General features: G+C 43.0%; 2 protein-coding genes across 6 annotated transcripts in view; both read right to left on the reverse strand.

Annotated features, from left to right (window-relative positions):
- atg7 (ATG7 autophagy related 7 homolog (S. cerevisiae)) overlaps positions 1-409 on the reverse strand; it is a 202,028-nt gene extending 201,619 nt beyond the window's left edge. For all 3 annotated transcript variants that reach the window (XM_068051846.1, XM_068051847.1, XM_068051845.1), the window contains exons 1-2: positions 231-409; positions 46-100 (exon numbers count right to left, since the gene is read on the reverse strand). In XM_068051846.1, coding sequence (XP_067907947.1) covers positions 46-100; positions 231-384 — 209 coding nt within the window. In that variant the 5' untranslated portion in view covers positions 385-409. The remainder of the gene's footprint in view (positions 1-45; positions 101-230) is intronic.
- Positions 410-15,200: 14,791 nt separating this feature from the next.
- hrh1 (histamine receptor H1) lies at positions 15,201-55,470 on the reverse strand. 3 transcript variants are annotated; one of them, XM_068051851.1, is made up of 2 exons: positions 55,356-55,470; positions 15,201-17,504 (listed from the first exon to the last, which is right to left on the reverse strand). In XM_068051851.1, exon 2 carries the CDS (start codon positions 17,419-17,421, stop codon positions 15,730-15,732), a length of 1,692 nt encoding a protein of 563 aa, XP_067907952.1. In that variant the 5' UTR covers positions 17,422-17,504; positions 55,356-55,470; the 3' UTR covers positions 15,201-15,729. The 3 variants fall into 3 exon arrangements, with proteins under 3 accessions (XP_067907952.1, XP_067907951.1, XP_067907950.1); XM_068051850.1 differs by having other exon boundaries at positions 15,201-21,075; XM_068051849.1 differs by lacking the exon at positions 55,356-55,470 and adding an exon at positions 29,250-29,519 and having other exon boundaries at positions 15,201-21,075.
- Between the last annotated feature and the right edge of the window lie 16,619 nt (positions 55,471-72,089).

A 72,089-nucleotide genomic window follows, 5' to 3' on the forward strand; every position in this document is an offset into this window, starting at 1 on the left:
GCTGGCAAAATAATTTACTTTTGTCCCCACAGTACAATTACTCACACATCAAATGCACTGAACTCCAATGTTAGTCGAGTTGGCAGTCCAGCAGGATCACCTTTCGAATAAGAAAATACAGTTTATTTAATTTTATTTTGCCGCATGTTTTAAATTTTTTTTAGCATAATACATAACGGGGGGGGGGGACTTTGTAAATTAAACCCATGACCGTGACCCCATGATGGTACCGTTATAGTAATAGCCCCTGATGTTCCGGGGGCTCTCGTCCAGCCTGTAATCATTCAGCTTCCTCTGGGTGAGTTCATGCCAGAAACCTGCATCCAAAGCGCTGCTGAAGGGAGCAAACTGCAGCACCAGCCGCCCACTGCCAGCGAGCTCCATCCCGGCCACTTCCGCATTCACTCAGCGGCGGCGCACACAAAGCGTGTCACCTAGCGACAGCCTGGCGCTGCAACATGACATCACCGAGAAAGCTCCCCATTCTTTCAGCCAGGGAGAGAGCAGGTGAGGAGGAGGGGACTGAAGAAGGGGCACACTGTCAAAAAACCAACATTTATATAACATCCTCCCACAGCTCTGAGGATCTTTATAGGAAAGCAAAGCAAAAGAACTTTGCAACACTCAATAACTTTTGAGTACAGGTACTGTTGTTATGTAGCTGAAAACCAGCAAGATAAATGGGCAGTAACTCTGGTTTTCTGTGAAAGAGAAATGTTAGCTAACTCACTGCTTTTAAAATGTTCACATAGGCTCTTTAATGCAGAACCTTATTTCCTACGTTACACTTCAAGAAGTTCTTCATTGGCTGCTGTAAAGTGCTTTGGGACGTTCTGAGGTCGTGAAAGGTGCTATACAAATGCAAGTATTTTCTGACACCTTGTATTTATTTGGTATACCAACTTTATTGGAACCTATTCCAGAAGGTCTCTTACATGACCTCCAAACTCTTGCCCTCACATTCTGTCTTTACTTATAGATTCCAATAACTACCTCACAACAGATGTAAGACTAACTGATTTAAAATTTCCTGGTTTCTTTCTCACCTTTCTATAAATAATGGAGTTACATTTGCCATTTTCCTATAGGAAAATATATATGCATTAATTATTGGAATGTGTTTTTAAACTTTGTTGAAAACAAAGTAGAAAAAATTTTAACTGAGGAGACATTGTTAATCAGGACCTGACGAGGAGTGAGAGGTTATTGACTGGCATATGAGAGTCATTATATTGTGATACCACAACTGAAGTATGTGAGCACACAACTCTTAGGAATCATGTGCTTCTGTACTGTACTTTGATGCTGATCTACAATTTTTTGTATCAAAATGGTGTCTTGGAAATTACTTAAATTATATATTTCGTCATGCACAGAAGGAGCTGTGATGAAATATAAAATGATATGGAGGAATTATAAATTTAAAACTAAATCACGAGATTGGACATGTGAACCACAGTCAAAATGGAGTAGTGTCCATGTGACCCCTCCTATACTGGAAATCCACAGACACGTCTGCAAAGATGAAGCTTGTTAACTTCATCTGAAATAGCTCTGGGGAGAACCCCTTTGCAATTGAAAGGAGCTATTGCACATTAATGACTGATCGACATGAATGAACTAACAGAGGATGCTGGAGACAGTCTAACTGATAGCCAAACTAAGATGAATAAGGTGTGAAACAACAACATCACAACAGAATGATTCCCATTCAAACATCAAACGGTGGCCATGGTTATCATCCTGGCCCATTGTGTGGTCACAGCAAGGGAGAGGACCATGCATCTCCTAACAGAAGCTCCAATGTGATAGATTTTTATCTTTAAAAGGTAAATCTCTGGAGAGAGAGAGGGGGGGAGAGATCAAGCCAATATCACAGAAAGCCTGTGAGAAGGATCCGACAGGCAAGAGAAGAACCCTGCTGGCCAAGAACAGCCACCATGGCAGAGACATCACAAAGTGACTTTGAGACAAACTCATCTGTGAAGGTAACAAACTACACACCACCAGCTTTGGGCTTTATTACAACCACTAGAGCTATACAGTACCTCTGCAAGTAATCAGGCCTGCAACTTTTTTAAAGAGAACTTTCCTCCTGAGGAGGCTCAATAATCTTCTATAAATCACGAATGCTTACCTCACTTGGGATTTTAAACTGCCTCTTATCCTTTTCTCTCTATCTATCCTTTCTTGTGTGGGTGATTGGGTGTGTGAGTGAGGTTGCGATCATTTCTGGATTTGTTTAAAAATAGGTTTTCTCGCAGGTAGAAAAAAATGTCATTCGTCTGTTTATTTGACCATAAAGACATTCAAGGGCTAAAGCATTATTGGAGGTGTACAGTGGGAACCCCTTACCCCTTATCTGTAACAATTTTTTTAAACTGGACTGTTGCAGGAGTGCATATTTTGTGATGTCTTCCCATTAGTGATCAGCCATGCACAAAGCTATACTCACTTTGAGATAATATAAGCTGGAAACATCTGGGATTTCATTATTATTAATTATTTTAATATGATTGTTACATTTTTTTCATATCCTATTGGATTTTCTCAAACAAACTTTCCAATTGAGATATGCACATTTTGAAAGCCTAGAACACTTCTTTGGGCCTCCTTATCTCGAGAGACAATGGATACGCGCCTGGAGGTGGTCAGTGGTTTGTGAGGCAGCGCCTGGAGTGGCTATAAAGGCCAATTCTGGAGTAACAGGCTCTTCCACAGGTGCTGCAGAGAAATTTGTTTGTTGGGGCTGTTGCACAGTTGGCTCTCCCCTTGCGCCTCTGTCTTTTTTCCTGCCAACTACTAAGTCTCTTCGACTCGCCACAATTTAGCCCTGTCTTTATGGCTGCCCGCCAGCTCTGGCGAATGCTGGCAACTGACTCCCACGACTTGTGATCAATGTCACACGATTTCATGTCGCGTTTGCAGACGTCTTTATAACGGAGACATGGACGGCCGGTGGGTCTGATACCAGTGGCGAGCTCGCTGTACAATGTGTCTTTGGGGATCCTGCCATCTTCCATGCGGCTCACATGGCCAAGCCATCTCAAGCGCCGCTGACTCAGTAGGGTGTATAAGCTGGGGATGTTGGCCGCTTCAAGGACTTCTGTGTTGGAGATATAGTCCTGCCACCTGATGCCAAGTATTCTCCGAAGGCAGCGAAGATGGAATGAATTGAGACGTCGCTCTTGGCTGGCATACGTTGTCCAGGCCTCGCTGCCGTAGAGCAAGGTACTGAGGACACAGGCCTGATACACTCGGACTTTTGTGTTCCGTGTCAGTGCGCCATTTTCCCACACTCTCTTGGCCAGTCTGAACATAGCAGTGGAAGCCTTACCCATGCGCTTGTTGATTTCTGCATCTAGAGACAGGTTACTGGTGATAGTTGAGCCTAGGTAGGTGAACTCTTGAACCACTTCCAGAGCGTGGTCGCCAATATTGATGGATGGAGCATTTCTGACATCCTGCCCCATGATGTTCGTTTTCTTGAGGCTGATGGTTAGGCCAAATTCATTGCAGGCAGACGCAAACCTGTCGATGAGACTCTGCAGGCATTCTTCAGTGTGAGATGTTAAAGCAGCATCGTCAGCAAAGAGGAGTTCTCTGATGAGGACTTTCCGTACTTTGGACTTCGCTCTTAGACGGGCAAGGTTGAACAACCTGCCCCCTGATCTTGTGTGGAGGAAAATTCCTTCTTCAGAGGATTTGAACGCATGTGAAAGCAGCAGGGAGAAGAAAATCCCAAAAAGTGTGGGTGCGAGAACACAGCCCTGTTTCACACCACTCAGGATAGGAAAGGGCTCTGATGAGGAGCCACCATGTTGAATTGTGCCTTTCATATTGTCATGGAATGAGGTGATGATACTTAGTAGCTTTGGTGGACATCCGATCTTTTCTAGTAGTCTGAAGAGACCACGTCTGCTGACGAGGTCAAAGGCTTTGGTGAGATCAATGAAAGCAATGTAGAGGGGCATCTGCTGTTCACGGCATTTCTCCTGTATCTGACGAAGGGAGAACAGCATGTCAATAGTCGATCTCTCTGCACGAAAGCCACACTGTGCCTCAGGGTAGACGCGCTCGGCCAGCTTCTGGAGCCTGTTCAGAGCGACTCGAGCAAAGACTTTCCCCACTATGCTGAGCAGGGAGATTCCACGGTAGTTGTTGCAGTCACCGCGGTCACCTTTGTTTTTATAGAGGGTGATGATGTTGGCATCGCGCATGTCCTGGGGTACTGCTCCCTCGTCCCAGCACAGGCATAGCAGTTCATGTAGTGCTGAGAGTATAGCAGGCTTGGCACTCTTGATTATTTCAGGGGTAATGCTGTCCTTCCCAGGGGCTTTTCCGCTGGCTAGGGAATCAATGGCATCACTGAGTTCGATTTGGTTGGCTGTATGTCCAGCTCATCCATGACTGGTAGAGGCTGGGCTGCATTGAGGGCAGTCTCAGTGACAGCATTCTCCCTGGAGTACAGTTCTAGGTAGTGCTCAACCCAGCGGTCCATCTGTTTGCGTTGGTCAGTGATTATGTCCCCCGATTTAGATTTGAGGGGGGTGATCTTCTTGATGGTTGGCCCAAGAGCTCTCTTCATGCCATCATACATTCCTCTGATGTTTCCGGTGTCTGAGGCCAGCTGAATATGACTGCATAGGTGTTGCCAGTAGTCGTTTGCGCAACGCCTAGCTGTTCTTTGTGCAGTACTTCTGGCTGCTTTAAGTGCTGCGGATGTTAAATCGCTGGGGGCTTTCTTGTAGTTCAAAAGTGCAATGCGCTTAGCGGCTATGACAGGTTCCAGCTCTTCATTATGAGATTGAAACCAGTCTGCATTTCTCTTCGCACTTTTGCCGTAGGTGGTCAAAGCTGACTCATAGATGGCGTCTCTGATGTGGGCCCACTTGGTCTCAGCATCCCCTGTGGGAGTGTTTTGAAGGGCTGTTACAAGTGAATTTAGAAATTTTTGTAACAGCTGTGGGTGAGAAATTCTGCTCGTGTTGATGCGCGGGTGGCCCTTCTGCTTGGAATGATGCAACTTCTTTGGTCTGAGTCTAACCTTGCTGCACACCAGGGAGTGGTCGGTGTCGCAGTCCGCACTGTGGAAGCTGCGTGTGATTTGAACACTGTTTAAGGCGGCTCGCCTTGTGACAATGAGGTCTAGCTGGTGCCAACGACGTGATCTTGGGTGCCTCCATGAAACCTGGTGACAGGGTTTAGTGTGAAAGAACGAGTTGGTGATGCAGAGGTTATGATAGGTACACAACTCAAGCAGTCTCTGCCCGTTCTCATTCATCCTTCCAACGCCATAGCGCCCAAGGCAGGAGGGCCATGAGTCATGGTCGGCCCCAACCCTGGCATTAAAGTCCCCCAGCAGGAATAGGTGTTCGGTGTTGGGGATGCTGCTAATGTTATGGAGTTGTTCATAGAACTGGTCTTTAGCTTCAGGTGCGGAACAGAGTGTTGGAGCATAGATGCTGAGTAGGTGTACTGGACCAGAGGTGGTGAGCAGTCGGATGGACAGTATGCGTTCCGAGCCATTTGAGGGAGGCTCTATCATGCTGAGCAAGGAGTTTCTGATGGCGAAGCCCACTCCATGCTGTCTTGGTTCTTCAGGATCCCTGCCCTGCCAGAAGAAGGTGTAGTCTTGCTCTGCCAGAGAGCCACTCGCGGGGAGGCCCGCGACATTTTGAAAGCCTAGAACAAATCAACAAATATTGGGGAACATTTTCTTTGCTTGCAATGTGTCAATGCTTTTTAATCATTTCTTCTGTTCCTATTTATAGAAAATTGATAAATGTATTCAGATAAATATTTTGCATAATATTTGGCTTTTAAAATATGCAAGTAGTTTGATAATTTTTTTACCAACAATAACTTGCATTTATATTAACAGGAAAAGGTCACAAAGCAGAAAGACGAGCATTTATATAGTGCCTTTCGCAACTTCAGAATATCCCAAACCACTTTATAGCCAATGAAGTACTTTTAAAGTGTGGTCACTGGTAATATAGAAACCACAGCAGCCAATTTGCTTGCAGCAAGGTCCGACAAACAGCAATGTCATAATAACCAGACAATCTCTTTTAATGATGCTGGTTGACAGATAAATACTGGTCAGGGCAAGTGTTGATGAATAATTATTTATCAGGACACTCTAAGGCAGGTGAAGTGTTTCCGGCTTGATGTGGTTAGAAGCATTTCTGTTGAGCCAGATTCCATGTACCACCGTGGCCAGGAATTTATGAGTTCCACGGCGTTTCCGACGGTGGAACCAGAAGTTGGCGGAACTTCCGCTTCTGCCCTTTTTCCTCTTTCGCCTGCAATTTTACTTACAAATTAAAGGTGCGGCGACGGGCTAGGGAGACACATGATCATGCGGTGGGGATGACTTTCATTGGTGGATCTCGCCGTCACTCTGAAACACCGTGAACCATATGTCAATAAATCATTCTGTGTTGCAAGCCACAGGATCAGCAGCCTTTCGAAGCATATGCTGATTGTGGCCACAGAATAAGCTTACTATCATTTGTTCTTGGGTTTACCTTCATTTGCAGTTTGCACCCAATCACCACCACTCCCTCATAATTTTTATTTGCTTGTGATGGTTCCCTCTACCAGCCAGTACCCTGATGTTGCCTCTCAGGACCCCGATGATGATAGCACTCATCCCTCCCTTTAGGCCCCTCATGACCATCTGTTTACGGTCATGCACACATCAACTCACCAACCCCTGCAACCGGCCACAGCCAGCTTCAGCATCAATAACAACCACTACACAGCCTGAACCCTGCCCTCCTCACTTGTCTGCTCCTCCACCCATCCGAGACCCCACCCTGTCCTCACAGGCTACCCTCTCTGCTCCTCCATGCACCTGATCACCCCACCCTATGTCTTGCCCCAGTAACCTCCCCTACTCCTTCATGAAATCCCAGCACCTCCGCCCCCCCCCCCCCCCTCCCACCCATGCCTTCCCCGCCATCGCCTGAGAAGATTCACCCTTGTTGGTGCCGAGCCTGGAGCCAAACATCCATTCCAATGTTGGCCTTCCTCGTGCCGATGAGTTCAAGACTTGAAATCACTGACCTCAGACACAACTGCACAAAGCCGACTGGTGTACGCCACGTTTAGGTGAACATAAACCGGGTGGCACGGAAATACCATCGCTGCTAATTTAATCTGGCAGGTAGCACTTAATTTGAACTAAGTGTAGGGTAATGAGTATTCATGTTATGGAAATGCATGCATAGCTGCAATCCGCCACCGTGCGGGGGGAGCCCCAAACCACCACAAACAGGCTACTGACTTAATTGTGATACAAAAACCCGCTATCTGAAAATTTGTTCCAATCCTTCTCTTCTTGAAACCAATAATATTGTGGATGCTGAAAATCTGAAATAAAAACAGAAAATTCTGCAAATACTGAGCAGGTCAGGTAGCAGTTAGTAGACTGAGTTTTACTACAGGCTTTGGGACCCTGATGTCGGGACCAAATCGTGGTCCTGAGCTTTCACTTGCCAGCAGCAAGACTGGCTCGGTGATTTTATTTGAGGTGGCCTCCTAATTGGCCACCTCCGGGCCTGCCGTCCTATTAAAGAGAGCAGATGAGCTCCTGATGCTGCTGGCCCAATCAGAGAGCCATCAGCTCTGAATCCTCAGCAATGCAACAGGGGGAGGTGTGCGCTGCTGAGGCAAGTTGGGGATCGCAAGGGCACCTCAAAATGGAGACGTCCTCAGACACGCAAGTAGAAATAATAAATTCAGGATGGCCAAGGGCAAAGGCCCTGCCGATTGGAGGGGAATCCCGGCTGAAAGGATTGTTGGGGGGTGGGGGGGGATGTGGATGGTGAGTGAGTAAAGGACAAAGGGAAGGTCGAAAATAAGTTGCAAGGCAGGGAGTGATTAATGACACTCATATGTGCATATGGGTTGCCAGAACACTACAGTAGCAAATGTTTAGTGTGTTAATTGGGGTAAATTTATGTCTTCACCGTGTTGGCTGTATTCTGGCAATGAAAATTGAGCGGCCTCTATAATGGCCAGGTATTCCGATTCCATCATCAACCACATGGTGAAGATGAAAATATACCCCATCAGGTCCGGTGCCTGCTTGCTAGGCCATTTTGAGGGCATGCAAGAGTCAACCACATTGCTATGATTTATTGGACTCAATATTTGGTCGAACTCTCACGATGACTGATAAATTCCGATGCCACTATGAAGAAAAAGATTGACAATTCTGAAAAAAAATGAAAAGCAATCTTGCATTTATACAGCACTTTTCACAACCACCGGCCATCTCAAAGCACTTTACAGCCAATGAAGTACTTTTGAAGTTTAGTTACTGTTTTCATGTCGGAAACACAGCAGCCACTTTGCTCACAGCAGTCAGCAATGTGGCACAGACCAGATAATCTGTTTTTTTTTGTGATGACTGAGGGATAAATATTGGCCAGAACATCAGGGATAGCTCCCCTTATCTTCTTTTAAATTGTGTCATGGAGTCTTTTACATCCACCCAAGTAGGCAGATGCTGCCTCAGTTTAATATCGCATCTGAAAGACAGCATTTCCAACAGTGCAGAACTCCCTCAGCATAGATTTTGTGCTCAAGCCCCTACATGGGACTTGAAACAAGAACCTTGCGACTCAGAAAAAAGAGCACTACCAACTGAGCTATGGCTAACAAATCAACAGTACATTTAAGCATATTAGATGCTGCCTTATTGAATCCCTTGCAGTTCTTCATCTGAGCACTGAATTTGGTTGTAGTTTAGAAATTTTACACCAAGTTGCATGTTTTTTTCTCAAATGAATAATAGTCCACCAAGAAAAGTCTTGCATGATATGCTTTCCTTTGTTTATGGGTGGTCCAAGAAGATGATATTGTCCGTTGCAAACTGGATTTTGTTGCAAAATGAGAGGTACACTGCCTTTAGATAGTGTTTTAAAAAGGACATAAATCCAGTCAATCTTGTCATTGGATGCAGAGCTTGTGGGTCATATTTCTGGTATAAACTCCACTAAACAATGTGATGCTATCTGAAGTGTATCCTGTAGAATTTTACCAGCGCCTTGAGGCTTGCAGCCACTACTTTTTGTATGTTTTTGCATTTTACTTCTACCTTGCTTTTGCTTTGCTGTTGATTTTTTTTTAAAAAAACCTGTATTCAACCAGTAGTGAATTTTTAAAGGTTATTTTGTAGACATTGATTTAAAATTGAGTGTGATTGTACTCTGATTAAGTCAAGTAATTAATCACTTTGTAATCAATTACAATCAATAGTATGAACTTGTTTTTTCCCAAGAACTTTTCCCTTTTGTTTTCATGCTGGTCAGGCCAGGTCATGCACAGCTGTTGCTTTGTCTAAACATCTGTTTTTCTTTTCTTGAAAATAACTGTTCCTTTCTCATTGTTTAAACAGAAATCAGTTCTTACAGTATTCGATGACCCTTGAACCTCGAACCAGGACCACGGACAACCTTGCACATGGGGTGGTCCACTGTGGTGTGGTATCAGAAGATGGAGTTTAGTTGATGGATAGTATAACTTAATTGATGGCAGGTGAGGGACACCATCAAATGATGTGTAACCAGCCTGGCACCCCCATGCAAGGTTCTCTGGAGATCTGGTGATGTATGTACCAAGGGGGAATGGTACCATTTTAGAGCGCTGTCATGAACAGACTAATCTGGGGTTATAGCAGTGTGCTATAAGTTTTTTTTGGAAACTTGGTAGTCTTTTTCTATACTCTTTTTTTTTCCCTTCCTTTTAATAAAGTTATCTTTCCTTTTTATCATTCATAATTACTCAATAAAATTACTGTTTTAACACATTATTTGGTGTTGAGTCACTCATTCCTGTTATGTCTAGAGTACAGCTCTGAAACTAAGTGAGACTCCACAGGGGACTCTCATGCCCTACACCTGGCCAAACAGCTGCTTCCTATTTTAATTAGTTTGGTTGAAATATTAATATGCCTCAAAAAGACATGATAAAAGCATTCATTACATAACTTAAGTGACCCAAAATCATGTTGTAATTCCCAAATATGTATACACTGCCTCCCTGATAATAACATTAGAATACAGTGGTGGGGAATATTGTGGATTATTAACACTTTCTTTGTCCATAACATGCTTACAAGAATTGAATTTTCTTGCCATTCCAGTAGTGTTTAATTTTGGTTCTGTGAGTGTTTTAGTCATTAATTGGATATAATCAAGGAGATAATCTTTATTTAATAAATGACAGTTGCCAGCCGAGTGACACTCCTTTTTGTTTGTATTTGTCCTGTACGAGTCTGGCTGGAATCTTTAAACCACCGAGTTTAAAAAAAGCTGCCAAATTTTTTAAGGTTCTGCTGAAAGATAAATTGAATTAAGGTAAAAGAGAGAAATACATATCAAAGAAAAAATATTGCTGCTATCTTTGAGGCAGTGTGCTTTAATCCACTGTACTGTGGATTGGTAGGATACAGCTTTAGGCCCCATGTTTTTCCCATATAATGAATAGCATATCTTAACTGGTGAGATAATTCTATACAAAGAAGCAAATTAATTGGATGTGGAGTGCTCCTGTCACCCTCATGCGTCTCCCAGCAGATGGCTAAAGAGTGATACTTAACCAATTCCCCCATATTTCCCCTTTAATCCCCTGGTCCCTGCTGGGGTATAACTGCCATCAGGTGACCATTATTGTGTTGGCAGGCAATTTGATTATGGGGGCATTACAGCTGTGCATAACCCTTTCCTCTTGATAATTGCAGTATTTCTGTTACTATTCAGGTCTGTATGAATCAGTTAACCTTTTATCAGCAGGTCATCATAGTTGACTCCATATACTGGAAGAGAAAGAAATCAAACAAATTGCAAACTCAAGATTGACTGTCTGCTATCGCTGACCTGTAAGCACTTTTCAATGAGTACCCAACAGTACTTATTTGGAGGAAAAAACTGAAGTAACAAAAGCTTAAAGGGGAAAATCTGAGAGGGTAATTGTAGCTGAGCCCGCCTGGTGGGAAATTGATGGAGTCGGGTGGACCAGGGTGTAAAAGGGGTAGCTGATTTTGTCAGTTTCCCACCGGGCAGGTAAGGGTAAATTTGCCCCAAATATTGATGGTGCAAATTGTTCGTACATTTATGGGAAGAGGAAGTACGAGGCACACTCGCTTGGAAAATTAAAATTTACGTTAAAAGTTATACATTCTGGCAAATTTTAAGCATTTTTAAAATTCACAACTAATAGATGTTTGCTCTTAAAACTAGGACAAATAAAGTGGAATGTGGATTTTTAACAGAATTGCCAGGTTATCACTTCTTCAAAAGTTATATGAACAGTCATGCTCCTCCAACCAAACCCCGCACTACTTCACAGAAGCACTCAGTGCTCTACAGGCACAATTCACAGTGGCACTGTACCCCATCCAACTCTTCACCCTTTCACAGAGATAGATTCTCGCTCTCCAAACCTCCAGTTCATTTTGGCACTCTTCCTATCCATCCCTCGCTTCAACCTGGACACTTCTCTACTGCCAACACAATTCAAGCTGGCACTTCTTGTCTCCCCCTCCCTCTGTTCAAGCTGGCAATTTAGTTTCATCTGGCACTGTCATCACCTGCTCCCACCCCGACAATCCTCAATTAATGCTAGCATTCTCCATCCTACCCCAACCCAAAGTGCTGCCAGTTTCTGCCCTTCTTCATTGTTCTCTTTTTTCCTTTCTTTTTCATGTCCCCTTCGCCAACAGCATTTTGCCCCAAACTCCTCAGCTCTACATTCATGATGCATTCCCCTGTTTTGCCATCCATTTATCCATTCAATGACATCCATTTCCCTTTATTATTGCCATTTATTCTTTTTATATTCATATGTGGGATGTGGGCGTCACTGGCTAGGCCAGCATTTATTGCTGATCCCTAATTGCCCTTGATCTGAATAGCTTGCTCGGAGATTTCGGAGGGCACTTAAGAGTCAACCACATTGTGGTGGATTTAGAGTCACATGTAGACTAGATCAGGTAAGGACAGTAGATTTCCTTCCCTAAAGGACATTCGTAAACTAGATAGGTTTTTACAACAATCGACTATGGTTTCATGACCATCATTAGACTAGCTTTTAATTCCAGATTTATTAATTCAAATGGTACCTTCTGCCGTGGTGCGATTCAAACTCATGTACCCAGAGAAATACCCTGGGTCTCTGGGTTACTAGTCCAGTGACAATACCACCACGCCACCACCACCCCCGTTTATTTACGTCCATGTGCTCTTCATTGCCATCAATTGGGGAGTTGGTGGCATTGTGATAATGTTGCTGAACTAGTGATCCAGAGGCCTGGGCTAATGTCCCGGGGTATGGATTCAAATCCTATCATGGCAGCTGGTGAAATTTTAATTCAATTAATTAATAAAAATCTGGAATTGAAAGCTTTTCTCAGTAATGGTGCCGTGAAGCTATCATCAATTATTGTAAAAACCCGTCTAGTTCATTAATGTGCTTTAGTGAAGGAAATCTGCCGTCCATACCTGGTCTGGCTGACATGTGACTCCAGACCCACAGCAATATAGTTGACTCTTAACTGTCCTCTGAAATGACCAAACAAGCTACTCAGTTATCAAGGGTAATTAGGGATGGGCAACAATTGCTGGCCTTGCCAGTGACGCCCACATCCCATGAAAGAATTTTTAAAAAAAACTTTCCTCCTTCTATGCCATTCGTTGGTAACCCCTTACTCCATTATTTGCCCCTCCCCCACCCTTTGCCCTGTTGGAATCCAGCTGCTAAAGGACTCTTTTTCAACAACATGGAAGCAGATCCAGTTCACACTCATATTGGAACATACAAGATGACAGACATGGAAAGACCAACAAGCCTGTCTGAAATAATCATGATGCAACTAAGCATCATGACTGCCAGTGTACTGTTCCACTCATCATCATGGAAGGTGAAAAAAGAGGTTTTGAAAAAATCTAGGGGACAAAAAAAATCTCAAAAATTGCTCTTCAACCCCCGAAGGCAAAGGAGATTAGAGTGACCAATTAGATGAAGATATCCAACATCCCACCTATCTATTGTATGCAGTGATATTAGTCACGGCAAGGAACACATCCAGTCCCTTTTTGAACTGTGAATCCACACTTACCACACAAGCCCATAAGTTGTTCCAGGTGTTGACAGCCCTCCGTGCAAAAAAAACCTCCTGACACCTAACTTAGTCCTATGCTTGCATAGTTTAAAGGCATTGTTTCTCTGGGGGTTCCTCAGAAGTTACAGTGCAAATATGGGGAACCTCTGTGTAAACTCCAGGCAGTAAAGTTTAGAAAAGACCCAGAAATGTAAAATTAGGGCTTCAAAGAGATTTTTTTCAGAGGAAGAAAATATATTATTAATTCATTCTGTAACACAGTGAGTTCGGATTCTGAAATTATATTCATTGTAAATAGATTTCACTATATCTGTGTTCCATATAAAAACTTTAATTGTGCATCATTTAACAAATGTTTTAATGTTTATTTATCATATCTATACACTGAGGAGGCTCAATTATCTATACTCCTATTATCCACACCCACAATTATCTGCAAGGAATCAAGGACTTAATTTTGCATAAACCATTTTATATATAACTGTGTTTTAAATTGATTTTCACGGACTAAATTCTTGATCTAGTGGGATGTGTAGTTGTTATTTGGATATGCTGTGCCTGCTAGAATTTACTATTCATGCAGCTCAAATTTTTCATTGTGTCAGGAGATAAGCGGGGAACAATATTTTGGATCCAAAAAGATCATTAAGAGTCAGAGTTCCAAAATTAGTTTCAAGAGTATCTCACTTTTTAAATGGAAAAGTATGTTTCTTATCTGCATGGTGAGGGAGAAAATTGGTGGATGTAACTAGAGCCATCCAAAGCCAAAAGCTTACTGGGCTCAGAATAAATATTGGGTGGGGAGATGAGGGAGGGGGTCTTGGGGAAGGGGACTCTCAATTATCTGCAGGAAAAAATATATATTTGCAAAATGTATTAATTTTTTTGGAGTTGGATGAGGGTACAGAAAGCAAGATTTCCTTTATTTGCAGAAGATAAAGTTAGATGCAGAGAATATAGCAATAAACAATTACACTAGAAAGATTTGGATATTTTAGGAAACTGGGCTAGTGGATGGCACTGTGGTTCAATATAGAAAAATATAAGTAAGTTTGTGAGCAAGGAACCAGAATAAGGAGTATGTATTGAAAAGAACAGTTGCACAGTCTAATGATCAGAAGAAAGATTTGCAAGTTATTATGAACAATCAATGAAACCAGCACAGAAAACCCAATAAATGAGAAAAGGAAAATAGATTAACAAAGTACAATATTACATTAGCAGAGAAATAGAGGAAAAATCAAAAGAGGTGTTTATTTTACTGTATAAGTTACTGAAACGATTTCATCTGGAGAACTGCTTGCAGTAGCATAGGAAGGATATTACTGCTCTCAATAGGGTGCAATATATAGGGGAGCCAGGACGATACCAATGAACTGATTTCATAACTTGACACTGCAGAGGAGGAACCTTGCCTGCTGGAAGTGCATATTGTAAACATAGATATGTGCCCTGCATACTTTTTCAATCATTTAAATGAATACACAGCACATGTCTGAATTTCCAATATGTGCTGAAAACCTAAATTTAAAATATAATCCCTCACGTCTCAGGAATATAATTTATGAGGAAAGGTTAAAAAACTAAGTTCATTCTTGTTGTGATAAAGGTGATTCAAAGATATGATGCACATTAATGGAGGATTCAAGAACTAGGTGCTATGAATTAAATATTTAAAGTAAATCATGAGTTCTGTAAGAACTACAAAAGTATAGTATAAGCTACTTGACAGAGTACAAAATGGATCCAAGAGACAGCTGGATATGTTTTGGAGAAAAATCAATTGAGGGATGCAGTGAGAAGGTGGGTTGAGATCAATCAAAAAGGAACAGACTTGTTGAAACAATTGATTTTATCAATTTCTAAACTTTATGTTCCAAAGCAAGTTTTCTATGATAGGTGAAAATATTTTGCTTTTTACTAAAAGCTGTATGTGTAATAAATGGCAAAAACATTTTTATAATTGTTCCTGCTTCAGTTAGACAATTTAAAAAATGTAAAAACTTAATTGTCAGCATTTTTTAGAATTTAAGTACAAGCAAATATTGCTATGTCTCTTAACTAGTTTAAAAATTCTATAAAGTGCACACAATACAATTATCTTACTATAGTGATGTATATACAAAATCTGTAATGTTTTTATTTATCTTGGTTGATTTACAGAAATGTTTCAGTTGTATGACCTAGAGTATATACTTTTATTCAGTTAATCGCTCACATTCCTTCACATTGATGTTGAAAAATCACCACCAGCAATGTTCATATTTTATGACTACAAGCACCATGTGTATTTATTTTGTAGGTTAACTAAAGGCACTATGACATTTTTCATACACACTGTATAGTCCTAAAAGGTACTTGTTTTTTCTTACACTGATGAATTGTTGAAATGCTTACAAATATTTGTTGATGTACTTCTAACCAACAGAATTGCTAAAATTTTTAGAATTGCTAGATCAATTGATAAGATTTTTATAAAGTAAATTAACGGTTTTCAATTTAGTAGATTTTCATGTTTGTGAAAATGAAGTCAGTGATAGGATTTTTTTTCTAAAGCAATGTTGGCTCCCATCTAATGATCCACAAATTATAAATTAAGTCTGAATATGAAGAATGGCTTTGAACGTTTTCTTGAAGTTCTTGTTACACAGAGGGTAGATGAATGGGTTAAGTGTTGAATTAATGTAACCCAGCCATATTGTGAACATATGTAAATTGTGATTGACACATGTATCACAGAGAGCCATTACCGTAAATGTCACAAAGTAGGGGATCCAGCACACCATGAACCCTGCCATTATGAAACCTAATTGCTTGACGGCTTTTCTTTCTTTTACTATGAGAAGTCGTTGTACATACTGCACAGACTGTGAGAAAAACTTTTGCCATGATTGCTTAAATTTATTAATGCTGTTTGTTCCTATAGTTTCTTCAGATTCATGAACCCAAGATGTTGCTTCTGGATGTGGACAAGACATAGAACCAAACTGAAGCAGCAAATTATTGAATGTTTGTATATCAGAGCTATCTGATAGTTCATATTTTTCATCAGCTGAATCCTCTGCAATCATTTTAAGTTCTTTTGTAGTCATGTATATTTGATGAGTGTTATTACCTCTTTGTCTGCGCCAAACACTTACAGGAAAGCACTTGTGTTTTGCTGTGACAACAGGACTATCCAGGGTAAGATTTTCCCTCGAGTTTGCAATATAATTTAATATGTATTCTGGTTCCAAATCCTGATTTTGTGACTTATTGAGAGGCAATGACTTATGGTAAAAGTCCGTTGAAATTTGCCGCTCTGATGCTGAAATAGAAAAGGCACCAATATCTTGGTTATTTTCAGTTGGGATGTTCTTGTCACCTCCTAAAGTATAAGGCGTTTTGATTTGTTTTAAGTCAGAACAGTTAAGCGTACACTGCGAAAGCTCGCAAGTATCTTTGACTTCTGCATTTGTGAGTTCTTGATGTGAATTTTCACCTTGCTGGTTCAGACATGTTTCATGTTTGTGCAGTGATAGTTTGGCATTCTGTATGAATTTTTTTCTATCTATAGTTGAGCACATAAGTCCACCTATGTTTTCTCGTTGTTGGCAGTGTTTCCTTACAGCCATGTAAATTTTTGTATAATACCACAGCATTAGTATAGATGGGACATAAAAGTTCAGAACTGCAGTAAGAATTTTGAACCAGGTGACATAACGAAACTCAGTGTCACACTTATTTTTTGTAACAGTCCTGATGCCTCCATTTGCAAAGATGTGCCATCCTAAGATGGGAATGATCCAAGTTAGTGAAAGAAACCAGGCTCCTGCAATCATCATAACTGCTCTGGTTCTGGTCCGATACTTCAGATATCTCAACGGCTGACGAACTGAGCGGTAACGATCCACACATAGAATAAAAAGACTAAAAATTGAAGCTGTGCTAGCCACATAATCCATAGAAAGCCAAAACTGGCAGATCACTCTTCCTAGTTTCCATTCATTTTCTAATATGTACATAATATTGAGGGGCATGACTGTCACACCAACTATCAGATCAGCCACAGATAGACTAACTATGTACATGTTTGCAACAGTATGCAGTTTTCTTTCTCTTTTCACTGCATATAGCACCAAAACATTCATGATGACAGTCAGTAAAGATAAAAAGCCTAAGACCAGGCCAAGTAAAATGTTTTTGGCAGGAAGCTGGTGGTAGAAATCTTCCTTTGTGTAGTTTTCTGTTGTAAACAGTGTGTAGTTTGCGATGTGTATAATTGGCGTTGCAGTAATATTCATCATGGATAGAGCAGACTAGTTTATACAGCCTGAACACACAACTTTGTTCGAGCCAATTCTCTGAATTGACATGTGAAAGAATGCACCTGAAAAACAAAAGTCTGTGAGTCATTACTTGCAGACTTGACATTATCAACAGCAGTCAAAAAAATTAGAACAACTTAAGAGTTGCCTAATTGCATATACTGTCTTTCAAAGTATTGACAACAAGTCAACTTCAGTTAAACTTATGGATTCATGCAATTTGCATTTTTCATTAAAATTGTATTGATGTGTATTTTATAGCAGTCAGGCAATAAATTAACAACTTATGGCGACTATGCACAGCATACAGCTATGTCACTGTTGAGCTAACAGATGGTTTTTGTGTTTTTGTTTTGCACTTTAAAAATGTAAACCATAGTTAAACACGTCAAGACTGCCATTTGCAAAGTTTCAAGTAGACAATGAGTCTTGATCCTTAAATATCATTTTTAAAGATTACAAGAAGTCGATACTCAATATCAACTGATATATCACTGAATAAGATGTTAAATGACTTCAGGTTGTAAAGGTGGAAGAGGAAAGATATAATTGATAATTTAAAGGTGCCCTACCCTTACCTACCTTTGGCAAACTGATTAAAACAGCTTTTGCATCTTAGCCTTTGAAATAAAAGTTAAATAACTTTATTTTCTGAGACATTAATGAATTCTGTTGAATTTGTATTAATGTATTTTGAATTAACAGTTAAAGATATTTTTGAAGTCTATTTTCAATCTGTTATGAAGAATTTGCTTTTACAACTTTAATGCAGGAATTTACTTTTACTGAAAAAAAGATAAGATTAATGCCTTCATTCAGTATTTGAGAGGGCAATGTGTAGGCAGATTTTTGATATATTATTTATTTGTCCTGACTGAGTTTTATGAATGCCACGAGGGATCATGCGATTAACCATGCCACCGTCATTCAGCAATGGGGGATTTGTGCAAGTAAATAAATCCTACTCCAAAGTTTATTTTTAAATATTGTCATTTACAGCTTAAAAGGAATTGGTTTACCTGAAGCATAATATCATCAATATTTCTTAAAATGTTTAACTTTTTGATATGCAGTCAAGCACATAATCAGCTAAAACCTCATCTCACTTTCAGTTAATAATTAACAACTTTGAAGTCTTTATCAATTTCCATTGTAATTAAAGGGGTAGTGGCAGCTTGGATACAAAGTTGTCTGAGACAGGAAGCAGAGAGTAGTGGTAAACGTTTGTTTTTCAGACTGGATGGAAGTATATAATGGTGTCCCCCAAGTGTTGGTGTTAGAACCACTGTTCTTTTTGAACGGAGACCTGCAGGTTCACATAAACAAATCTTGGTAGGACAATTTGATAAAGCTTTTAAAGTAGCATACAGAATCCCTGACTTTATTAATAGAGACACGGAGTACAAAAGCAAGTAAGTTATGCTAAACCTTTATGAATTACAATCTCAGCTAGAGCACTGTGTCCAATTTTGGACACCACTCTTTAGGAAGAATGTCAAGGCCATGGAGAGGGTGCAGAGGAGATTTACCAGAATGATGCCAGAGATGAGGGACTTCAGTTATGTGGAGAGACTAGAGAAGCTGGGATTGTTCTCCTTAGAGCAGAGAAGATTAATGGAAGAATTAATAAAAGTATTCAAAATTATGAGTGTATCAAATTGTCTGAAGGCTAGTTTCTCTGATGGTAGAAACCTCCAGAGGAGGCCAAGAGTGATCATCCTGTTGGTACTTCTGGCAGAAGATAGTTACAAATGCTTCAGCTTTGTCTTTTACAACCATGTGCTGGGCTCCACCATCATTGAGGATGGGGATGATAAGGAAACCAGCCCTTCCCATTAGTCGTTTAATTGCCTGCCACCATTTTTACAATGGATGTGACAGGATTGCAGAGCTTTGACCTGATCCGTTTTTTGTGGGATCACTTAGCTCTTTATGTAGCTTGCTGCTTCCACTGTTTAGCATGCATGTAGTCTTGTGTTATAGCTTCACCAGGTTGTTACCACACTTTTAAGTGCACCGAGTGCTGCTCCTGGCATGTTCATCTACATTCTTCATTGAACAGGGGTTAACCCCCTGGCTTGATGGTAATGATATACCATCAAGGGAGAGCTGTCCCTCAGCTCTCAGCTATCTAAGGGATAGACTGGGGCCATGAGGTTACAGATTGTCATGGAATACAATTCTGCTGCTGCTGATGGCCCATGGATGCCCAGTTTTGAGCTGCTGGATCAGTTCTGAATCAATCCCACATGTCTCAAGGTTATTAAGTCCAGGCCCCTGGATTACTATTCTAGTAACATAACCTCTGTGCTATCGTATCCCTAACCACTCCTCTTAGCAGGTGCCCCAGCTGTGCCAATACTGGCACAGGCATCCAATAGTATTTGGCTCATTGCCTGATACTAGGAATTTTGATGGAATAAGGCACGAAAGTTACCAGCGCATCGGAATTCCCACTCCACCATCATTACAGCAGAAGATTGGTTTGAGTGTTGGCTGGCTGTTCACCTGCAAAGGGTATCACAAACAAGTCCAATCCTGTTTTCACTGGACAGCAATCTAGAGTTGGTATTCATTTTGATAGTTTCCCCTCCCTAGTCCAAGGGGCTGAACTTAGTCATAGCATCCTGACTTCTATCCTCACTGAGATCTCAGTAGAATGAAACCAGGAACCTTCTGTATTATATGACTTACTACTACACCAAGTAGTGTGTTTGTCCTTTCGGCCATTGGCAAAATTAAAATCCAAGCGGTATGAATTGGGCCTTATGGTGCCTGTTCTTGGCATGAAATGGGCAAAGAGGATTAATTACAGGAACAAATATCTTATGCTGCAAGGAAGCCTGAAAGATGTCCAGCCCAATATTCAGTCAGGCCATCTTTCAGACTTCCCTGTTGGCCATCTAAGACAGGTGATAGGCCTTTTACAAATGTAACAGAGGGGCCTGACAACTGTTTTAGGCCCCTTCTGCTAATCTGGATATCACAGAGCTGAGAGGGAGCTGGGCCTTCTCTGCTTGGAATTGTTAAGTGGTCACTGTGGTCTAATCAGCCATTGCCACCAAAAGGTATGTTTCTAAAAAAGTAAGTACTCATCCTCCAATGCGGACTCTGCACAGCTGTCCCTGCTACAATTGTCTGTTTGTTCTCTCTTGTGAACTGTGAGTCACAAGGTGAAATCCCAACTAACTGTCTAAAGACCCACTAAAGTGTGAGTGTCTGTGCTGGTGCATGGTAAGCACAAGTCCTGTGACAGTGCACCCTCAGAAGGCATCGGCTTTTCTGATGATTCATCATCTGGTAGGTCTACTGAATGAGCACATGAAAGTCCTGGTGAAGAGAAAAGATATGAATTAGTACTGGAAAGGTAAGGATGTTGCAACTTAGCATTATGAATATGATCATCTTTCATTCGCTGCAGAAATCAAGTCAACACAACCGAGTGTTGGATGGCATGTGGGTCACTGGTATTTAATTCTGTCACCAGGTAGCTGCATTGTTCCAATCTCTCCATCTCTGATTGTCAGCGACACTGAAATGCCAATAATCTCCATTGCTTCCTCCTCTGCACCTGTCAATTGTACAATCTGTGGAAGAACACCTTCAGCCTTCACCCTAGTGTTCTGTGCTCTCCTGCAACAGGGGAAAGAACAGACCTATGAATGACTGTAAGAGCATATATTGGGATCAAATTTGGGAAGATATGGTAAATCAAGGAGTAGAGACAAGGCAAGAGAGAAAGGTATTAATATGGGAAATGATAAACAAACTGTGACAGGAAGGGACAGAGTGTACAAATCTAAGAGTAAATCAACAGATAAGGCTAGAGGTTACAAAAATAATAAAAGGACTAAACTAAAGGCTCTGTATCTGAATGACAAATCAAAATGACAATCTGAATCAAAACAGATGAACTGAGAGCACAAATAGAAATAAATAAGAACAAAGAACAGTACAGCACAAGAACAGGCCATTCGGCCCGCCAAGCCGGCGCCGATCTTGATGCCTGCCTAAACTAAAACCTTCTGCACTTCCGGGGACCGTAGCCCTCTATTCCCATCCTATTCATGTATTTGTCAAGATGCCTCTTAAACGTCATTATCGTACCTGCTTCCACCACCTCCCCCGGCAGCAAGTTCCAGGCACTCACCACCCTCTGTGTAAAGAACTTGCCTCGCACATCCCCTCTAAATTCTGCCCCTCTCACCTTAAACCTATGTCCCCTAGTAACTGACTCTTCCACCCTGGGAAAAAGCTTCTGACTATCCACTCTGTCCATGCCGCTCATAACTTTGTAAACCTCTATCATGTCACCCCTCCACCTCCGTCATTCCAGTGAAAACAATCCGAGTTTATCCAACCTCTCCTCATAGCTAATGCCTACCAGACCAGGCAACATCCTGGTAAACCTCTTCTGTACCCTCTCCAAAGCCTCCACGTCCTTCTGGTAGTGCGGCGACCATAATTGCACGCAATATTCTAAGTGTGGCCTAACTAAGGTTCTGTACAGCTGCAATATGACTTGCCAATTTTTATACTCTATGCCCCGACCGATGAAGGCAAGCATGCTGTATGTTCTGATAGCCCTATACAGAGACATGGCAGCAGGACGACATAGATTGGGACCTGAATATTGAAGGATGCATGGCATTTAGGAAGGACAGGAAGCTAGGAAAAGGTGGTGTGGTAGCTCTGTTCATTAATGATGGTATTAGTGCAATAGAGAGGGTGCCCTAAGTTCAGGAGACCAGGATGTAGAAGCAGTTTGGGTAGAGATGAGAAATCATAAAGGCAAGAAGTTACTTGTCGGAGTGGTGTACAAGCCACCTAACATTATCCACACTGTAGGACGGGGTATGAAGGAAAAATTAATGGCAGCTTGTCAGAAAGGTACAGCAATAATTATGGGGGATTTTAACCTAAAAATCAGATGGGCAGAGGTAGCCTAGATGAGTATATAGAATGTTTTCGGGATAATTTCTTGGAACAATACATTCAGAGAGTAGGCTATACTAGACCTGGTATTGTGCAACGAGATAGAATTAATTAATAACCTCATAGTTAAGTCAGCCCTAGGTAGCAGTGATCATAATATGAATGCATTTTACATTCAGTTTGATGGAGAAAAGATTGGATCCAAGACCAGTATTTTAAACTAAAATAAAGGCAATTATGAAGGTGTGAAAGCAGAGCTAGCTAAAGTGAACTGGCAAATCAGGTTAAGGGATAGGTCAATAGAGATATAGTGGCAGACATTTAAGGGAATATTTCAGAATACACCGAATAGATACATTTCAACGAGAAAGAAAAATTCCAAGGCTGGGACCTGCCATCCGTGATTAACTAAAACAGTTAAAGATAGTATCAAACTTAAAGAAAAAGCCTATAATTGCGCAAAGATGGGAGTCAGGTCAGAAGATTGGACTGAATATAAAAAACAGCAAAGAATGACTAAAAGGTTGATAAGGAAGGTAAAATTAGAGTACGAGAGAAAGCTAGCTAGAAATATAAAGACAGATAGTAAGAGTTTCTATAGATATTTTAAAAAGAGTTAACAAAGTGAGCGTTGCTCCTAGAAAAAGTGACGAGGGTATTAATAATGGACAATAAGGAGATGATATTTTGCATCGGTCTTCACTATTGAGGCTACAAGTAACACCCCAGTATTAGCTGTAAGTCAGGAAATGAAAGGGAGGTAGGAACTCAAAATTACAATCACCAGGGAAGTGGTACTGAACAAATGGTTGGCACTGCGGGCTGACAAGTCCCCAGGTCCTGATGGACTTCATCCTAGAGTGTTAAAAGAAGTGGCTAGTGAGATAGTTGATGCGTTAGTTTTAATTTCCCAAAATTCCCTAAATTCGGGGAAGGATTCCATTGGATTGGAAAATAGCGAATGTAGCTCCTTTATTCAAAAAGGGAGGGAGACAGAAAGCAGGAAACTACAGGCCAGTTAGCTTAACATCTGTCTTAGGGAAAATGTTAGAAGCTATTATTAAAGATGTTATAGCAGGGCATTTAGAAAAATTCAAGGTAATCAGGCAGAGTCAGCATGGTTTTGTGAAAGGGAAATCATGTTTAACTAATTTAGTGGAGTTCTTTGAGGGGGTTACATGTGCTGTGGATAAAGGAGAACCCGTGGATGTATTGCACTTAGATTTCCAGAAGGCATTTGATAAGGTGCCACATCAAAGGTTATTGCAGAAAATAAAAGCTCATAGTGTAAAGGCATGGATGGAAGATTGGCTGGCAAACAGGAAACAGAGAGTAGGCATAAATGGGTCATTTTCTGGTTGGCAAGATGTAACGAGTGGTGTTAACTTTTTCCAATTTATATAAATGTCTTAGATGAAGGGACTAAAGCTATGGTTGCTAAATTTGCTGAGGACACAAAGATAGGTAGGAAAGTAACTTGTGATGAGGACATGAGGCTACAAAGGGATATAGATAAGTTAAGTGAGGGGGCAAAGACCTGGCAAATGGAATATAATGTGGGAAAGTGAAATACTCCACTTTGGCAAGCAGAATAAAAAAACATATTATCTAAATGGTGAGAAATTGCAGAGCTCTGAGATGCAGAGGGATCTGGATGTCCTAGTGCATGAATCGCAAAAGGTTAGTCTTGAGAAAAGGTGCCCCGATCACCCAACAAATCCACGAACGGCCCCCCGGCCGCAACTTCAAAGCACCTGCGGGAGATGGCTCGGAGAGCTTCTGTAGCGCACTGTCGGCAATGCTGCATGCCTTTATTTAAACCACTGAAAAAAAAACCCTTAGCAAATGTAATCACCTCTGTAAATCTGCCAAAGGATGCTTCACCTCCCGAAGGACGTGGATGAGCTTTCCGGACGTCGATGGTGGGCACTAGGGACCTTATTAAATGCACCCGCTTTCCCCCCCTTCCTCCCCCCGTCCCCTTCCCTGCTCCACCCTCTCAGCTCACCTCCCCACAACCCCGTCCCAGCCCGCCCCCCCTCGCACCATCTCCCCCCCACACCCCCTTTCCCTGCACCCCCCCACCCCCTTACAGCCCCCTTCCCAGCTCCCCCTCACATCCCCTCCTCCCTCCACCCCTCCCCCTCGCATCCCCTCCTCCCACCGGCACCATCCTACACCTGTGTAGGGGCCCTAACAACCCCACTGCCTTGTGGGCGTCACGGGAGAGACCACGGCTAAGGGAGTAAACCCTAACAGATAATCCGGAGCAGAACCCCGTATGCGGTCATGTGTCACCTTTGGCATGTTTCCGGCAGTTCCTGCAGCCATACTGGTGCCAAACGTCGTGCCCTGCACTCCTTTGGACCCCACCAGAAAGGCCGAGAGGGGGGTTTTGACGACTGGGCAACTCTCAACCTCCATAAACTTGCCCAGGCATGCGCCATGGAGAGGTCACTCCATAGTTGCCTCACAGCGACTGAAACAACACAAGGCAGCAGTTACGGGTTATAAGTCCAGATAGATTGGCGTAGAAACTGGGTGCCACGGGTTGCCTTTGTCGGTGGGAGAGGTGATTGCACCTCACTGGACAGCTACCGCTCGCCTCAAACCGGGCAGCCCCCAGTCAATAAGGTTCTGTCCCGCCACAGTCTACCTGCTTCAATGGGTGCTTGGAGCTCAGGGTCATTGCCCGAAAGGTGGACTGATACACCGCACCAAACAACACGAAAAAAGGAAAGAAGGTACCAGCCCTTCGCTTTGCAAGCTGGAACGTCAGAACTATGTGTCCTGGCCTGTCGGAAGACCTTACACAAATCAACAATTCTCGGAAGACCGCCATCATTAACAACGAGCTCAGTAGACTCAATGTAGACATTGCAGCACTTCAGGAGACTCGCCTCCCCGCGAGTGGATCTCTAGCAGAGCAAGACTACACCTTCTTCTGGCAGGGCAGGGATCCTGAAGAACCAAGACAGCATGGAGTGGGCTTCGCCATCAGAAACTCCTTGCTCAGCATGATAAAGCCTCCCTCAAATGGCTCGGAACGCATACTGTCCATCCGACTGCTCACCACCTCTGGTGCAGTACACCTACTCAGCATCTATGCTCCAAAACTCTGCTCCCCACATGAAGCTAAAGACCAGTTCTACGAGCAACTCCATAACATCATTAGCAGCATCCCCAACACCGAACACCTATTCCTGCTGGGGGACTTTAATGCCAGGGTTGGGGCCGACCATGACTCATGGCCCTCCTGCCTTGGGCGTTATGGCGTTGGAAGGATGAATGAGAACGGGCAGAGACTGCTTGAGTTGTGTACCTATCATAACCTCTGCATCACCAACTCGTTCTTTCACACTAAACCCTGTCACCAGGTTTCATGGAGGCACCCAAGATCGCATCGTTGGCACCAGCTAGACCTCATTGTCACAAGGCGAGCTGCCTTAAACAGTGTTCAGATCACACGCAGCTTCCACAGTGCAGACCGCGACACCAACCTGGTGTGCAGCAAGGGTAGACTCAGACCAAAGAAGTTGCATCATTCCAAGCAGAAGGGCCACCCGCGCATCAACACGAGCAGAATTTCTCACCCACAGCTGTTACAAAAATTTCTAACTTCACTTGTAACAGCCCTTCAAAACACTCCCACAGGGGATGCTGAGACCAAGTGGGCCCACACCAGAGACGCCATCTATGAGTCAGCTTTGACCACCTACGGCAAAAGTGTGAAGAGAAATGCAGACTGGTTTCAATCTCATAATGAAGAGCTGGAACCTGTCATAGCCGCTAAGCACATTGCACTGTTGAACTACAAGAAAGCCCCCAGCGATTTAACATCCGCAGCACTAAAAGCAGCCAGAAGCACTGCACAAAGAACAGCCAGGCGCTGCGCAAACGACTACTGGCAACACCTATGCAGTCATATTCAGCTGGCCTCAGACACCGGAAACATCAGAGGAATGTATGATGGCACGAAGAGAGCTCTTGGGCCAACCATCAAGAAGATCGTCCCCCTCAAATCTAAATCAGGGGACATAATCACTGACCAACACAAACAAATGGACCGCTGGGTTGAGCACTACCGAGAACTGGACTCCAGGGAGAATGCTGTCACTGAGACTGCCCTCAATGCAGCCCATTCTACAAGTCATGGATAAGCTGGACATACAGCCAACCAAATCAGAACTCAGTGATGCCATTGATTCTCTAGCCAGCGGAAAAGCCCCTGGGAAGGACAGTATTACCCCTGAAATAATCAAGAGTGCCAAGCCTGCTGTACTCTCAGCACTACATGAACTGCTATGCCTGCGCTGGGACGAGGGAGCAGTACCACAGGACATGCGCGATGCCAATATCATCACCCTCTATAAAAACAAAGGTGACCGCGGTGACTGCAACAGCTACCGTGGAATCTCCCTGCTCAGCATAGTGGGGAAAGTCTTTGCTTGAGTCGCTCTGAACAGGCTCCAGAAGCTGGCCAAGCGCGTCTACCCTGAGGCACAGTGTGGCTTTTGTGCAGAGAGATCGACCGTTGACATGCTGTTCTCCCTTCGTCAGATACAGGAGAAATGCCGTGAACAACAGATGCCCCTCTACATTGCTTTCATTGATCTCACCAAAGCCTTTGACCTCGTCAGCAGACGTGGTCTCTTCAGACTACTAGAAAAGATCGGATGCCCACCAAAGCTACTAAGTATCATCACCTCATTCCATGACAATATGAAAGGCACAATTCAACATGGTGGCTCCTCATCAGAGCCCTTTCCTATCCTGAGTGGCGTGAAACAGGGCTGTGTTCTCGCACCCACACTTTTTGGGATTTTCTTCTCCCTGCTGCTTTCACATGCGTTCAAGTCCTCTGAAGAAGGAATTTTCCTCCACACAAGATCAGGGGGCAGGTTGTTCAACTTTGCCCGTCTAAGAGCGAAGTCCAAAGCACGGAAAGTCCTCATCAGGGAACTCCTCTTTGCTGACGATGCTGCTTTAAGATCTCACACTGAAGAGTGCCTGCAGAGTCTCATCGACAGGTTTGCAGCTGCCTGTAATGAATTTGGCCTAACCATCAGCCTCAAGAAAACGAACATCATGGGGCAGGACGTCAGAAATGCTCCATCCATCAATATTGGCGACCACGCTCTGGAAGTGGTTCAAGAGTTCACCTACCTAGGCTCAACTATCACCAGTAACCTGTCTCTAGATGCAGAAATCAACAAGCGCATGGGTCAGGCTTCCACTGCTATGTCCAGACTGGCCAAGAGAATGTGGGAAAATGGCGCACTGACACGGAACACAAAAGTCCGAGTGTATCAGGCCTGTGTCCTCAGTACCTTGCTCTATGGCAGCGAGGCCTGGACAACATATGTCAGCCAAGAGCGACGTCTCAATTCATTCCACCTTCGCTGCCTCCGGAGAATACTTGGCATCAGGTGGCAGGACCGCATCTCCAACACAGAAGTCCTCAAGGCGGCCAACATCCCCAGCTTGTACACACTACTGAGTCAACGGCGCTTGAGATGGCTTGGCCATGTGAGCCGCATGGAAGATGGCAGGATCCCCAAAGACACATTGTACAGCGAGCTCGCCACTGGTATCAGACCCACCGGCCATCCATGTCTCCGCTTTAAAGACGTCTGCAAACGTGACATGAAATCCTGTGACATTGATCACAAGTCGTGGGAGTCAGTTGCCAGCGTTCGCCAGAGCTGGCGGGCAGCCATAAAGACAGGGCTAAAATGTGGCGAGTCGAAGAGACTTAGTAGTTGGCAGGAAAAAAGACAGAGGCGCAAGGGGAGAGTCAACTGTGCAACAGCCCCAACAAACAAATTTCTCTGCAGCACCTGTGGAAGAGCCTGTCACTCTAGAATTGGCCTTTATAGCCACTCCAGGTGCTGCTTCACAAACCACTGACCACCTCCAGGCGCGTATCCATTGTCTCTCGAGATAAGGAGGCCCAAAAGTAAAAAAGAACAGGACGTAATTCAGAAAGATAATAGAATGTTATCGTTTATCGTGAGGGGAATTGAATACAAAAGTAGGGAGGTTATGCTTCAGCTGTACAGGGCATTGGTGAGACCACATCTGGAGTACTGTGTACAGTATTGGTCTCCTTATTTAAAGAAGAATGTAAATGCGTTGGAGGCAGTACAGAGAAGGTTTACTGGACTAATACCTGGAATTGGCAGGCTGTCTTACGAGGAAAGATTGGACAGGCTAGGCTTGTATCTGCTGGAATTTAGAAGAGTAAGAACTGAATTGATTGAAACATATAAGATCCTGAGGGGTCTTGAAAGGGTGGATGTGGAAAGGATGTTTCCCCTTGCAGGAGAATCTAGAACTAGGGGTCACTGTTTAAAAATAAGTGGTTGCCCATTTCAGACAGAGATGAGGGGAAATTTTTTCTCTCAGAGGGTCATGAGTCTTTGGAATTCTCTTCCTCAAAAGGCGGTGGAAGAAGAGTCTTTGAATATTTTTAAGGCAGAGGTAAAGAGATTATTTATAAGCAAGGCGGTGGAAGGTTATCGAGGGTAGGTGGAAATGTGGAGTAATCAGTTCAGCCATGAATATATTGAATGGCGAAGCAGGCTCGAAGGGCCGAGTGGCCTATTCCTGCTCCTAATTCGTATGTTCATATATTGCAGTGCATTTGGTGAGGGTGACTTTCAAGCAAAGGCATCCACTTGCATAAAGAACAGAGTAAGTGGCAGTGGTGGATCAATGGACTATGAGGAAATGCATAGAAAGAGGATGGGTGCGTTTGCAAGGTGAGCAGCTGTGATGAGTGATGAGATGGAGTTGGCTTGAGAAGGCAAAGTGAGGGGTGGGGTTTGAAGTGCACAACAGGATATAGGTGAATATTCAACTGTACTCACCTTTCCCAACCTGGTTAGGTTAGTAAAGAGCTTCCTGCACTGGATACAGGAGTGTACCAAAATGCCCCTGTTGCTGATCTCCTCGGCCACTTCCAGCCATGCTTCTTCATTGCTACAGTAGGTTTCTTCCTCACAATTCTGGGGAAAAGTATCTATTTCCTCTCCTCACTGAGCCCAGTAGTGCATCAAAGGGTGCATCATTAATCTTGATTCAGCCCATGAATCCATTACAGCACTTTTCCTTCAGTTTGCCACAACTCCTAATGCCTCCAAATTTCATCATTGTGTTGGTCTTTTAAATGCTGCAGTTGAGATTGCATCATGTAGGTCCACACCCTACCCACTGTCATGTATAGGACAGAAAAGCTGGAAGTAATATAATGGGTTAGCCCCGTTGAAATTGCACCAACTAACAGGCTGAGAATTCTTCCGGGTTTCACGACTGATATTGCAACCCCTCCCTGGCATCTGAACGTGCCTCAGAGTTATTATTGGGCCTGATATCTTGGAGTCAAAATGGACTTGACAGAAAGTCTTGAGCAATATGTGTGTCAATCCTTGAAGTAAATTATGAAAAAAAAGAAATGTAATTTTTAAAGCGTTTTCACTGTTGACGTATCCTAAGTTTATGTTGTTAATTTTAATTACAAGACCTGGGGCAGAAATTAATAAAACCTACAGCTGATTGAGGCTTTTCTAGATCATTATGTTGAGGGAACAATTAGAGAACAGGCTATTTTAATTTTTTTTAGTTTAGTATTGTGCAATGAGACAGGGTAATTAATTGATGTAGTCTATGTGGATTTTAGCAAGGCTGTTGATAAAGTCCCACATGGCAGATCAGTCATGAAAGTCAAAGCCCATTGGATCCAAGGCAAGATGGCAAGTTGGATACAAAATTGGCTCAGAGGCAGGAAGCAAAGGGTAATTGTTGATGGGTGTTTTTGTGATTGGCTGCTTCCAATGGGGTTCTGCAGGGCTCAGTACTAGGTCCCTTGCTTTTTGTGGTATATAGCAATAATTTGGACTTGAATGTAGCGGTCATAGGACAAGATTTTATTCTGCCCTTGGAGATGGCACAGAGGTAGGGGGGCAAACAAAATGGCAGGAGGCACTGTTCCGGAAGTTCTCCAGGTCCCCGGCCATTTTATCCGAGCTAGGACAGCCTTCCTTCCCCAGGCCAATTGAGGCTTTTAAGTGACCAAATGTTGGCCACTTTCCCATCTCCACGTCAATCGTCGAAGGCAGAGGGGCCCACTGCCCCATGGAGACACCACCAGGTAAAGCCTGGCGGCCTCCCAGCATGATCCAGGGCCTCCAGAGGGTGCCTATGGCTGCGATGGCCACCCGCCCAGAAAGATCCCACCCCACCCTCAGCAACCAGCCCCCACTCCCACCCCATCTCCCTGCCTCCCTGAATGGTATCTGCGACCCTGACTGCACTCACCTGTCTCTGGGTCTCCTCCTTCTTCAGTACTGCAGGGCCTCCTGCAGTACCGGCTGTGTCCAACGCTCCCGGTAGCGCTGCCAGTGCTGCAGAGCTGCCAGCCCTCTGATTGGCTGGCAGCTGTGGAGGCGGGCACTTGTCCCTTAAAGGGACGGCATCCCCGAAGGTGAGCACTTAATTGGCTGCTGGCCATAAGATCGCAAAAGGGATCCAACAGAGGGCCGACGCAGGGTCTCTCCTGCCTTCCGGCCCGCCGATTGGGCCCCTGTCACTGAATAAAATCCCACCCATAGAGTCATTAGGGAACAGAAGGAGGCCATTCGGCCCCTCAATCCATGCTGGCTCTGTATAGGGAAATCCAATCAGTCCCATGTCCTCACTCTATCCCCATAGCCCTGCAAATTTATTTCTCTCAAGTGCCCATCTAAATTCCTTTTGAAATCATTCATCGCCTCTGCTTCCACCAGCCTCGTGGGCAATGAGTTCCAGGTCATGACCACTCGCTGTGTAAACTAGTTCTTCCTTGCATCCCCCCTGCATCTCTTGTCCAAAACCTTCAATTCGTATCTCCTAGTCCTTGTACCCTCAGCTAATGGGAACAGCTTTTGTCTACCTTATCTAAACCTGTCATAATCTGGTACACCTCTATCAGATCTCCTTTCAATCTCCTTTGCTTCAAGGAGAACAATCCCAGCTTTTCCAACCTAACCTTGTACCTCAAATCCCTCATCCCTGGAACCATTCTGGTAAATCTCCTCTGCACCCTGTCAAGGACCCTCACATCCTTCCTAAAGTTTGGTGACCAGAACTGGGGCCTAACCAGAGCTTTATAAAGGGTCAGCATAAGTTCCCTGCTTTTGTATTCAATACCTCTATTTATGAAACCCAAGATCCCATATGCTTTGTAACTATTCCGTCAATATGTCCTGCCACCTTCAAAGATCTATGCACATGAACCCCCAGGTCCCGCTATCCCTGTACTTTAGAACTGTGCCATTTAGTCTATATTGCCTTTCCCTATCCCTTCTGCCAAAGTCCATCACCTCACACTTCGCTGTATAAAATTCCATCTGCCACATGTCTGCCCATTCTGCTAGCCTGCTAAAATCCTGATACGGTCAATAGGTTTCATCCTCACTGTCTGCCACACCTCCAAGTTTAGTATCATTGGCAAATTTTGAAATTGTACTCTGTATTCCAATATCCAAGTAATTTATATATATCAAAAAAAGTAGTGGTCCCAGCACTGAACCTTGGGTATCACCAATGTCTACCATCCTCCAGTCTGAAAAACAACCATTTACCATGACTCATTGTTTTCTGTCCATAAGCCAATTTTTAAAAAAGCTGACACTGACCTCCTATTCTATGAGTCTCAATTTTGTTAACCAACCTTTTGTGTGATTCTTTATCAAACACTTGCTTAAAATACATATAGACAACATCCATTACATTCCCTGAATCAATCTCCATTATTTCATCAAAAAATTCAATTAATTAGTCAAACACGACCTGCCTTTTACAAATCCATGCTAGATCGCCTTAATTAACTCAAACTTCTCCAGTTGTTTGTTGATTTTTTCCCCTGATTATTGGACCAGATCTTGCGCTTGGCCCAACGTCGGGTTCCGTGGTGGGGGGTGGGTTGGTGGTGGTGGGGGCGCGGACAATCAGAGTGGCAGCGGCCGCCATGGAACCCGACGCTGGGATTGCCAGGCCCAATCTTCCTGGGGCAGGGAAGCTCCGTTGCTCTGCAACGGGACCCTAGTTTAAATACTTAAAGTACCTCTCTGCCTGCATTTCAGTGTCATCTGCCGTGATCTTCCCATCTATTCCCGATCTTGAGCTGGACATGCAACACTCACGCGCCTTCACTTTCCCGTTCACAAGAAGCTGGCGCCAGTGAGGAGGGGAAGGGGCCAACTCTCCAATGTGTGTATAGATGGTGAGGGAGGGGTTAACTCTGCATTGTGTGTATAGATGGCCGGGAGGGGGAATGGGGGCAACTCTGCATTATTTTATGGATGGGGGGAAGGGGCCAACTCTGCATTCTGTGTATAGATGGTGTGGGAGGGATCAACTCTGTATTGTGCATATAGATGGCTGGGGCGGGGTAACACGGGCAACTCTGCATTATTTTATGGATGGGGGGAAGGGGCCAACTCTGCATTCTGTGTATAGATGGTGTGGGAGGGATCAACTCTGTATTGTGTATATAGATGGCTGGGGCGGGGTAACACAGGCAACACTGCATTATTTTATGGATGGGGGGAAGGGGCAACTCTGCATTGTGTGTATATATGGGAGAGGAAAGAGGAGCTCTGCATTTTGTTTGCAGGGCTAGTAGCCTTTTAAAAATGGCACCAGGACCTGCTCCTGCATCAGGTGACGCCATTCGTGGCATCGCTGATGCCACCCCAGTCACGTGATTGGGAGGGGGCAGCCGCCATCAGTATGTTCAGTGGCCACCTGCCACAGAATCACAGCGGCATGGATCCCATGCAAAGCGGCCACTATTTTCTGCATCCACTACTGCTCCAGGCGATGAGACAACAAGATCCAACCCATTGTTTCTGAAACCTTACCTATCCCTGATGTTAAACAGACTGGCCTGCAGTTACTAGGAATGTCCTTACACACGTTCTTGGATAAGGATGTCACATTTGCCACTCTTCAGTCCTCTGGCACCTCCTCTGTATCTAGGGAAGATTGGAAGATTATTGCAAACACTTCCACCATCTCCACTCCCACTTCCTTGAGCAACCTTGGATGCAAGTCATCCAGACCAGACAACTTATCCACTTTAAGCATAGCCAGCCTTTCCAGTACATCCTTTCTATCAATTTTCATCCCATGCATTACCTCTACTATCTCCACATCTACCGATATTTTGTCAACATCCTCTTCCTTAGTAAACACTGATACAAAGTCTTATTAAGCATTCTAGCCTTGCCCTGTGCCTCTAAGCATACTTCACCTTCTTTGTTCCTTATAGGCCCCACCCCACCTCTTAATACTCGCTTACTATTTTCATGCTGGTAGAAGATTTTTGGGTTCTCTTTTGTTACCTGCCATTCTATTCTCATATTCTCTTTTTTCCAGTCTTATTTTCCTCTTCACTTCCCCTCTCAACTTATGGTATTTGGCCTGGTTCTCACTTGAAGAATTCACCTGTCATGCGTCATACATCCTTTTTTTTTTCATCTATTCTCTATCTCTTTCGTCATCCAAGGAGCCCTGGCTTTGGTTCATTACCTTTCTCCCTTATTGGAATGTACCTATCCTGTACTGAAACATCACCTCCGTAAAGATCACCTGTCATTCCATTACCATTTTTTCTGTCTATTTTTGATTCTATTTTACCCCGGCTAGATCCCCTCTCATCCCATTGAAGTTAGTCTTCTTCCAATTTAGACGTTCTACTTTAGATTGTTCCTTGCTGTTCTCCATTACTAGTCTAAACCTTATCATCACTCTTACCCAAGTGCTCCCCCACAGCCACTTGGTCCACTTCATTCAGCACTAGATCCAGCAATGCCACCTTCCTAGTTGGACCGAAAACATACTGGTCAAGGAAGTTCTCCTGAACACATTTAAGAAATTCTTCCCCCTCCTTACCCTTTACTCTAACATTATCACAAACAATATTTGGGTAATTAAAGTCCTCCAATATCACCACTCTGTATTTCTTGCACATCTCTGTGATTTCCCTGCAGATTTGCTCCTCTATCTCTCTCATTATTTGGACGCCTATAGAGTACCCCCAATAGCATAATCATACCCTTTTTGGTTCTCAACTCAAACCAAATGGATTCTCCATTACCCCCTCAAAGACATCCTCTCTTTCCAAAACTACAATTTCTTCCCTAATCAGTACTGGCACCCCACCTCCCTTTTTTTCCTTCCCTATCTTTTCTGAACACTTTGTATCCTTGAATATTAAGCGCCCAGTCCTCACCATTTTTAAGCCACATTTCCGTTATTGCCACCACATCATATTCTACACAACACATGACTATTTGTGCTTGTTGCTCACCAATATTATTTACCACACTTTGTGCATTTGCATACATACATTGTAAACCTGTCTTTGTACTCATCATAGTCTTTCTTAGTCTGCTCCTATCTAATATGGTACTACTTCCTTCACTAGTACTATGTAACACTCGCACTCCCTTATGCACCTTATTCCTCTCTTCTACTTCTATATGCTGGTGCCCATCCTCCTGCCAGTTTAGTTTAAACTCTCCCAAGTCACATTAACAAACCTCCCTCCAAGGACATTGGTCCCAGTCCTGCTGAGGTGCAACCCATCACATTTGAATAGGTGCCTCCTGCCCCAGAGGTGGTCCCAATATCCCAAGAATCTGAAGCTCTCCCTCATGCACCATGCCTCAAGCTGCACATTGATCCTCCCTATCTTCCTATTTCTACTCTCACTAGCGTGTGGCACTGGGTGTAATCCAGAGATTACTACCTTCACGATCCTTCTTTTTAACTTCCGCCCTAGTTCCTGAAAATCTTACCATAGGACCTCAATAACTACTCTCTCTATGTTGTTGTTACCGATGTGTACCACAATTTCTGGATTACTCTCTTCCCCTGGAGAATATTCTGCACCCTCTCTGTGATGTCCTTTACCCTGGCACCAGTGAGGCAACGCAGCATGCGGGACTCACAATAATTGTTATAGAATTGTCTGTCTGTTCCCCCCCCCCGCCTCCCCCCAACTATGGAATCTCCTATAATGACTGCATTTCTATTCTTTGCTGTTCCCTTCTGTACGGTTCCTTTCCCCTTGTGTCATGGTCTGGACTGCACTCCTTCAAAATGTCATCACTCCCAGCAGTCTTCAAAGCTGACTAGCGGTTTGAGAGTGGCACACACCCCGAAGACATCTGCTCCTCCTGCCTCTTCCTACTCTTCTGATCTCTCACTGCCTGGGAGATGACCACCTCCTGGAACATATGTTCCAGGAAATTCTCATCTTCCTTGATGCTCCGCAGTGACTCCAGCTGCCCCTCAAGCTTGGAAATCCTGAGCTCAAGCTCATGCAGCTTGAGACACTTCCTACACACATGTTCCCCCAAGACACATGAAGTATCTTGAAATTTGCACATGATGCAGGAACTGCAAGCAACAGGTCTCCGCTGCCGATCCATGATCTAAGAAAACAATCTCTATTCTCTTTTTTAGAAATTAGTTAACAATTTGTATAAACTATTAATTTTATTAATGCCTCTAGTCCTGCTCTGTGCTAATACTCTTACTGTTATACTTAGCATGACTGAAACTTTATTAATTAGTTTAACTAGTTAAGCTATAAAATTAGTACAGGTACTTTAAAGTTTTCTGGTCCTGGGGGGCATGATTAAGAAGTTGGCAGATGATACAAAAATTGGCCGTGTGGTTGATAATGAAGAAAGTTGTAGACTGCAGAAAAATATGTCAGGTGGGCAGAATAGTGGCATGGAGAAGTGTGAGGTAATGCATTTGGGGAAGGCTAACAAGACAAGGGAATACATAATAAATGGTAGGATACTGAGAAGTATAGAGGAACAGAGAGACCTTGGAGTGGGTGACCACAGATCTCAGAAGGTGGCTGGACAAGTAGATAAGGTGGTCAAAAATGCTTACAGGATACTTAGCTTTATTAGCTGAAGCATAGAATATAAGAGCTGTAAGGTTATGCTGGAACTGTATAAAACACTAGTTAGGCCACAGGTTGAGTACTGTGTGCAGTTCTGCTCATCGCATTATAGGAAAGATGTGATTGCACTAGAGAGGATACAAAGGAGATTTACGAGGATGTTACCTGGACTGGAGAATTTTAGGTTTGAAGTAAGATTGGATAGGCTAGGGTTGTTTTCTTTGGAACAGAGGAGGCTGAGGGGAGACCTAACTGAAGTGTATAAAATTATGAAGAGTCTAGATAGAGTGGATATAAAGGCCCTATTCCCCTTGATTGAGCATTCCATAACCAGGGGTGATAGATTTATGGTAAGAAGTAGGACGTTTAGAGGGGATTCGAGAGGAAATTCTTTCACTCAGAGGGTGTTGGGGATCTGGAAATCACTGCCTGAAATGGTGCTAGAGGCAGAAACCCTCAAGACATTTAAAAAGTACTTGGATATGCACTTGAAGTCCCGTAACCTATATGGCTACAGTCCAAGAGCCAGAAAATAGGATTAGGCCATTGGCTATTTGTCAGCTGCTACAGACATGATAGGCCAAATGGCCACCTTCCATGCTGTAAATTTCTATGAGTCTATGATTTCTAATAACCTTATAGTAAAGGAGCTTCTGAGGAGAGTGCTCATAATATGATAGAATTATATATTGATGTTAATAGTGATTTAGTTAAGTACGAAATTAGGGTCTTAAATCTGAACAAAGCAAACTATGTAGTTATGAGGGGGAGAGCTAAGGTAGGTTTGGAAACTAGATTGAAAGATATAATGGTACATAAGCAATGGCAAACATTGAAAGAAATAATTCATAATGAATATACATTCCCTTAAGAATAAAATCCCAGCAGAAAAGTGGTCCAACCATGGTTAACAAGAGAAGGTAAAGATAGTATCAGATTAAAGGAAGAGCCTTAAAATGTTGCCAAGATGAGTCGTAAGCCTGAAGATTGGGTGGCTTTTAGAATTCAGCAAAAGATGACCAAGAAATTGATGGAGAGCAAATAGCATATGCAGGTAAACCAACAAGAGACCTAAAAATAGATTGTAAAAGCTTCTAGAGTTTTATAAAAAGGAAGAGATTAGCAAAAGTAAATGTGGATTCCATAGAGATAAAGACAGGAGAAATTATAATGGGGAATAAGGAAATGGCAGAGACAATAAACAAATACTTTGTAACTATCTTCAAAGTAGAAGGCACAAAAGACATTTCGGAAATAGTGGGGAACCAATGATAATGAGGAACCTAAAGAAATTAGTATTGTTAAAGAAATAGTACTGGAGAAATTAATGGTACTAAAAACCAAGAAATCCCTGAGACCTGATGGCCTCCTTCCTAGGGGTTTAAAAGAAATGCCTTCAGTGATGGTGGCTGGATTGGTTTTCATCTTCCAGAATTTCCTAGATTTTAGAATGGTCCCTGTGGATTGGAAGGTAGAAAACATAAACCCACTGTTCAAGAAAGGGGAGAAAGAGAAAACAGGGAACTATAAACCAGTTAGCCTGACATCAATAGTAAGGAAAATGCTGGAATCTATTATTCGGGATGTGATAACAGGCTATTTAGAAAATCATGATATGATTGGGCAGAATCAACACAGATTTATGAAAGTGAAATAAAAACAATAAATGCTGGAACCACTCAGCAGGTCTGGCAGCATCTGTGGAAAGAGAAGCAGAGTTAACGTTTCGGGTCAGTGACCCTCCTTCGGAACTTTATGAAAGTGAAGTCATGTTTGACAATCTATTCGAGTTTTTGTGGTTGTAACCAGCAGAGTGGATGTAGTTTATTTGGGTTTTCAAAAAGATTTCGATAAGGTGCCACATGAGAAGTTATTACAACAAAATTAGGACACATGGGATTATGGGTAAAAGATTAACATGGATTGTGGATTGGTTAACAGACAGATAACATGAAGTAGGAATAATCCGGTCATTTTTTGGGTTGGCAGGCTGCAACTAGCAGGGTACCACAAGAATCAGTGCTTGGGCCTCAGCTATTTACAATCTACATCGCGAACTTAGATGAAGGGAATATGTGTAATACATCCAAGAGGATGCAAAGAGGCTGCAAAGAGGCTGCAAAGGGATATAGACAAGTTAAGTGAGTGGGCAAGAATATGGCAGATGGAATATAATGTGGAGATATGTGACATTAACCACTTTGGTCGAAAAATAGAAAAGCATAATTATTTTAAGAGGTAATAGACTGGGAAATGATGATATTAGAGGGACCTGGGTGCCCTTGTGCACACATCACAGGAAGTTAATGTGCAGGTACAGCAATCGTTTTGGAAGGCAAATGGCATGTTAGCCTTTATTACGAAGGGATTGGTGCATAAGAGTAAAGAAGTCTTACTGAATTATGTAAGGCCTTGGTGAGATCATACCTGGAGTACTGTGTACAGTTTTGGAAGGATGTACTTACCTTAGATGGAGTGCATCAGTGGTTCACTAGACTGATTCCTGGGATGAGGGAATTGTCCTATGAGGGGGAGATTGAGTGGATGATGCCTATATTCCCTAGAGTTTGGAAGAATGAGTGGTAATCTCATTGAAAAATATATAATTCTTAACAGCCTTAACAGGGTAGATTCTGGGAGGCTGTTTCCCCTGACGAGGGAGCCTAGAACTAGGGGTCACAGTCTCAAAATAAGAGGCCAGCCATTTAGGACTGAAATGAGGAGAAATTACTTCATTCAGAGGTGAATCTTTGGAATTCGCTATCTGATAGGGTTGTGGGTGCTCAGTTCAAGTTAGAGATTCTTAAACTTTTGGATACTAAGGGTATCGAGGAAAATGTGGATAATGTGGGAAGTTGAGGTCAAAGAGCAGCCATGATCTTATTAAATGATGGAGCAGGCTTGAAGGGCTGAATGATCTAGTCCTGCTCCTATTGTGTTATTATGCTCTTATATTAAACCAACTTGAAATTACTTCGTAGAAACGCTTATTTGGCTACATTAAGGACATGCATTCAAAGGCTTTAGGAGGAATAATGGATATGATACATTTTCAATATATCCACCAAAGTAATGCATACTATAATGTTATAACAGAATCAGTCAGTTAATTGATCAAAATTTTTCTGTAGCAACTGTCGCCTGAAAATACCAGTTTTCTTGCTTAAAATATCTTCATAGAAATTGTGACATCTTAATTCTGCATCAGAGCTATCTCATGCTTGTATTTAAATCCTGTTACGGTCAAGTGAGGAGGGGTCAAAAGGATTCCCTCTTTTCCTTCTCCTTGTTTGACCACAACAGGTTTAATTCTTTCTTAAACTGAATGTACTGGCCAATTCAATAGGTGTTTGATTATTTACTTGCTACGACCATAACAAGAACCAATTGGACAGGTTTTCTTGAGCTTAACAAAGAAAAAGGTTAACTTTATTGTACCTAAACTGAACTAATGAAAATAATAAACTAGTGCCAACTTTCACTCACACTAGAGTTTTCTTTTTACAACACTATATCCTACATTGCAAGGCTTGTGAGGAGGGAGACGTAATGTCTTTCTGCATCAGAGAGGAGAAGCTTCTGGATTCTGACACGTGCAGACCTGAGTGGGGGGGGGGGGGGGTCTCTCTCTCTCTCTCTCTCTCTCTCTCCATACAGCTTGAAAGCTTTCAAATCCTGCCTGTTGACTGATCATCTTTGCATACTCCAGCTACAGTCAGAAACCTCGTTGGAGGAAAGCATCTGCATCGCTGTCTCCAAGAGACCCACCAAACCAGTCATCTACCTCTTTAAACTAAAAGCCTCAGGACCACTGAATTCAGCTAGAATGGGATGTGGGCATCACTGGCAAGGCCAGCATTTGTTGCCCATTCCTAAGTGTCCTTGACAACTGAATGGCTTGCTCAGCCATTTCAGAGGGCAGTTAAAAGTCAACCACATTGCTGTGGGTCTGGAGTCACATGTAGACCAGACAAGGACAGCAGATTTCCTTCCCTAAAGGACATTAATGAACTGGGTTTTTACAACAATTGACAATGGTTTCATGGCCACCATTAGACTAGCCTTTAATTCCAAATTTGTTAATTGTTAATTTGCCATGGTGGGATTCAAATCCATGTCCCCAGAGCATTAGCCTGGGGCTCTGGGTTACTAGTCTAATGACATTACCACTACGCCGCCACCTCCCCTATAATAGGTTAACAGAGTGGGGAGAGGTAGATTGGTTGAGTTAGAATCCATAGAGAAAAGGGGTATAGAGTCTGTTGTTTGGTGATTTGGCTGTCTTCTAGCTGAATTCAGTGGTGCTGAGGCTTTTAACCTTCTCCAGACTCTCGCTTCCCCTCTTCCCCCAAGGACTCTATCTTTTGACTCTGGCCTTTTGTGCAACCCCTCCCCACCCAGCCATTACCAGTCATGCCTTCAGTCTCCTCACTCCTACACTCTGGGATTCCATCTTTAAACTGCCTCTCTCTATTCCTCTCGCCTTCTTGAAGACCCTGCTTAAAACCCCCTCTTTGATGAAGGTTTTGGTCATGCTTCCTAATATTTCTTCTTTGGCTTGGCGTCCATTTTACCTCAAACCCCTGTGAAGCGCCTTGGAACATTTTTCGATGTTAAAGATGCTCTATAAATAAAAGTATTTTTATTATTATTTAGTCTAATCCATTTCTTTGATCTTTCCCAATTTCTTTTAATATGGTTTCATGTAATTTAAAAAAAAGAATCAGAACAGTAAATTATGCTGATACAATTTCCAGTATTTCTCAGGAGGCACTTATTACTGTAGATTATTGAGGATATACATGAAACTATTCACTGAATTTTACTGTGCTAACTGATCAAAAATACAAATCTGGTTCTCTTGGCTCATGATGCACCTTGCTGTTTCCGATCTTGCTTTTTTATCTAAATGTATCTCTTTCTAAATGTATTCAGTTCAAATAAAGTAAAACCAGTAAAATGCAAAGTACAGTTCTTGACAAATGCTGGATCTGGATGATGGCCAGCTGATAAAGGTTCCACCCTGCATTAATGTATAGGACATAGTCACAACTTTACAGCTCATAAAAATGCACTTGAATGTACAAACTGCACAGCAGATTTAAGAGTAATGTACAAAATGCTCCATTGCCCAGCATAGGCAGCCTTTATCTTTCAACCCCAAAACATGTTAAGGGGAAAAAGGGTTATCTTACCAAGATCATTAAATACGAAGATTCTACCAAGGGTGTGGGGAACTGGATAGCTCAGTTGGCTAGATGGCTAGTGAGTGGCTCAGAACAACATCAACAATGCGTTCAATTCCCGTTCCAGTCTGAGGAAAGCAATGGGAAACCACTGCATACACCCTCTTCCCCTAGTCATGCTCAACTCTCCTGGGTAGAAAAAAAAGAGAAGAGGACCTGCCCTTGGGCAGATCACCACCAAGGCGTGACACTATGAGTACTGCAATTACTGCTGAATTCTTTGATCTTTCAGAGGTAGATGTAACAGCTGTATTTAACAACCTTTGATAGCTGTTCTGGGGAAAATCTTTTTGGTGCTACTAAGTGGTACCTGCAAAACACATTGGAATTTTATTTTTTAGTTCTTTATTTGCCTGCAGATCATATGGTTTAGTACAGGTGAAGTCTCTCTGTAAGCCTGTTGAATGATTTAACTCAAGTTGAGCTGCACTGGTAAGAGTCAATAGGCTGGATACTTGGCGGCGGGCAAAATGAGCTACACGCGAAAAAGAGCTGCCGCGATTCCTAGCACGGCAAATCAATTAAATAGCTGGAGCGGGCCGTCCCCTCCCTCCACCCCGTTCAAATGGAGGGAGTGGGCTATCCATCCCTGGCAATGGTGTCTGCTGCCCGTGCGCAGGCACTGACACCATTTTTAAAGGGCAAAGAGCCCTACCATGAAATTTAAATATTTAAAGAAAGAGTTAATGAAGTTAAATAAATACATCCCTTTTGCCCCTCTCCCACCCCCAATAAAAATTAAATTAATTATTTGCCCTTCCCCTCGCCAAACACTTACATTTACTATCTGATCGTTCCCCACACCCCCCACAACTGCACAAACTTTAAACTATAACTCTTTCCACCATTCCCTACACCCATGATGCTAATTTGACCCCATTCTCCACCCCATCCCGGCACTGAGAAACTTGCTTCCTCCCACCTCCCCACCAGAGTTGTGCCTCATTTCACCGGACAGATATCCGAAGGCGCGGCAGTGCCAACCGCCGGGGTGAAGATCGCGGTGGGCCCTCAAGATCACAGGTGAGTATATGTAAATGTATTAATTTTATTAATTTGAATATGCTTATTGCGCTCCCATTGCCCAGCGGCAGGGGGGCCACCACGAGGTCTCGCCACAGGCAATATCAATCCTGCTGGCGTTGAAGGCAGTGGTGGACCTCATCCAGGGTCATCTTCATGTCCCCCCACCACGGATTACAATGTCGAGGCTCTGTATAATCCAGACCAATGTCATTTTGAATTGTATATCATAGTTTTAACAGTGGAGTTCAGGCTCCGGATTAAATTTCAGAAAAGCTTAATTTCAGACTTGAAAATTTCAATTTCAAATCTACTCATATTTACAATTATACCAATCATGACATTATTAATGAAAGAAATTTTCTTTATTCTGCAGGGCAAGTGTTAAATTAAATCTGTTTAAATAACTATATCTGTAATGTGTTTAAAATTATAAACAAGCAATATTTTTCCATTGCTGAATAACATTTTGAAGTTCAATCTATAGTGGGTTGCTAACAGTGTGTGGGTGGTTGTAGTTTTGCATATGGTGCTCCAAGATTTGGAATATAACTTACATTAAACAAGTCGTTTAAGATTGCACTGATTCGTGACTGCAGTCAGATTCTATCAAATGCAACAGGTCAGGACAAACCAGATATTTAGTTATAACCGGACCTTTATATAATAGTAGTAAGAATACTTCTGAATCAAGAGTAAATGGTTTGGATTTTTTTTTTAAAACATTGCATCAGCTATCCATTTATAGTATGTAAAATTGACTGTAATTGATCACAATCTGGACCATTTTTAGGAATCAGTAAAAAGAATTTTAATTCACCATTCAGTATTGACAAATTTGTCAGATGGAATAGGTCTATTGTGGGGCCAAACATTGTGAAAGAGCTGAATTACTTTCAATAGATAGAAAAGTGGAAAATAAAGTTCTTTACCCTTTTGTTAAATGGCATCTGATGGTTGTGCACTTTTCATATTTCCTGATGCTAATGTGCATTTTTCTTATATATTCACATTAAAACCCATATTCCGTTGGATTTTCACAAATTAGCATGAGAACTATTATTAATTTATGCAACTGGCTACATAGAGCTTGATGTTATCAGTACAGGAAATCAAGAGTATTAATATATAATTTCTTGCAGAGTAACATAACACTCTAACCCAGCTGACTTAAAAATCTGAGCAAAGAATGCTGTAATGAGAGCTGTAAGAAACAGCTGAGAAACATTTGGAACAGAAAAATGAAAATTTTGAATAACATCTGTAGTGGAGCTTATTTTCTAATTAGATTGAGCTCTCAATACAGCACTGATAGTCAGCCTGAACACAATGGTACAGTGTTCATGGCAGTGCATTATCCAAAAGCCCCACTCCAGCCATTAACACATAATCATGGCTGACATTTTAATGCAGTAATGAGGAAGCACTACATTAACAGAGATACCGGGCTCGATTTTCAGCCTCCACCGTGGCTGGGATTGGAGGCGGGCGGGAACTAAAAGTAGCCCCACCAGCTGGCATGCCAGTTCCTTGGCTCCATCCCACTTCTGGGCCATCTTTACAGAGGTGGGATTGGGGGCCAGCAGAGCTACCCGCCTGAATGCATGGGTAGCTGATCAGGCTCATTAAGAGGAATTTTCCAGTTGGCCTCCAGGCTCCCGTAGGCAGTGGAGGCCAGTTTAGGTGCCTAGAGGCATTCCTTGCCTATCCTGGGTGCTGCAGCAGCCACAAGCCGCCCTGCGGAGGGCTCCCCTCCCTGCCATCGAACCCCACCCCACAGTGGTGGCCTGGCTACAAAACCTATTTTTTAATTAAAGATTTTATAAAGTTGAAGAGAGGGCACCTCCATCTTGAAGCACCCTCTCTCTTACTTACCTTCCATTACAGCTTGCTGCGCCTTTCAAGCTGAAAGACCTCTGATTGGCCCTCCAGCTTCAAGAGCCCTCCCAACATCTTTAATTGGATGGCAAACCTGTCTCCAAGCCAATTAAGGGAGCACCCCTGTGAAAATCACAATACGTGTCTGTTTACCACCCCCCCCCCCTCCCCCGAATTAAAGACATTATATAAATGTAAGTTCTTATTGGGAATGTTTATGGCAGAAATAGTTTGGATCAACTTGGCTCCTCTATGATCCAACAAAGTAGGAATGTAGTGACAAGCGGGATTTGAAGTAAATGCTTTTAAGTAATATGGTGCAGCAAATGGGGTTGCTAAGGTCTCTTGGTCATGCTTTGTGTTGAAAGGCTGGAAACAAAAACAGGAAACTAAATGTCAGCTTTAAACGGATTGAAAGGTTTTCATTAGGGAAGTTAAAGAAACCAACATTTTTAAATAGATGCCAAACATTTAAACTTGAGGGTGTGTCACTGAAAACCATTCAAACTAAGTTTTACTCCCACAGAGTTGTCAAAGTTCATCGCCGAATGATCCAATGGTTCAAAAGTTTAGGATTTTCTAAGAAGCAGCACTATATGGGATGCAGGTGATTTACACAGAAGGATTTATTCAGTAACTAGATTATGGCTGCATTATAAGATTGTACCACACTCTAGATATATTTTTGCCTTTACTGCCTGGATGGAACAGAGAGAGGAGAATTGGGTGGGGATGATCACAAACCAGCTACAGAACTTGCTTAATTTTCATTCCATTAATTTAAATGGAGGGAAAATCAGGTGTATTCTGTCCTGGTCTGGGCTACCCCCTGCTAGATCTTCCCTCAATGCCCCACCCAGAGACAAAGCTTAATGTCTAGGTGGCTAAGATGAAAATGCAACCCTTGATCTCATAAAATGTAGTGAGTTAATCTTGAATCGTTTATAGAGGTATTCCTTCAACTTGATTGACATTAAAACATTGTTGTTTTAAAAATATGTCTTTCTATTAAATAACATACAATTTTGTGTTTACCTTTCTGCAGTCTTCTCATTAAAGCTTTAGCAGTATGCTTATATCCTCAGATAGAGTAACTAAGCTCTGCAATTATGTTCTTCAAATGTTCATCTGGGCAACATTATGTCACTTGGGATATGGAACCACGGTGGGTAGATGGAGTTAAGATACAGAGCCGTGATTTAACTGAATGATGAAACAGAATTGAGGGGATGAATATCCTAATCCTGATCCTGTGTTCTACATGACAGAAAGAGGGAGTATTTTTCAATTGACTGGAAGAGAGAGCTTAACTGAAAAATTCTGTTTTCCTGAGGTAGTGCATTCCTATGGACTTGACAATGTAGTTGTGACCAAACTTTATCATTTGAGTTCCTTGCAGTTTCGACCAGAGCCAGTGGAAAACAGAATTCAATGGTTTAATCATTCAAAGTAACTATTACAAGTGATGTTTGAAGGTTAATAAGTTAAAAAGGAATGGTCACTTTATATGTGTAAGTCACTGTAAGCCTGTTGAGTGATTTCACCCAAGTTGAGCTGCATTGGTAACAGTCAATGTCATTTTAAATTGTACTTTTCTGACTAAATGCTGGCAGTGTGGACCTGCTCTGCCACCAATGCATATTAGATAACAGTAGGTGCTATGCTCACAATTTTCCAACACTGGTGGCCATTGAGCTTCACCAGTACCAGCCTGTATGTAGAACATTTAGTTTATGATGTGATTTTGTTGGGAATAGGCGATTGACAAGAAGCAAATGAAGAAATGGTGCATGTGATTCATTTTACAACCTGAGACAGGGCTCAATTACCTTTTGCATCACCAGATTCTTCCTTTTTGAGTATAACTTTATCCTGTCTGACTGTCTGACTGTCTGTCTCATGTGCAGTAAATCACATTCCCAGACTTATACATCTGCAACATTTTTATATGATTGTGTGATTTTTAAAATCAATTTTAATGTTTATATCCAGTTTAAGGAATACTTAACAATTATTTTGTTACTCATCACTGAACACTCCAAACCTTTTCATGCTTCCTTCAACTCTGCAATAACTTTCCCCAGTTACAGAAAACATAACAGTGATACACCGGTGCTTCAATAAATAAGAAGTTCAGTGTCCTGTTGTTCCTTACAGCTATAAACCAGAAAATTAAGACTGCAAATATTTAGATTTATAAACTCAATTCAATTTCAAGATAACCACTTCAAAAGCATACTGAGAAAAAGCCCAAATGAAATGGTTATCTTATAGCTGTCATGGTCCTGTAGTTTTTTTTCCGGGAAGATGCAGTTTGCCTTTAAGGCTTGCAAAGGGTCAGTATTCCTTTAAGAACCAGCAAGTTTCAGGAATTATAGGAAGGTGCATTTTCATTGCCTTGGAAACAGCCATTTGGAGACTGCGATTCAAAGGGTGCATTCTCGTTACCATAGATATAGCCACTGGACGTGAATATTAAGCGATACATTTGTTACAATTCAATTTTGAATTGGCTTTTTAGTTGAAGACAGCTTGTTCTAAGAGGACACAGACGGACAGCTGTGGTGACAGCACCTAGAAAAGCGCTCTCAACCATTTAACCTTAAGGAATAGGATTTCAGTCTGTTTATTATTATCTCTCAAAATTCTAAAAATGTCAAGCCAAAACAGAGATCTCTGGTAATTTAAATTGAAGAAAGGGAAGTGGGACTGTGACAATCTTTTATCCCTCAAAACTTGAAAGTCAGATTGATTCTATTGAAAGTGTTCGCAAGTTGTTAATTGTTGAAATCCATCGCCGAAGAAGGAAAGCATCACCTACTGCCGGAGTTAGACTACGGACTGTTCTACTGTGGAAGAACCTTTTATTCTGCATCGGATAGCTGTGCAACATTCTGTGAGGACTTCAAGAAACATTGGACTGGAAATTTTCAAGGACTCTATTTTTTTCTATTTTAAACGTTATTTATATCTTCATAGTGTTTAAGAATTTAGTTCTTCTAATTAAAGAGTTAATTTGTTGATTTAAAGACACCTGGTTTGGTTAGCCTCATTCGGGGGTTAATAGATGGTACAATTTTGCTGGGTCTTTCTTTAATTTGGAAAGTTTTAAATGGTATGTTAGGTGATCTGTGGAGCAATGGGATTGAATTATCAGTGCGGTTCTCCCACCACAATCAGAATCATATATTTTGATTGGGGGCTTTGACAGGAGAAGTCGGTCGTAACATAGCCAAGGTCACAAAATGGGCATAATTATGGAATATGATCCCCAAAACACTAGGAATAATCCTGCTAAACCTAGAAATTCAATGAAATAAAAATACAATTTTTATAGTCACCACAAACCAGTGGTTCTAAATAGAAGCAGCTGGAATTGCAGGATATGATCCCTAAAACAATGGTACAAACCCTGCAACATATAATAAAATTTATGTTGACTTATTCTGTCACAGTAAATCAGTGGACTTGCTAGCTAAAATCAAGTTTTCTCATCCAATGTTGTCTCAGGTGCAAACTGAGGCAGAAATGGAAAATATTTGGAACTACATTCTATTTTAACTCTTACAAACCCACATTTTACTTTGGATGAGATAGTTATCTATTTTATATTAACATTTTTGTGACCTACACATCAATTTATTTCAAAATGCATTGAAACCTCCAATTTCAGACTGTATTTATGGCAAAATGCATTAGCAATATAGGAACATTGGAAATAGGATGTAGTCCATTCAACCCCTTGAGCCTGCTCTGCCATTCAACTAGATCATGGCTAATCATCTACTTCAACGCCATATTCCTGCACTATCCCCATATCCCTTGATGCCTTTAATATCTAGAAATCTATCGATCTTTTGTTTTGAATATACTCAATGACTGAGCCTCCACAGTCCTCTAGGGTAGAGAATTCCAAAGCTTCACCACCCTCTAAGTGAAGAAATCCCTCAGCTCAATCCTAAATGGTCTGTCCCTTATTGTGAGACTGTGTCCTCTGGTTCTAGACATCACCACCCACTCCCCCCATCCCTCAGCCAGGGGAAACATCCTTCCTGCGTCAACCCTGTTGAGCCCTGTAAGAATTTTGTATGCTTCAATGAGATCACCTCTCATTCTTCTAAACTCTAGACAATACAGGCACAGTCTCCTCAATCTCTCCTCATGGACAATTCTGCCATCCCAGGAATCAGTCTGGTGAATCTCCGTTGCACTCTTTCTATGGCAAGGTAAGGAGACCAAAACTGTACACAGTACCGCAGATGCGATTTCACCAAGGCCCTATACAATTGCAGCAAGATTTCTTTACTCCTGTACTCAAATTCTTTCACAATAAAAGCCAACATACTATTTGCCTTGCTAATTGCTTGCTGCACCTGCATATTAGCTTTCAGTGACGTATGAACAAGGACACCAAGGTCCTTTGGACAGCAACACTTCCAAACCTCTCAACATTTAAGAAATACTCTGGATTTCTGTTTTTCCTACAAAAGTGGATCACTTCACATTTATTCACATTATATTCTAGCTGCCATGTTCTTGCCCATTCACTTAGCCCCTTGTAATCTCTTTGCAACCTCCTCACAACTCACATTCCCATCTAGTTCTGTGTCATCAGCAAACTTGGAAATATTACATTTGGTCCCCACATCCAAATCATTGACACAGATTGAGAACAGCTGTGGCTTTGCAGTTCCTCAATAGTCACAGCCCGCCAAACTGAGAATGACCCGTTTAATCCTACTCTCTGATTTCTGTCCGTTAATCAATTCTCAATCCATGCCAATCCCATGTGCTCTAATTTTTCTTCCTAACCTCCTGTGTGGGACCTTATCAAAAGCCTTCTGGAAATCAAAATACACCACATCCACTGGTTCCCCCTTATTTATTCTGCTGGTTACATCCTCAAAAAACTCTAACAAATTTGTCAAACATGATTTCCCTTTAATAAATCCATGTTGACTCTGCCCAATCCTACCATTATTTTCTAAGTGTCCAGTTATCATTTCCTTTATATAATTCTAGCATTTTCCCTTCTACTGATGTCAGGCTAACAGGTCTGTAGTTTCCCGTTTTCTCTCTCCCTCCTTTCTTAAATAGTGGGGTTACATTTGCAACCTTCCAATCTTCAGGAACTGTGCCAGAATATACAGAATTTTGGAAGATGAACACCAGCGCATCCATTATCTTTACAGCCACCTCTTTCAACAATTTAGGATGTAGATCATCAGGTCCAGGGGATTTATCAATTTTCAGTCCCAATAATTTCTCCAGTACTACTTTTTTACTCATATTAATTTATTTCAGTTCCTCATTCTCACTAGTCCCTTAATTCTTTACTATTTCTGAGAGGTTTTTTGTATCTTCCTCCGTGAAGACAGACATAAAGGGCTGGATTTTGTTCTCCTCCAGGTGTTGGGTTCTGTGGCGGTGGGTGAGGGGGAGGGCGCTTGAGGATGACTCCAGATGAGACCCGCCACGGACCTTGACGCCAGGAGGGCCCGTCCAGTCCTCCCGAAGGCAGCAAGGCATCACGGCGGCCTCCCCATCGTTAGACGATGGGACCACAATTTTAATATGCCAATCAATTAAAATAACTAATTTAAATAAACTTACGTCGCCTTCTGATGGCTTGCCGCAATCTTCGACCCTGCGGCTGGCACTCGCACGCCTTTGGATCCCGGTCTGGGAATCGAGGCGCCACACTGGTAGGGAGGCGGGGGAGGTAAGATTATCTGTGCCTGCGCACAGGCAGCTAACATCATTGCTGGGGATGGACAGCCCGCCCCCTCCACAGGATCGGGAGGGGGGGCGGGGAGGTGCACCCCAGCCTGGCTATTTAAATGAGCCGCCGTGCTTAGGATCGTGGCAGCTCTGTGACATGTGGACCGCAAGGGCGGCCCGCCATTTTTTTTGCCCGCCACCGAAATCGGCTGCGGGCACATAAACTTCAGCCCAAAGAGGGAATTTTACGATAGCCGCAGTGTTCCCGATGATGGGACCAGAAATTGGCGTAACTTCCATTTCCTCCGCATTTCCCGTTTCACACACAATTTGATATGTAAATTAACTATGCGGCGACAGGCACGGGGGACACACGGGATCTTACGGTGGGGGCAGCCTTTTATTGGTGGAATCTGCCGTCACTGCCCTAAGCACCATGATTGCCACAGGTATAACAGATTTTGTGCTAGCAGCCTCAAGGATCATCAGCCTTCCTTTCATTTAAGTATCTTCAGGTTAACCTAACTTCAAGCTTTTACTTAATTCCAAATATTTTTGCCTCCCTTATTTTGTGAAAATCACCACCAACTTCACGTCATTTATTTTCGCCGGAGCCAAATTGAGTCTCATGTCAACCAGTAGGCAGAGACCAGCCCCAGAGTTCAGTGATGCCTCCCTGCAGGTTCTCCTCCAGGCCGTCAAGGAAAGGCAGGAGGTCCTCTTCCCTGCAGATGGAGAGCAAAGACCCGCTTCATCAAGGCAGCTGGAAAGAGGTAGCAGAGGAAGTCTCGAACTGTGGGGTGACATGCAGAACATGGTTTCAGCGCCGCAAGCACATCAATGACTTGCTCAGATCTGCGAGTGTATGTTTTCTTGATGAAGCAGCTCCTTTGTTTTCTTCCATGGCTCTGTGTCTTTAAGGCAGAGGGGACACAAGGTATGCAGTGGAATGCATGAGCTGCCTTTGTGCCATTCACTAAATAATTTGGTGCCAAGATGAAGATTGGCATTGTTTATGTGCTTGGATGTGTCGTGCAAAAGCAATTGCAGAATGAGTAATATTGATGCATGTATGCAATGGTTGTGATGCATCATTTGCCATGTCATTAAATCTGGACTGTCACAACCAATGTGAGCATGCTAGAAAGGGAGAAGGGTCCCTGACATCTGGGTGCTGACCACTGCTGAGGAGTAGGCGTCAGAGTTGGTGAGAGAGGAGGGAGATAGGGCGAGCAGAGATGGCGAGGCAGCAGCCACAATGCGTAAGAGTGAAGTGTCATTTCCACTCTTGCAGCCATATGTGGACACTAAAGGAAATTGTGTGAACTCTTGTGAATCAGATACTTCAAGTGCCTCTGTTTGTGTCTCCACTGCAGGTGCCCACACTCAAGTCATGGAACGCCGTGTGGCCCAAGAATCCTCCTCTGAGGTGGAAGAAGAAGCCAATGGCCCAGAGGGTGCACCATCACCTGCCTCTTCTTCCACCTCTGCTAGCACAGATACATCCACACAGTTCGCGGGGGGTGGGGGTGAGTGCGGGGGTTAAGATTAGAATCTGGATCACAAGCTGGTGCTCTCGACACAGACACGTCCCAGCAGCTGAGGGAACATGTGCCATCCGGGTCCCCTGATAATCGGAGGACTGCTGGGGACCAGGCCCCTGCTCAGCCCCATACTCATGATGATCCTGTTTGTAGCTACAAGATGCCTGCTGGATGTACAGCAAAGCCATATGGAAAGTAATTCAGAGATGTCTGAGGTCATGCATGGCTTTGTGTGTGCCATGGAGGAGTTCATGCAAGCCATTAAGTTTGCAATGTCCCAGGCATTTGAGCATATGGCTTCTTCAGTCAAGAGTCTGGCGAGCTCTGTGGCGAGTCTGGTTGAGCACTCAAGCCATATGCGATCTGACCTGCACTCCATCGCTGTTGCCGTGGGCTTCATGCAGCACAGTCTAAGCGAGAGGGGGACAAGGAACCTGGACCTCCCTCCAGGTGCTCCTTCCCCTCAGGGAGATAGGCAGGTGCATTGTGCACACAGATGGAGGAGGAGCATGTGTCAACTGCCCCTGGGCCTTCCTCTCAGGACACCCCGAGGGTAAGTGGCATCTCGTCCTCTCCCTCCCCCCCCCCCGACATTGACCCCCCCTACCTCCAGCAAGCGAGCGCACGGAGATACTCAAGGACCATTGCTGCAGACGCCCAGTAGGAGGGAACCATCAGGCCTCATTCTCCAAGAGGACGCCGACTACGGTCATCCACAGCAACAGGGCAGCGCACTGAGCATCTGCCTCCACCTCAGCTGCTAATGTTGGTGTAGTACTTTGACGTAGTGGGAGAAAAAGGAAATTGAAATAGTTTTGAGCACAAAGGTGGCATGAGTGATGTACATATTGTGAGAATAGAAAAGATTGATCAATACATATTTATTGCATTTAAAATTATGTTACTGTTACTCGTTACTGTTTTGCTTGGTTTCAGATGGATACAAAGATGTTGGAGGCCTATGGCAAGAATGCAATGATGCAAATCATCTCAAAAAATGTCCAGTGTCCATTTCTCATTGAAATTTGAGCCTTCAGTCGTCAATGATGGCTGTTTTCCTATTGCTGATCATTAACTTTTTCCAATACATCCCTAATTTTTGTTTTCTGGGGTCATCAGTCAACACTGCTTGCAGTGGTGTGTAGTCGCATTCATCGTAGCCCATAGACGATTTCAAATGCCAATCACATGAAAGTGCAGCAATGCTTTGTTAAGATTGCAGCCATGAATAAGACTTCATGCAAAACTGAATTTCTGTGGGGAATTATGTTTCTCCTCCCAATGTTCCTTGATGATCCGGCTTATTGTTGCTGAAAAGTGCATTAATTAGGTTCTCCTTGCTGCCTGGCTGTCCTCATCTCCAGGTAAGTAGATGAAATCATTGGCACGTTGAAAAAGGGCATTGGTCACCTTTTTGCACCTGTGGGTTGCAGACTGCGAGATGCCACATATGTGACCGTGGATCACTGGAAGGAACTGCTAGCAGAAAAATTGAGTGCAGCAGTCACCTTGAGAGCAACCGGCATGGGATTCCCACCGAAGCCGGATCCTACAAATTTCTGTGACCATTTCATGTGACATCCTTAGGTGTCTCTAACATTGCCTCTCTGACATTTGTCAGTCATTTGTCCTTGTCCTGAGGATGTGATGACGTGCCAGTGCCCGTCTTCAATAAGGCCGTTCCTGGATGTTATCATTTGGAGCTTCCTCACCTTCTTGTTCTGCCTGTTGCTGGCACTCATGCATCATGAGTTGAGGGAAAAGAGCCCTCCTTAGTCTCTCTCTTTGCTCTTCTTCCCATGGTACTAGACAAATTTGGTGGCAGCAATGTGCACCATCTATAATATGCACTGCAGCAACTCACCTGCGACCTCTACCACCGAGAAGGACAAGGACAGTAGATGCATGGGAGCACCACCACCTGCAAGTTCCCCTCCAAGCCACACACCATCCTGACTTGGGACTATATCATCACCCCTTCGCTGGGTCAAAATCCTGGAACTCCCCTCCTAACAGCACTGTGGGTGTACCTACACCCCAAGGACTGCAGCGGTTCAAGAAGGCAGCTCACCACCACCTTCTCAAGGCAATTAGAGATGGGCAATAAATGCTGGCCTAGCCAGCGATTCCCACATCTCCTGAACGAATAAAAAAAGTCACATTAAATATTGAAAAGCTTCCCTAATTCTTTCTTCTTTTGGGCCTCCTTATCTCGAGAGACAATGGATACGCGCCTGGAGGTGGTCAGTGGTTTGTGAAGCAGCACCTGGAGTGGCTATAAAGGCCAATTCTAGAGTGACAGGCTCTTCCACAGGTGCTGCAGAGAAATTTGTTTGTCGGGGCTGTTGCACAGTTGGCTCTCCCCTTGCGCCTCTGTCTTTTTTCCTGCCAATTACTAAGTCTCTTGGACTCGCCACATTTTAGCCCTGTGCAGGTTCAAAAGCATACTGTGCCGATTTGCATGAATGATTAAGTGTGTGGAAACTTTAACTTTCATATTTAAAGAAGAAATAAATGGGTGTGAGTTTGGCGCTTTCCTTAGACCTTGTTTATTTTCGCTAATTCTGGCTAATTTGCACTCATTTTACTTTTCGGTGTAATCTAATGAGATTTTATCGTTTTATCCCAATTTAACATCAGCATAATCGGTGCAGATGGACGAATTTAACATCTTGCTGGGTGCTTGCTCCGGGTTGCATCCACAGAGGAAATTCAAGGCTTGAGTGAAAAACAAACATAATTGACCAAAGGTTGCCAATTTTTTAAAAATGACCAAAAAAAGAAGAAAGGCTCATTAAAAATTGACTTTTAAGTAATAACAAACAGGCTACACATTAGTAAAACGACACAAAAATATATATCCATAGTCTCAACTCCCAAAAAGTTGACATACAGTGTATTTCGGAGAGGCATGCGGGTATGGAATGTTCAAGGATTAAAATTACAACAAATGTGCAATAATCAAGTTTTCTGCTGAAATTTCTCTGCAGAAATGGAAAGGTCACATTTCATCCTTCCTCCAACTTCCTCCAACTTCATCCATTGCTTTGTTTGGCTGTAGTTCCTTTTCTAAATGTTATCCGGCAGCATTTCATCTTCAACTTTCCCATTAATTGTATTTATCTCATTTTATCATTAATCTTTTGTTAAATGACAAACTGTCATCTTGTTAAGCACATTCAGGTAAGGTGTTTTCCACAGTCGGAACAGTTTTATTAGAAAGAGACACGGCTTCAGCTTATTTTTTATCTAAATCTTTTTCTGTGCGCTTAACATTTTTTAAATTATAAAATGCGGACTAAGTGTGTTGACTAATAACATTGGAAATAATTTCCAGTTGTCAGACTGCGAAAATTGTTTTGACTGAATTTCGGCCAAACTTTTATTGTTGTTGATATTCGATACTTTGCACAATAAATGTGGTTCCGTTTTAAAACCACAGACCAGATTCTTAAATTATCGTTGTGCTATTAGTCCATGTATTGTTGTTCGTTGTATTATTTGTAATCCTGTCTATTATGTGCACCAGTTTTTGTTTTGCAGTCCATTTGTTTTACATTTAGCGCATAATAAGAAAGAAATTTGTAAACTACGTACCTTTAAACAATCAGCTCAGGATTTCCTCCGAGATGTCTGAAAAGATAAGCTAAACGTGCACAAATCTCCAATCACTTTTAGTAAGATTTCCCTTCAGAAATTCCTTCCATCCATTCAAAACAATTCATTTCTGTACCGTGGAGACGTGGAGCAGTGTTTACCGTATTCCACTGTGCCGTAAGTCCTCGAAAAAACACGATATAATACCGCTCTTATACAACGGCAGTATCTCACTTCTCCTTTTCCATATAAACCACATGAAAGAGGGCGCTTAATCTCAAATAGCAATGGATAGATTTTAATATTTCACTGGGTTACAAAGATTTGTTTTAGGTAGTATACCTAATGCACGGTAGCCAATGTGGAGGTGGGAAATTAACGACTGCTTTACAACCAGGCAGTCTTCCGAGTTACCAATGAATATTTAGAAAATGCCATTATGGAAATATATACTTTTGATTAATTTACCAGAATGCAACTGTTTATTTTCATGCGATAACAAAAGCTTCAGAGGTAACAGGAAATAATTCCATCCCAGCATTTTGTAAATGATCTATGATCATTCCCATCTGCTGACTCAATGCGGTTATGACAAATCATAGAGAGATACAGCACTGAAACAGGCCTTTTGGCCCACCGAGTCTGTGCTAACCATCAACCACCCATTTATACTAATCCTACATCAATCCCATATTTCCTACCACATCCCCACCTTCCCTCAATTCTCCTACCACCTACCTAAACTAGGGGCAATTTACAATGGCCAATTTACCTATCAACCTGCAAGTCTTTGGCTGTGGGAGGAAACCAGAGCACCTGGCAGAAACCCACACGGTCACAGGGAGAACTTGCATACTCTGAACAGGCAGTACCCAGAACTGAACCTGGGTCGCTGGTGCTGTGAGGCTGTGGTGCTAACCACTGCGCCACCCCAAATCTTGAAACACTTGAGATACTTGGAGCTGCAGACCGATGACCTTTATGAAAGAAAATACACAGGAGAATATGGGGTACAAAATCCACAAAACGTAATAATTGAAAGTTAAGAAATGTACCTATTGAACTTTCCTGGGAGCATGTCACATGTAGTACCAAGTATTCTTTCAGTTAGATATCATCTGTTTAACTTCCTAACACAGAATTCACAGACTACCTTGTATACTTAATATAAACTAGTTAGGCCAAATGCCTTGTTTCTGTGTGGTAATAAACAAGACAGATTAAGATTGAATCAAATTATTTAAATACATTCACAAATAAGACAATTTCATAACCCAAAAGTGAATTTGACCTACTTGGTAAAATGGCATTTTGTATTCAAGCTGTTATTAACTTGATCGTAAATAATCAGAATCATATTATCTGATTTCATTGTTTTGTTTTTGTTTAAAAGTACCCATCTTCATTCAGTTGTTATAGGTTAAGGCTTCACTCAGATATTTCTCTTGTTCTCAGCACGAAAGGCCAATCCTATAAGTGAACCATTAGTGCCTATAAACCAAAGTGTGATTTTATACTCCCTATCTAGTAATGCAGCATCGATGGAGATCAAAAAAACCTTACTGTGATACATTTTTGGAACTGACACAAACTCTCTTAAGTTCTCTCTGTCCGTGTTTCTCTGTTGTAACTTCTATGAGATGGTCTGCAGTTAGCCTTTGATGCACTACACTCACAAACATTTGAACCAACTAGGGAAGCACTAGTATATATATAAAATTTAAATTGAGAAAGAAATAGTTCCATAAAACTACCAAAATCTAAATGTATTTCCTATCTTCAAAAAGGGAGCGAGAACTAATGCAAGAAACTACATTCCAGTTATCTTATTGACAGTGGTAGGAAAGATACTAGAAACATACTAAAAAGTCTGATAATAAAACATCTAGAGATGGAGAATATAAAAAAAAGCATGGATTCCTAAAAGACAGATCAAGTTTAACCAACCTTATTGAATTATTTGAAGAAATAACAGAAAGAGTAGGCAAGCACAATGAACTTACAGACATAGAGTTTCAGAAGGCTTTTGATAAAGTGCCATAACAGGTTGATGTCAGGACATGGCCTATATAGTGAAGGATCAGGTAGCTGAAAGCATGCTACAAAACAGAAAATGGAACTTAAGAGTTAAAGAAGAATCTCGGACCAGTAAAAAGTGGAAAATGGTGTGCTGTATTAATCCATGCTGGAATCATGGTGAGGGGAGAGTGACTGCCCTTGACATGAAGGCAGCATTTCACTGAATCTGGTATCAAGAAGGAGTAAGATATAGCTCTTGGGTCTAAAGGAATCAAAGGGTATGGGGCGAAAGCGGGAACAGGTTACTGAGTTGGCTGATCAGCCATGATCATAATGAATGGCGGAGCAGTCTCGAAGGGCCGAATGGCCTATTCCTGCTCCTATTTTCCATGTTTCTATCAAAGAGCCTTAATAAAAATGAAGTCAATGGGAATTGGGGCAAACTTTCCACTGGTTGGAGTCATACCTAGCACAAAGGAAGATGGTTGTGATTGTTGGATGCCAATCATCTCAGCCCCGGGACATCACTGCTGGAGTTTTTTGGGGCAGTGCCCTCTAAAGGCCTGCTACCCGACCCAAACCCGATAGGACCCAATGACATGTATAGGAACAACATCAATAGTTTTTCAGAGTGAGTGGATAAATGACAAATGAAATTCAATATAGCGAAATGTGAGGAGTTTCATTTTGGTAGGGAGTCCAAAATCCATGACTGTGTTGTTGCCTCCCAAATCTGCACCCATCTTTCCTGGAACTCCATGTTTGAACCCCTCCAATTAGGGTTCTGCTCCTGCTACAACACCGAAACGGCTCATATTAAAGTCACAAATGACATCCTATGTGACTGTAACAAAGGTAAACTATCTTTACTCATCCTTCTTGACCTGTCTACAGCCTTTGACATGGCTGACCACACCATCCTCTTCCAACACCTCTCCACCTTTGTCCAGCTGGGCGGATTGCACTCGCCTGGTTCCATTCTTATATATCTAATCATAGGCAGAGAATCACCTGCAATGGCTTCTCATCCTGCTCCCACAACAATGTCTCTGGTGTATGCCAAGAATCCTTGGCCCCCTCCTATTTCTTATCTACCCTGCTGTCCCTTGGTGGCATCATCTGAAAACAATTCCCACATGCACGCTGATGACACCCATCTCCACCTCATTACTACCTCTCTCGACCCCTCCACTATCTCTAAATTGTCAGTCTGCTTGTCTGATATCCATCATATTTGACCCCAAGATGAGCTTCTGACCACAAATTCGTGCCAACACCAAGACTGTCTATTCCTACTTTTGTAACATCAATCAACTCTGCCCTGCCTCTTCTCATCTGCTGCTGAAACCCTCATCCATGCCTTTGTTATCCCTAGTCCTGACTATTCCAATGCACTTCTGGCTAGCCTCCCATATTCTACCCTCCGTTAGCTTGAGGTCATCCAAAACTCTGCTGCCATGTCCTAACTCGCACCAAGACCTATTTACCTATCACCCATGTGCCCACTGACCTACATTGACTCCTAGTTAAACAATGCCATAATTTAAAAATTCTCATTCTTACTTTCAAATCCCTCCATGGCCTCGCCCCTCTGTCTCTATAATCTCTTGCAACCACACAACCCTCTGAGATATCTGCCCTCCTCTGATTCTGGCCTCTTGAGCATCCCCAATTTTAATTGTTCCACCATTGCCGACTGTGTCTTCAGCTGCCGAGGCCCTAACCTCTCTCTCCTCCTTTAAAATGCTCCTTAAGGTTAGCTTTTGGTCATCTTCCCTAACATCTCCATATGGGGCTTGGTGCCAAAATTTGCTTTATAGTGATCATGTGAAGTGCCTTGGGACGCTTTATTACATTAAATGTGCTATATAAATTTAAGATGTTGTTGTTGTGGTTGAGGCTTAGTTCATGCATGATGGCAAAGAGATTAGAGGGGTTTGGGGACAAGTGGGAAGAATAGGAGGAGGCTCATGTGGAACATTAACACTGGCATAAACCAGTTGGGTCAAAGGGTCGATTTCAGTGTTGCAGTTTCTATGTAATTCTATATATGTTTTCAAGTGGACCTTCAGTGAAGTTCAATAGATTTGTGTGTATTGATAAATTTTCAAACAACAATTTAGCTAAACCATTTCCACTTACTTACACTGATACATAATGTTGGATCGATTAACTGGGATGATCAAGTTCTAGTTTGGTGTTAGTTGGTGGCACTCTTAACTTTAAGTTAGAAGGTGTTGAATTCACAAACCCATATATGAGAGAGAAAGGGAAATCAATAAAGACACACCAGCAGGAGTGTGCCGAAGAGGCTGCATTGTTCCAGTTCTACAGGGTGAAAATATTTTTCTTTTGTAAATTTTATTTTTCAGCCACTGAAGCTATGAAAACCTTAAAGTTTGGGGGTATAAATCGTTCTTTGTTCCATGAATTTTCCTGGTGGAACTCAGGGGAAAATGGACTAGTTTTGCCAGGCTAAGTCCCATGCCCCCAAGCCACTATAAATACGTCTGTTCTCATATTGGCGTGAATGATTTTTCAGGAGTCCCTGGCAGTTGCCTAAAACAGACATTAGGCTCCTTGCATGCCTGTTCTAGAACTCCTTCCTCACATAAATGCAGCTTAACAAACAACCACCAACAAAAGTTGCGGTTTAAAAAAAAAAGAAAACTTTCATGTGGAGGCAGGAGAAGCGGGAAAGCTCCTCTTTGCACCACTGTACTCCATTTTCCTTTTTCTCCCCTCTTGGGACTTGCCTGAGAGCCACTACAGGTGAGGCTGGTGGCTCAAGGTGGATGGATGGAGCTGCCTTTGGTGGTCCGATAGGTACCAGCAGCTGGCCACAATTATTACAATGAGCCCAAGGTTTAATTTCGCTTGAGCATCAGGCCTTCTGATTCGAGCACATTCTGGAAACACACTGTCATCTATATGCCTGAAAATGATACCTAACTTATTTCCAACCCATATTTTTCTGGGTTGTGCTTTTTATTTGTTGCTGCAGTCCACATGCCTGTGACTACAGATGGGAAAGAGGAGAATAAAAATACAATGCTGCAGTGCATTCCTTCTCTCCTTTAAGTTTCATTTGTTAATGTAGCATCAACCAGCAAAAAAACATAGCTTTTAAAATATCACACTTTAATAACGGTTATAGAATAGTAATATGTGCTGTGAACTTACACATTTTTCATAATGAACTGTTTTCAAAATGAGTAGTAACTGTTAAACATAGATTAGAGCCACTTTTTGAATAAGCAAGAGATTCCATTTGAATTGAATTAATGAAATACATTCATTAGTAAGAGAATTTGCTTTGTTTGTTAAAATGAAAATTTGTGTTTAAGATGTCATTAACTTTGTGGAAAATAATAAGAATCAGAAATCTGATTTATTCATTTTCATATCAAAATCATAGTGGAAGATTCTGAGGAAAATCGAGGCTTCAATCCCTGCGGGTAGCAAGTCACAGGCCTGGCCCCACCACTCAGTCTCTGCGTGAATCCATTAAACTTGTAGAATATGGTTCACCGCCAATCCCACTCTAGCTGTTTGAAAATTCCCATCTTCATTCAGTTGTTATGTCCTTAGTTCTCATGTTCAGATATTTTCCCCTTGGTCTCAGCACTGAAGACCAGCCCTGTAAATGAAACATCAATCACTATATACCCAAGCCTGACTTTATGCTCCATATCTGGTAACGTAGCATTGCCTCCAGAGGGAAAACCTCATTACTGCAATACCTTTCTCAAGCCCTCTCATCATAGAATTATAGAATCTACAGTGCGAAAGGAGTGCATTCAGCCCAACATACCTGTGCTAGTTCTTTGAAAGAGCTGACCAATTTTAGTCCCACACCTCTACTTTTTCCACATAACCTGCAAATTAGTCCTCTTCAAATACATGTCCAATTGCCTTTTAAAAGTTCCTATGGAATCTAACTCCATCACCCTTTCAGGTAGTCCATTCTCGAACTTAACAATCCTCTGTGTGAAGAAAGTTTTCCTCATTTCCTCTCCAGTTCTTTTGCCAATTATTTTAAATCTATGATCTTTGGTTATCGGCCAACTTGCCAGAGGAAATAGTTTCTCACTACTTGTTCTATCAAAACCCCTCATAACTTTGAATACCTCTATTTGGTCTCCCCTTAACTTTCCCTGCTCTGAGGGGAACAATCCCAGTTTCTCCAATCTCTCCACATAACTGAAGTCTCTCATCCCTGATATCGTCCCAGTAAAGCTCCTCCGTACCATATTCAAAGTCTTGACAACCTTCCAAAAGTGTGGTGCCCAGAATTGTACACAATATTCCAGCTGAGGCCTCATCAGTGATTTGTAAAGGCTTAGAATGACTTCCTAGTTTTTGTATTCAATGCCACTGTTCACAAGGACAAGTATCCTATAGCATTTTCTTAACTACCTTCTCAACTTGTCCTATTACCTTCAAAGATTTGTCAATATCCACCCCCAGGTCCCTCTGTTCTTGCATCTCCCTCAAAATAGTACCATTTAGATTATACTGCCTCTCCATGTTTTTTCTCCCAAAGTGCATAATTTCTCACTTTTCTGCATTAAATTGCATCTGCTTTGTGTCTATTTCACCAGTCTGTCTATGCCCTCCTGAAATCTCCTACTCGCATGCTCACTATTTACTACATTGCTAATATATATCATCCCCAAACTTGGAAATTGTACTCCCTACACCCAAATCCAAGTCACTTAGATATAACAAGAAAAGCAATGGTACTAATACTGAACCATGGGGGACTGATTGCACACTTCTCTCCAGTCAGAAAAATATACGTTCATTACCACTCTCTGCCTCCTACCCTTAGCTAATTTTGTACTTAAGTTACCACTATCCCATGTGCTTCTATTTTCAGAATGTCTGTTATGAGGTACTTTCTCAAAGGCCTTTTGAAAGTCCATATGTACAGCACCTACTGCACTACTTGCATCAACCCACCCTGTTACTTCATCAAAGAACTCAATCAGGTTAGTCAGACACAATTTGCTTTTAACAAATCCATGCTGGCTGTGCCTTATTAACCTGGGTTTTCCAAGTAAAGCAATAATCTCGAGCTGTTTTTGCACCATTAGACTGATTGGCCTATAGTTGCCAGGTTTATCCATCTCCCCTTTTTTGAACAGGAGTGTAAATTTTGCAGTCCTCCAGTTTTCTGTTTCCACTACAATATCCAAGGAGGATTGAAAGATTATGATCAGATCTTCTGCTATCTCCATCGGAGCTTCCCCCAGCATCCCAGGATTCATTCCATCTGGACTGAGTGTCTTGTTAACTTTGAATTGTGCCCATATATTTAGTAACTCCTTTCTATTTTTTTCCTATCCAACGGCCTGAATTTTATTCGCTCACTGCACTCCATGGCGGCTGCTTTGAACTTGGCGGCGTGCCCACATTCAGTGGCCACCGAGGAGCCCCCACGATATTATGCGCGGTGGCTCATTAGCATCACTGCGACGCGCCGCCTCTTCAAAACTATGTGGGGAGAGGTGGGACATCCGGCACAGTAAGGAACCTTTTGACAGCTGTGCAGCAGGTGCTGGGGCCCTATTTAAAGCTGTCAATCTGGCAGCAAAACAGAAAGTGCTGGAGGAACTCAGCAGGTCAGGCAGCATCTGTGGAGAGAGAAGCAGAGTTGGCCAAGTTCACAGACCTGAAAGTTCTGTGAAAGTTTTGTTGGAGGTCAATCATCTGAGCTCCAGGTCATCACTGCAGGAGTTCCTCAGGGTAGTGTCCTGGGCCCAACCATCTTCAGCTGCTTCATCAATGACCTTCCTTCAATCATAAGGTCAGAAGTGGGGATGTTCGCTGATGGTTGCACAATGTTCAGCACCATTTGTGACTCCTCAGATACTGAAGCAGTCCGTGTAGAAATGCAGCAAGACCTGGACAATAGCCAGGCTTGGGCTGATAAGTGGCAAATGACATTCACGCCACACAAGTGCCAGGCAATGACCATCTCCAACAAGAGAGAATCTAACCATCTCCCCTTGACATTCAACAGCATTACCATCACTGAATCCCCCACTATCAACATCCTAGGGGCTACCATTGGTCAGAAACTGAACTGGAGTAGCCATATAAATACTGTGGCTACAAGAGCAGGTCAGAGGCTAGGAATCCTGAGGCGAGTAACTCACCTCCTGACTCCCCAAAGCCTGTCCACCATCAACAAGGCACAAGTCAGGAGTGTGATGGAATACTCTCCACTTGCCTGGATGGGTGCAGCTCCAACAACACTCAAGAAGCTCGACACCATCCAGGACAAAGCAGCCCGCTTGATTGGCACCCCTTCTACAAACATTCACTCCCTCCACCACCGACGCACAGTGGCAGCAGTGTGTACCATCTACAATATGCACTGCAGCAATGCACCAAGGCTCCTTAGACAGCACCTTCCAAACCCACGACCTCTAACAACTAGAAGGACAAGGGCAGCAACTACATGGGAACACCACCACCTGCAAGTTCCCCTCCAAGTCACACACCATCCTGACTTGGAACTATATCGCCGTTCCTTCACTGTCACTGAGTCAAATTCCTGGAACTCCCTTCCTAACAGCACTGTGGGTATACCTACCCCAAATGGACTGCAGCGATTCAAGAAGGCAGCTCACCACCACCTTCTCAAGGGCAAGTAGGGATGGGCAATAAATGCTGGCCTGGCCAGCGTCGCCCACATCCCATGAATGAATTTAAAAAAACATACTTACCCTGCTGTGTCCCAGTGTCCTGTGAAGTGACGATCCTCTTCTTCCACTCAAGTGTAACATTCCTTCTTGTAGGCGTGCTGCACCTGGGTGAATAATCTTAATTTAATTCCAGGTGGTGAGACTTAAATGTACCATAAAAGGCAAATACACAACAGAAATAAAACCATAATTGAAGAATATCTACATTCTATGGGCTTCTAATCATCTGACTGTGAGAAGCTGCAGACTAAGATGCATTTGGAATCTGTATTCATTTCTCTGCTAACTGTTATGTGAAAATGCATGTAACGGCATTTAAATGAAATCAGGAAAATATGTTCATATTCTATGCTGCATTGCCAACTAGAAATATTACACCAATAAATATGATCAGCTGCAAAGTGTCTGTGAACACGCATCGATGTGTAATAAAAACAAGAAATGCTGGAACCACTCAGCAGGTCTGGCAGCATCTGTGAAAAGAGAAGCAGAGTTAACGTTTCGAGTCAGTGACCCTTCTTCGGTGTGTAATAGTTGAGAAACTATGACAGCAGCACAGATTTCCTCACTGGTCCTGCATTGGTTGTCAAACATGTGCGAGACAAACCTTGCAGCCAGAAGTTAGAGCAGTTACACGATGGAGTCACCTTTCCATTTAAAGGACCAGACGAAAAGTCGAGGATGGCAGAGGGGTGCTCTAGGGGTGGTCCCACAGTTCAGCGAAGCCTCCCTGTTCACTCTCCTCCAGGCCGTGTGGGCAAGGCGGGAAGTCCTTTTCCCCAGCAATGGTAAGAAGAGGCCATCCCGCCTGTACAAGGCAGCCTGGCTGGAGGTGGCAGAGGAGGTGAGTAGCCCTGGGGCCATCCGGCATCAAAGGGTCCAAAACTGGAAGAGGATGAATGAGCACTCTCCCAGTCAGCCGGGACCCTCTAGGCCTCATACGCACAGGGTATGAGCGCCAAAGCCATCCATAGCCAAAGGACAATCAGATCAGCAGCCTTCATCCAGTCAGGCTGTTAGTGCAGAAGTTGCAATGAGAAGGGGCATTCAGAAGCGTTTATAGAGAACACACTGACACAAATGGGAATGCATGGGTGTCACAGCAGTGGGAATTCGTCTTTCACTAAATATTCCTCACCAACCTGTGTGCCATTTTCTCTATGTAAATGATGTGTGCCAGCATGTAGCGCCAACGTCACATCCCGTTGCACCGTTGGCCCTTCAGAACAGCCAATGTATGCAATAACATCATTGCCATGCCACCATTACACATGAACGTCTCCACAGATGCAGTGGCATGGACATTGGCTCAGTCAGTTGCTGCCTCTAATGGTTTACGCAGGGATGCTGCAGATGTGGACTGGTGCACAGCAGGTGAGCGAGGGTGATGTGTGGCGTGCAGAACTCATGTCGGTTCCTATGGAGCAGACAGCCTTTGTCTGATAAGCCACTTCTGTACATTCCTAGCTCACTGCTAGCCCTGCTAGAGCCTGGGTGCCATCTGCCCTCCCATGCGTCTTTCCTGTTGTCGGTCCTTAGTGCCCTCATAGTTGGTGAAGGAATCCTGTTGATGTCGCACCTCATCATGCCAGGCCTGCTCCCTATTGGGTGCGTAGTTGTCCAGAGCACAGCGAGCAGCAAAGAAAGGAGCTGGCCTTTTCGGCCGGTAGTACAGAGCATCACCCTATCTGTCCAGGCATTGGAAGTGCTTTTTCAGCATGCCAGTCACCTGCTCAATGGTGTCTCTTGTAGCTCAGTGGCTGGTGTTGTATCTCTCCTCTGCAGCTGTAAAATTTTTGAAGTTTCTGCTATGTACTTTCTTACTATACCTTTTTTTTTAAACTGCCTTGATATAAATGTTACTGCCCATGACTTGCTTTAGCAGAATAGAGAATTTATTCTGCAGCTGAGAAAACCACAAACCACACCATGTATTCCCAATGTGAATAGTAAGTAACAGAGGGGTACCAGCGAAATTCACCTAAAATTAGCTAAACCAGTGCAAAGGATCGAGCAATTTAAAATATAAATTATGTCCAGCGTAAATCAAGTTTCCACGATTTTGTGCACTTGCTTAAAAGACATTGTGCTGATAGATGGCCCTGCCCCCAATTGAATGGGCAGAATTTTGCTCTGCCCTTTGAGGCGGGCACAGAGGTGGTGGGGGCACCAAAATGGCAGGGGGCACCATTCTTGACATTGCCCAGGTCCTCTGCCATTTTGTCTGGGATGGGGATAGCCAAGGACAGCCTCCATTTCAATTTTGTGGAAGCAGAGGGGCCCACCATCGTGGGAGACCTAGCCAGGTAAAGCCTGGCACCCTCCTAGCAGGGTTGTGGGGGGGGAGGGGTTCCCTTCTTTGGGAGCAATTCATAGCCCCCGAAGGGCCCCTAGTGGTGATCACCTTCCCCGTGGGAAGACACCCTCCCATCCTCACCAAACACAATCCACCCGATCGCCAGAACCTATCTCAATGGCCCCGGTGACCCCAACCCCACTCACCATTCCCAGTGTCTCCAGACATCTTCGCACTGCAGGGCCTCCTGTAGTATCAGCAGTCGGCACTGTATCCTGTGGCATTGCTGCTATTGTAGAGCTGTTGGCCTTCTGATTGGCTGGCAGCTCTGGAGACGGGATCTCATCCCTTAAGGAGACAGCGTTCCCGACGATGTGCAATTAATTGCCTTCCTGCCATGAAATGGCTTCAGGGGGTCTGACAGAGGGCTAAGGTGAGGTCTCTCCCTGCTTTCTGGCCTGCCACTGGGACCACCATCACTATAATAAAATGCAGCCCAATATATCATCATAGCGAGTTTCCACTAATTGTGCTTATTTGTGGGCCTTTGAGGAGGCTGTTAAAATTTCAGGGCGATGACCCTTCAACAGAACTGATAAATGTTAGAGATGTTAGCAGGTTTTAAACAAGCACAAAACCAGGGAAAGGGGGAGGGTAGGAAAACAACAGGGATGTTCTGTGATAGGGTGAAAGGCAGGAGAGATTAAATGACAAAAGGTACAATGGTGCAAGGCAAAAGGGGATGGTAATGGGACAAGTAAAGAAACAAAAGATGGGTCTAGAGGAGGTGTAAATGGCAATAGCAGAATTATTGCCAACAGCTGCCGTCTGAAAAAATGGGAGTGGTGGTTATGATCTTAATTTGTTGAATTCGTTGTTGAGTCCGGAAGGCTGCAAAGGGCTTAATCAAAATATGAAGTGCTGTTCCTTGAGTTTCTGTTGATCTTCAGAGTGGGAGTGAACAGAAAATTAAAATGACAAGCAACTTGAAGCTCAGGGTCATACCTGCGGACTGAACGGTGGTGTTCCGCAAAGCAGTCACCCAATCTGTGTTTGATCTGACCAATGAAGAGGAGACTGCATGTGGGCAGCAAATGCAGTATACTAAATTGAACGAAGTATAGGCGAATTGTTGTTTCACCTGCAAGGAGTCTCTCTGGACAGTGGGAAGGGAGGAGGTAAAAGGGTGCTTTCACTGGAAGGGAGGGTTGATTGAAGAATGGAGCAGGGTGTCACAGAGAGAACTGTCCATTCAGAATGCTGCAAGGGGAGGGAGGGGAAGAAGGTACGTTTGATATGATTTATGTGGACCAGGAGGAGCAGGAAATCTTTGAGTCAGTTAGGTGGTGGACTTTTGTGAAATGTTCAATTTAAGTAACAGAAAAAACTTGCCTTCAACAGCCCAAAATCTCAACTTTATCGCTCTTATCTATTTCCTGCTGAAAATCCTAAATGCAATGTACATATATATATATAAAATATTAAAACAAAAACCATGTGCTCCATTCAAAATTGCTATACAAATAGTTTCTATGGGAATTCCAATGTTAAAATGTCATCACTTACCTTTTGCATTTTCTTGTAAATATTACCTACAATTCCATTAGGTGGCATTCTAATTGGAGTCTTAATGTTAAATAACAATATCCTCCCTTGCATACATGTAGTAGATTAGTTTACAGAAAACATTAAACAATTAAAAAATCTGGTTTTGGGCATTGTAAAAACATACTTGCTGCCCCTCAGCACTGTCTATTAAGCTTATAATGCAATTCATGATTTCTACATATTTATAAAAAAGTTTAAATGGTGCCGAACAATGAGCGATGCTGTCACAATTACTTGCATGAAAGGAATATAGACCCATTAACATTGGGTGGTTCTGTGAAGAGTGGACTATTTGACACAATTTGACACTTAGAAAGGGAAGATTGTTCTTTTTGCAACATGATGAATATCATATTGACTAGTGTGAAAAATGATTGTTCACACTAAGGATTTAATGACCTGAGTTTTGGCTGTTAGTTGTAAGAGTTAGCGGAGGTAATTTTCAATTTACCGGGTAAAACTGGCCTTGTGGGATTTAACTGGGCATTCTAAAATTGTATTCCAATTGAAAGATTTTGCCAAGTTGGCATTAAATTGTGAAAGATCAATGACCTGAAACATTGGGCGGAATCTTGCAAACTAAGTGCAAACTGTAAAAAGGTTCAAGACTGATGTCAGGTAACATACCAAGAGTGATTGGATTTTAGAAACATAATTGCCAGGATTATTGAGAGTCAGTGAGATGCTTCTGGCCCAGCTGGAGTATTGTGTCCATTTCTGGGCACCACACTTTAGGAAGGATGAGAAGGCTTTGGAGAGGGTACAGAAGAGATTTATCGGAATTGCTCCAGGAATGAGGGATTACAGTTTCGTGGATAGACTGGAGAAGCTGGCGTTGTTCTCCTTAGAGCAATGAAGGCTAAGAGAAGATTTGATAGAGGTGTTTAAAATCATGAAGGGTTTAGATAGAGGAAATAAAGAGCAATTGTTTCCAATGGCGGAAGGTTCGATAACTAGAGGGCACAGATTTAAGGTGATTGGCAAAAGAAGCTGAGGAAAAACTTCATTACAAAATCAGTGGTTAGAATTTGGAATGCATTGCCTGAAAGGGTGGTGGATATAGATTCAATAATAGCCTTCAAAAAGGAATTGGATAAATACTGGAAGCAGAAAAATTTGGAGGAATATGGGGAAAAGGCAAGACTGGATGGACTGAATGGGCTCTTTCTGTGCTGTACTATTCTTTGATTCTAAGTGCCTGCAGGAATAGTGGGAGCATTTTCTGGTTGGGAACCCAACTAACTGATTTGCCCGCCTTGTGGCTGCTCTTTCCCAGAGCAGTGCAATTATCAGTCTGCCTTCGAGTTCCCCGACTAAATAGGGAGGGCAGACAAGTTAACTCACCTAAAGCAGCAATGATCGATCTCAATTTAAAGAGGCTCCCTCAGGACTCACAATGGCGGCACTGATTGCAGCATACTATCCAGTGTGAAGGAGCAAAGACCCCCCACCCACCCCTGGTTCACAGACTTGCCCCTGGAGGTGATGATTGATGCAGTGAGGCCACGGAAAGAAATCCTCTTCCCTGAAGTTGGTAGGAGGAGGCCAGCCAGCCTTAGCAAGCAGGTGTGGTTCCAAGTCGCAAAGGCTGTCAGTAGCCAAAGTGTGGAGCCGGGGACCTGGGTCCAGTGCGGGAAAAAAGTAATGACCTCATTTGGTCCAGCAAGTGACTGTCCTGCAATTCTTAGTCCTGCCAGCTATCACTCTCTTATCTCCCTAGCATTCTCCTGCACAACACACCTGTGACTGAGACACCTTCCTGTCACTCACATTCCTTTCTCTCTAGCTTCCTCCTCAAATCTCCATCACACCAGACAAAACTCACACACACCCTCATTTTATTGCCCTCTCACACCCATTCCTCACAGTTACCCTCCTGAAATGTTTACCCTCCATCCTCAGTAATCAGCTCACTTCTCACACCCCTAACTCTCTGCCTTTTCTCACTGCAGGAGAAAAGAGCCGACAACTCCAGGGAGACACAGCGAACCAATTGTGGAGCTGCATCCATGGCCACCCTGACCATGATAGAGGGGGAAACCCTGGAGATCGTCAGGGTGGCAGCAGTACAGACCGTTGTCGATGGAGAGATGGGGTGTTCCAGACACCTGGGTTGGAAATTTTCTAGCACTGACAAAGTGCTGACATTGTGACCTAAAGCAGGTGGCATGGCCACACAGGCGGGGGTGGACGTGAAACCATGATCTTCTCAAGGCCATCCAATTAATAGCTGGCAGGCAGAGGAGCTAACCGGTTAGGAGGCACTGGCAGGAGGAGGTACCGGTGAAAGCATGGCTACTGTCATATTTAAAGGTCAGCTAGCATTACTGTCAAAGGTATTAGCTCTGGAGGGAACAGTGAGGGAGCCCTGGCAATGGCAGAGACAGTGACATTCGCGATTTGGCAGAAGGCAGAGGCAAGGTCGCACCTAGGTTCATTGATGCCTCCCTAGAGGTGCTTTTCCAGGCTGTAAGGGCTTGGATAGATATCATGTTCTCTCAGGTTGGTGGGAGGTGGCCGGCTCGCCAAACCAAGCAGGCATGGACGGAGATAGCAGAGGAGGTGAGCAGCTGTGGTGTGGTCCCATGTACCTGGCTATAGTGCCAAAAGAGCATCAATGACTTGATGCTTTCTAGAAGGTTGAATGCAGTGCTTATTATTAAGCTTGTAGCCTTAAATATGACTAAAGATGAATATGAAACTGGAGAAGGGATTGCCGACACAGTTAGTGGAAATGCCCAGGCATCAGCATTGGCTGTCAGATGCATGTTTGCCTCTCTGTGGAGGACACCGGTCAGGCAGAGATGACTCCTGCATGGTTAGTACTGGTTGCTCACATGCAGGAGGCATGCCTGTGGCACCATGATGGACAGTTAGGCTGCCACCATCATAGGAGTCATTCATGTCTTTGATGGATGAGCAACAATGGAAAATATATACACTTTTAGGAGAAGAGAGCCCACAATACAAGGGAAAGATCAAGAACCAGAGGCAGTGTGCCCTACATGGCGATCTTCACACCTATGGAGGAAGAGGCTTTGGAGCTGGAAGGTATGGAGACATGGCAGTCCACCACTGATTGTGAGATGGGTGTGAAGCCCCGAGAGAGTGACTGGCTTAATGGATGTGTGCAAGAGACCCTCTGGCAAACATAAAGCATAGTGTTCATGTGTGCACCACTGGTCACATAAAGCTCCAGATGATGAGTAATCAGAAGGATGTTTTGGAATGTGCATTGCCCTCTCATCACTCTTCTCTCTCTTGCAAGTCATAGATAAGAGCAACCAGCTGCCGAGTTGCCGAGTCTGCGCGACAGCCCTCCACCTCTGAGGAGTAGAAAGCGACTCAGAGGGTGCATGTCACATCATTCCCCTGCACCCTCTACCAGCGCAGATACTCTCACACCAGTAGGTAGCTGTGTGTGAGTAGTAACAGGGTTGCAGTCTGGTGAGCACAGCACAGACATGCCCATGCAGCTGACGGAGGCCACTAAAATTCAGACATTTTAAAAACAAGGAAAAGTCTCCAGCCTAAATTTGGACCATTGATTAGAAAAAATGCATAGTGCAAAAGGGCTAAAAACTAACCAGGATTCTGAGATTCCCAGCAGCTAAAAATCTGAAATCCTAACATTCCAGAATGGAGAAATCATGGCACCATATATTTATGTATGCTTCTGAGCTCAACAGTCAATCAATTTAAACTCAGTCTCAAAAAACAAAATGAACCAAATCAAGAGGGAAATGAGTCATTCTAGAAAATCTTCTACATTGCCAAAAATGGAATGATTATTGTCTTTGGCAGGAAGTTAAAGGTTAGAAAGACATCTTGACATAAAATGATGGGAAATTTGACAGACTCATATGATGTAAAAATGCAAGCAGTATCTGCACATGAGATTTGGATGAGCAATAGGGTTATACTTAAGCAATGGGGTGAATATTGGGAAATAAGGAATATTTCATCAGTCACCACTGGGAGACTAAAAAGAAAAAAAAAAGGACTTGCATTTATATATCGCCTTTCATGACCTCAGGACATTCCAAAGTACTTTACAGCCAATGAAGTACTTTTGAAGTGTCGTAATGTAGGAGA

Source organism: Heterodontus francisci, chromosome 19 (genome assembly GCF_036365525.1).
Source record: "Heterodontus francisci isolate sHetFra1 chromosome 19, sHetFra1.hap1, whole genome shotgun sequence".
Lineage (NCBI taxonomy): Eukaryota > Metazoa > Chordata > Chondrichthyes > Heterodontiformes > Heterodontidae > Heterodontus > Heterodontus francisci.

Coding starts and splice junctions, on each gene's coding strand:
- hrh1 (XM_068051851.1), bottom strand. CDS start 17,421: ATGATGAATATTACTGCAACGCCAATTATACACATCGCAAACTACACA.